The following is a 72,089-nucleotide window of genomic DNA, read 5'->3' on the forward strand; positions in this document are numbered from 1 at the left end:
GAGAAATTATTTTTTAAAAGATTCACATGGTATTAAGGTTGCGTAAGTTGCTTTCTCTGCTGCACCTGGATTATTGCAGTGCCCTGTTTTGTGGACTTACAAAGAAAACTTTAAGGGCTTTGCAAGTTGCACAAAATGCAGCAGCGAGAGAAGTTGGTGACATTTCCCGTTATGAGCATGGCCAAGTTACGAGTACATTGGCTTCAAGTATCTTGGAGAATTGAGTTCAAGTTTCTGGTGCTAGTGTTTAAAGCTATTCAAGACATTATTCCAAAGGCAGTCAATGTTCTGGTGTCTACATATACGCCCTATCGATCGTTTAGATTAAAGTCGCAATATTTGTTGGGAACTCCTTCGTTGAAGTCTGTCACCAAAACCACAATGTGTTTGAGAATTTTTAGTGTTGCTGGACTGCATATGTGGAATGCTTTACCTATTAATATTTGTCAGATTCCAGTGCTATTATCCTTCCGCAAGTCGTTAAAGGCTTATTTTTTTCTGAAAGCTTTTGGAAATGGACATCTGTTAAATCATTGGCTTGTGCTTTAAAAAAAAAATAAAAAATATATATATATATATATATACTGTATACTGTATATGATTTTAGCGTTTTAATAAATGTGTTGTTTTATGTTTGTTTATTGATTTGTGCATGTACTTCTGTAACACGCATAGATTGTTTGGATATTTGGGATAAAAGTGCTTTTAAATAAATAAAAAATAAATCAGTTCCCTGAGCCAGTGCCTCATCTGGTCCAGCAGGAGGGGGGAGACTTGAGAAAGGGAGAGATTTCAGATCACTGGTGGGGAAAAAGAGAGAGATACCAGAATGCGGGAGTAGAAGGGGTGTGAATGAAAACGCTGCCTGAGGGCGACACAGTCTCTCGAGCTGTCCCTGCCTGGATATTCCTGGGGGAATTCTGTGCTAATGCACAATGCTAAATATTCTTCATTTCTGGCTACTTCCACCTTCTCTGTCACATTGATCCCCAGTGATTCCTTTAAGCTGTATGGCTTTGCAGAGGAAAGGAACAGCAGACCCAGTCAGAGAGGAGGAGGAAGAAGTGGTCTGATGTACAGCTGTGCATCTCCTTTCTCTCTTGCCTCACTGTAGAGGTGTGAATGCAGGTATGCAAAGTGGGAGGGATGGAGGGGCTGCCTGTGGATGGAATGGGAGAATGCCTGGAAAAAAGGTGGAAGGAGTATATGGGGGGGGGAGGGGACTAGAAAAAAGTGTATGGAATGGGGGGAGATGCTAGCCCTTACAATGAGGGAATTCTGCACAATAGAATTCCCTTTCTTGCAGAATTTCCTAATACTGTGCACAGAATTTTGAAATTTTTGGTGTAGAATTTTGATTGATTTTTTTTTTGGGCTGAATTCCCCCCCAGGAGTAATGTTTGTAGCCCTTGGTGTAAACTTTGCTATCTTCAGGATGCATAGTATAGAAAGAGCCACAACGTGAGCACAAGAAAGCTCCAGGGCCACCAAAATATTTTAAGATTGCATGTATAATTTTAAATGCTAATTTTGGTTCTACAAGCATACCGCCGTCCAACAGTGCAACATCATGCAGTTAAGTGCAAGTGATGAGGGTGCACTCAACACAGCCACTACATTCCATTGCTGCCTGTCCGCTCACCTTGGTGCAAAGTACCGCAGACCTTTTCTCTAATTTTCATATATATAAAGCCATAATTAAAATGGGAGGCATATGCTCACTAGCAAACAGTAAACCTGTAATTCTACTTTGCTTAGATTTTCAGGTCTGAGCTGGAGCAGAGGTACATCTCCGGGAGTTTTTGACACTAGTGCAGGTAGAGAAAAAGCCGTGATAAGCTGCACTGGATCGTGTAGACACACAGAACTCATCAGAGTTTCACAGAGCCTTTTCTCTATCCACAGTAGCAGTGGGGGTCACTGATGGCCTCATAAATGGACTTTAGAGTCCGCATGTTGGAGACCACTAGTATAGAGCATGGGTAGAGGAATAATTTACTCATGGTCTTTATGGATGATGGCATGTATAATATTTATATACTGTATATATATATATATATATATACATACCTGGAAGAGATCAATCCGGTTATGTCACTCAAAGTCTAATGATGAAATTACGACTGTCTTATTTTGCTCACACCATCAGAAGAAAAAGCTCATTGGAGAAGGGCATCATGTATATCATGTATGGGAAAACTGAAGGAACCAGAGGGTTACCTGCAATCAGATGACTGCACAAGTTGAAAACAACCATGGGGATGACGCTAGAGGATCTTTCCAGACTAGCACAAAACTGATCTTATTTTAGATCTGCAATTCATCAAGTCGCTAGGATCAAGCACAAGTCGATGGCACCTAATAATAACAATATACCTGCAGGAGGAGAAGAAGAGATGGAGAGAAAAATTTTGTCTAAAACAGTGGTTCCCAACCCTGTCCTGGAGGACCATCAGCCTGTTGAGTTTTCAGGATAGCTCTAATGAATATGCATGGGACAGATTTGCATATAATGGGAGTGACAGGCATGCAAAACTGCTCCATGCTGAACACCACTCGGACCGCCATAAAAATTGTTGGGTGTGTAGGGGGAGGAATAACAAACAGGAAAAGTTTCAAGTTTTTATTAAAATTTGATTAAATCGCTTATCTATTTCCTAAGCGATGTACAAACGATAAAATAGAGTAAAAGTAAATTTCAAACAAACAATTAGACAGAAAGGTATAAAAATGACAAAGAATAAACAAGCATCAGGAACAAAAGGAAAGGAGGGAGAAATACATTTCATAATAGGTCAAAATTAAGGTAAAAACAAAGAGACCCGATTTAGAGTACTGTGTATAATTCTGGAGACAGTTAATCTGGAGTCAGTTCAGAGGGCAGCTACTAAAATTATCATTGGTCTTTGTTATAAAGTGTATGGGACAGACTTAAAAGTTTCAATATATATAATCTAGAAAAAGGTAGGGGAAAGGAGATACGATAGATACATTTGAAATCCACTGTGGTCTAAATATACAGGAGACAAATCTCTTTTTAAATGAAGGGATTGAGGGAGCATCAGATGAAGGTGAAGGGAGACCACACTCTATCAATCAACAAAACCTTGTTGTCCACAATATGACAAGTAGTGGTATGTTCTTACATTGGGAGTCCAAGAGAGTATCATCTCTGGATTTCTAGTACTAGTAGTTAGGCAGTGAACAGGTGACTTTGCATCCTACCATTATACTTTACTGTCATCTATGAATGGGCTTTTTTTTCCACCTAGTTTAAATGAGGTCACATGCTGACCTTACATCACTAGGTATGTTTAACTGGATGGAAATAGACGTGACCCCCAATGCAGTAGGCTTTGGAGACCAAGTGAACATTCTTTCTTCCTGAAATGTTTTTGCGGATGTCAGCTGTTTTTGAATATCAGAATTGGGATTAGACATTTTTTCCCATTCACCATTTTGCTGATGTTTTCAAAGGCGACCTAGCAAGATGAGAGATAATTTTTGAAGTGTACAGCACTTTGAGGGCAATTTCTTAACAGTGTGCCTATATTTTAGACACCTGCTCTATAAAGTAAAGTAGATGGCTTACTTTTGTTTATATAATACTTACGGACGATGTAAATATGTGCCCATAATTTAGCTCATGTTTAAAATGCTGTAAAAAAATGAATATAAATATATAAATCTAGCATTCTATATTTTATGCATGCCAGTATGTTCTCTTGCCCATGACTCACCCAGACTCCTCCCATGTGCATGCACACCTTTTTAAACTACAAAGGCGCACTAGCGGAATTAGCGCGCGTGCTAGCCGCTACTGCCTCCTTTTAAGCAGGCGGTAATTTTTTTGGGCTAGCACGCGCTATAGCGAGCGCTAATCTTGTATGTGTGCTAATAAATGGTAGTGCACCTTAGTAATAAGGAGTCCTATGTGCTACTACATTTAGATGCCTTTTTATAAAATAGCACATAGCTAGAATATCTGGCATTTTGTCTGTTTAAAAACACATACATGCATATAGGTTAGTATTCTTGAATGACAATTCTATATTCTAGGCACCCACTTGCATGTACCTTTTCCATGTAAAAAAACATCTGAATAGTATCACATACAAATAGGTGTACATTTATATACATAAATGCTAGCAGGGCACCTAAGCATTATATTGCAATATACCCACTTAGTGCTCCTATTACAAAGGTGCGCTAGCGTTTTTTAGTGGCATTGCACCAGATTAGCGCACGCTACACCAAAAAACTTCTGCCTGCTCAAGAGGAGGCGGTAGCAGCTAGCGCGTGGGGCATTTTAGCATGCGCTATTCCGTGCGTTAAGGCCTTGACGCACCTTTGTAAAAGGAGCCCTTAGCCTACATAGCGTGAACACATAAATCAAATTGCATCAAGCAAAAAGTAAACAAACAAACAAAAAAAAATCAGGGCTCCAGGACTGGGGATTCTTCCAACCCTCTGAAGGCCCTGACAGTACTGATCTGAATTTGATTGGTTGAGCAGGCAGCAGACAAATCAAATTCAGATCAGTGCCCTCAAGGTATTCAGGGGATTGGGTGAATCCCCCAGAGGCCCTGACCACATGCCGCTGCCTCGCTTAGCCTAGGGGGATGCTAATTGGAGATGCTTATTGGTGCTTAAATGTTGATCCCTACTTTGCAGAATGCTGCATACATGGGGAGGAGTAATTTTATAAAAGGACCCCATGTCAAAATAACATTAGTCCTACAAATGCTATAAAAAGTGCAAAAAACAAAACTGCACATGCCTAATTGCATTCACAACTTAATTGAATAATGAAGCAATTAGCATCAATAATTGGAAATCTTAATGAATAATTATTGGTGCTAATTGGTTTAAATTAAAATTTACATACATAAATTAGGCACAGGATCTGTTCCTAAATTTTATGAATGGATCCAAAAAGGGGGCATGGAAATGGGAAGATCATGGGCAAATTAGGATCAATCCTGGAATTTACATTACATTAGTGATTTTTATTCTGCCATTATCTTACGGTTCAAGGCGGATTACATATGAGTTGTTAGGACATTTAGGAGTACATTAAAAGTTGTCTGGACATTTTCGTAGGATGCTAAAGGGTGAAGTGGATTGCAAATGGGGTTTGAGATGGATCTTGCTGTGTTAGTTTGTCGTTACGGAGTTATTGAGTAGCAAGGTTTTTATTTCTTTTCTGAAGGTTTTTGTAGTCTGCGGTCGAGATCAGTAAGTAGGCAAGTTGGTGGTCTAGTTATGCTGCATTGGGTGGCAAGGAGGGCATCGTACATTTTTTTTTCATTTGACATTTTTGATTGGAGGGTGCATGAATGGTGTGTGGGTTCTCCTATGTCTGGTTGTGGTAGTATTGAATTAGCCAGTTGTTTCAGTAGGCTGGGCTGTCTCCATTTATGGTTTTGAATAGTAGGGCAGTAGAATTTGAAATGTATTCTTGCTTGTATTGGGAGCCAGTGTGAGTTGAGGTATGCCGCTGTGATTTGGTCGTATTTCCTCAGTGAGTAGATAAGTTTTAGAGCTGTGTTATTGTACTGTTTGTAATTGTTTTATCATGGTTGCGGGGCAAGGGAGATAGAGGATGTTGCAGTAGTCTAATAGACCAAGGACTAGAGATTGGGACCGCTAGCTGGAATTGTTTTCTGTCGAAGAATTTTCGATAACTAGTCTTGCGTTTCTCATGACTGCAAATTATTATTATTTTTTTTTATTTATTTATAGTAATTTTACAATATTACCAAGCATATACATCTTGTACAGTAAAGTGAGATCAAACAATATACTAAACTAAGATTCAAAAGATTAAGATATACCATGATCATAATTCCATTTAATTAAAAAATAAAAATAAAAATAGATAAATAAAAAATAATAATAATCTAGCTAATCTCACACTAGTCCTCAATGTTTATTGGATCCAAGATTAAAGAGTAGAATAGGTATAATTCAAATTAATTAAAAGAAAAATCCATGTCTTACTAAAGTGCAGGGAGCTAACTTTCCATGGATGCTGTTATTCCTTTTTCAAGACGTTTCACTGAGAGAAAACTAATCAATTGAGATGGCTCTGTAAAAAATATACTTCAATGATAAATTATCTAACCACACATTTACATGGATATCTCAAGAAGAAAATACCCCCTATTTTGAGTCACTCCAGGTTTTTAGGAGTAGAAATTCTTTCCTTCTTTTTTGAGTCTCTCTAGAGACATCAGGAAAAATCTGAATATGTTGTCCCCAGGAAGTCTTTGGACCTATTTTTAAAGAAAAGTTTTAATATCCAAATCCTTGTCTGGAGCCAAAGTGACAGACAACAAGAGAGTGGCTGGTACAGCCAATTCTCTATCTGATTGTTCCAGTATTGCGGAAATGTCCAATGACCTCTCCTGGGGTTCCTCAATTTTTTCTTCTTCTTTGGATTGGGGCTTGGCAGGAGGTAAGGAGCTTTCAGGAATTTCCAATATTTCCATAAAATATCTTTTCACCATTCTCTAGGAAGAAGTTGACAAGATCTTTGGAAAATTTATAAATCTACAAATTATTAATTCGACCATTATTCTCCTGCATTTCCAACTTCTTCCTGAGTATTAATATTATCTTTAACCAACAGATCTTGATTTTGTTTCAAAAACATTAGCTCCTTATTTGTATTTTGTGACTCTGTTTTAAATTGTGACATATTCCTGCTTTAAGACATTTATTTCTTCCTTTTTGTTCTTTTAATTCCTTATCCAAATTTTTTATTAGAGGATTTAGAGAATTCCCCAAATTCACTACCAAGTCCCATAATGCATCAAGTGTGACTTAGGGGGTTTTGTGGGTGAAAAAAAGTTGTAATGATTGTAGTATCTAAATGTTCTGAAATTAGCTTTACCTCAGTGGCGTCTTGTTATTCCCCCAACCTCTGTTGTCCTGGTCGCAAGTCCTTGCAGAGAGAACATGTCACTCTGCGTTGTCATATTTGGCGAGCCCTCCATGCTAGCCTCTGGGAACAAAGAAGGAAACCACCTCCTCGGCTGCAAATTATTTTTTTATTGTTTTGTTGATTTGTGGTTCCATGGTACAGCCTCTGTCTATCAGCATTCCCAGAAGTTTTAGAGTGGGTTGAATGGGGTATGTGATATAGTTTATTACTAGGTTTGTTATGGTTGGGGTTTTGCTATTTTCGAGGAGGATTTAATTTTGTTTTGTCAGGATTTAGTTTCAGTTTGTGCTCTTTCATCCATGTTGCTACTGTTTCTAGTGTTCTGTGCAGCGTGTCTGTCATGGAGGATGCTGGTTGGTCCAAAAGGAAGGAGAATGGTGATGTTCTGCGTAGCTGTAGGAAATCAGAACATAAGAACATAAGCAGTGCCTCTGCTGGGTCAGATCAGACGTCCATCATGCCCAGCAGGTCCTCTCACACAGCGGCCCATCAGGTCCAGGACCTGTATAGTAATCCTCTATCTATACCCTTTTCCATCAGGAAATTGTCTAATCCCTTCTTGAACCCCAATACACGTACTCTGTCCTATCAACCCTCTGGAAGCGCATTCCAGGTGTCCACCACCCTCTGGATAAGAAGATACTTCCTAGCATTGTTTCTGAATCTGTCCCCTCTTAACTTTTCCAAATGCCCTCTCGTTCTTGTAGTTTTCGAAAGTTTGAAGAATTCTGTCCCTCTCCACTTTCTCTATGCCCTTCGTGATTTGTAAGTCTCTATCATGTCCCCTCTAAGTCCTCCGCTTTTCTAGAAATAAGAGCCCCAGTTTCTCTAATTTTTCAGCATATGAAAAGTTTTCCATACCTGTTTATCAATCGTGTCACTCTTTTCTGAATCCCTCTCAAGTATCGCCATATCCTTCTTAAAGTACGGCGACCAATATTGGACGCAGTACTTCCAGATGCAGGCGCACCATTGCCCGATACATCGGCAGGATTAACTTCTTTCGTTCTGGTTGTAATACCTTTCTTGATAGTACCTCCCATTCCATTTGCCTTCTTAGAGGCTGCTGCGCACTGTGCCGACTGCTTTATTGTCTTGTCCACTATTACCCCCAAGTCCTTTTTCTTGGGTACTTTCACCAATTACCAGCCCTCCCATGTATAGCTGTACCTCGGGTTTTCTGTTTTCCTACATGCAAGACTTTACAATAAACTTCATCTGCCATCTCATCGCCCATATCCTCGTTTGTTCAGGTCCCTTTGTTAAATCTTCACAGTCCTCTTTAGTCTAATTCCACTAATAGTTTGGTGTTCGTCTGCAATTTTTATTATTTCGGACTTCGTCCCTGTTTCTAGATCATTTATAAATACATTGAACAGCAGCGGTCCCGAATACCGACTCCTGCAGAACACAACTCGTGGACCCTCCTCTAGTCGAGTAGTGGCCCTTCACTCCCACCCAGACCTTGTAGATATATAGAAAAAGAGGGATACACACCTTAATTTAGACATGAGGATTTACACAGTGTTCTTCAACCACTGGTCGCGGACTGGTCGCTAGAAATTACCTGCCCATGTATGGGCACATGTACCTGCACATGTATGGGGCCCGAGACAGTGTTCTTTAGCCGCCGGTCCGATCGATGCGGCATTATTTTTTGGCAGGCTCCCTCTTCCTCTGTGCTGGAGTGCACAAAGCCGCGGGCAGCGGCTCCTACATGTGTCCTGTGCCTGAACTGGAATCCTTCTCTCTGATGTCGCAACATCAGAGGGAAGGCTTCCAGATGAGGCACGGGACACATGAGGAGCTTTATAAACTGCAGCACTGAGGAAGAGGGAGCCGGCCTGAAGATAACACAGGGGGCAGCATAAAATGGCCAGGTGGGAAGCAAGGCAGAAGGTATAGGCATAGCATGGAGGGAGGAAGACAACAAAGGTAGGTGGAATGATTTTTAGTTTTAAATTTAGTGATTGAATTGTGTCAATTTGAGAATTTACATCTGCTGTCAGTATTTACACTGAGGAAGAAATGCATTTGTTTCTTTTTCGCTGGGGTTGTACTGCATTGCAGAGTCTTTAATCTTAGGGTTTTGTTTGTATATATTAGCTATTGGTCCTGTATTTGCATGGGGTTATCTGTTTTCTGGTAGGAAATGAATGTTGAGAAGCATACAATGTTGCTTTGTGTAGTTTAATTTTGTGTTTAACTTGTTGTGTGTGAGTGATTGTGTGTGAAAAATAATGGAACATGGTGTTTACAATTAGTACTATTATTATGGGGGCGGGGTCCTGGGCAGAGATTGGGTGGAGATGGGCAGGGTCTGGCCCACGACTTAGCCCAGTGCTTTTTCAACTGCAGGTCCGCCAAAATAATTATTTTATTTCCGCCGGTCCATAGGTGTCAAAAGGGTTGAAGAACACTGATTTACACACCACATTTCAATTGATGCAAATGGACGCATATAAAGGATCATGTGCCTAAATTTTACACGAGTCCAAAAAAGATGGTAATTTTATGGTACGTGGGAGTTAGGAGTGAAGGCAGCATCGAAAAAAAGTAAGCTTTTTAACTTGGGATTTGTTCAATATGTTCATTATATTATTATATTTGATGCATCATCATTGTTATACAAGTTTTAATGTTGTATTTGTTGTTGTTTACATCAATAAAAATTGTTTGAATTTAACTTGGATTTGAATACTGCCAGAGATGGCGCCTGATGTAATGACTCAGGCAGTTTGTTCCATGCATACGACACAGAAAGATAGAAATGGACAGAGTCTAGAGGTGGCAGTGGAAGAGAAGGGTATGGAAAAGAGGGACTTGCCCGATGAACGGAGTTCACGGAGGGAAGTGTGGAGAGATATTGAAAGGGCTGTAGACTGAGTGCACTTATAGGCCAGTAAGAGGAGTTTACTACTACTTCTACTATTAATTATTTCTATAGCACTACCAGACGCATGCAGCGCTGTACAGAGTCACAAAATAAAACAGTCCCTGCTTGAAAGAGATTACATTCTAAACAAGCAAGACAAACAAACAGGATGCCATGGATACCATCAAGGGGAACGGTCAATTTGAACTTTATTTGGACATGGATAGGGAGCCAGTGACTTGAGGAGAGGTGTAATGTAAGGATGGCAGATCTCATGGAATATAAGTTGTGCGGCAGAATTTTGCGGATTTAGGCATGAGGATTTGCATTGCATTTCAGTTGGTGCAAATGGCCACTCCAAAAGTTAGGCATGGTTTTCAGGCATAAGCACTTTTCTGTAAACTACACCTAACTTTAAGCATCGTTTATAGAAAGCACTGAGCGGGTTTTCTTTGGCACTGATTTTTTAGGTACAAAAAACAAGAACCCCCTATAATAAATCAACTATAAATATATATGTAAAGACAATATCAATAAATGGTTCAGAAAATATATCTCAAATTTTATTCAAACCATAGCTTTAAGAGCATATAAAAGCCATAATATATGCAAATCATAGATAAAAATCTGTAGACATGCTAACAACAAATAACAAAGAACAAACAACAAATAACAAGAAACTCATAATCATGTGAAGCATAACATGAAGAAAATAAGCACAATGTCTGAACAAATTGAAGACTGAATTATTAAACTAATCTTTAAAACGATTCAATAAAAATAAACATAAGACAGTGAATATCACACTACAAAAATCAAAGGTGGCTGTGAGTCCTCCTAAGAGGATTCAAAGTTCAAGTTCAAATTCAAGGTTCAAAGTGCAAAAGTCACTGGTAGAAAAGATCCAAGCACCAAAGACAAAAATACAAGTGCAAAAAACCTGAGGATAACGTCCCAGAATGTGTGCCAATCAATCCTTCACATGATCACAAGATCTGGAGCTAAACTTAGCCGAAAGCAAAGCAAAGCAACTTCTTCTTCTCCTTATCTCTATTTATTCTCCTTAACACAGGCCGTGTTTCAAAGCATTCTTTCTCAAAAGGAAGAATTAGGCGGGCCGAAAGACATAGCGAGGTCTGTCAAACACTAAACTTACAGTCGCCACGCAAACGTCAACGTGATTTTTTAGGTACCATATACTGTATAGAATTTAGTCCTAAATGCTATATGTTTTACACGCCATGTGTCACTTAATACACACTAATGTTTGTTAGTACATGTTAAGCTTTAGCAAAAGGGCCCCTATATGCACATACTGTACAGTATAAGCCACACATACAAAAAAAAACCCTTTTCTATGTGTGAAACATGTTTTATGTGTATCAAATCCTTCATAAAATTATTCCCATATAATATATATTTGTGTAATTAATTTTTGTCCCCTTCCTCCCACCCTATATGGCTAGATCCCTTTAAATACATTGTATAATTTGATATGGTTAAATATTAACCTACAAACCAAATAGGAAAATACTTTTTCAGTGCTTTCATTTAAGTCCCTTGTTATTAACAACATTTTACAAATGCTTGAAAACCTGTCTGATTTCATCATATAAAATTTAGGATTCATGTCAGTTTTAACCTTTAGGTACTGCATTATAGAATACGAGAATTGCTATTTTGCGCTAATATGCATATAATTATGCAGCATGCCGAATTTGTGAATGCACTGAAGTGTTATTAGTGTGTTTTTTACACAATTACAGTACAGCTGTATAATGCAGCTCCTAAGAGGCAAGAATTTTATGTGCTAGGTTGGAGTTGGCATGTGTTAGAGGTACAAATATAAAAAGGGAGATTAATGTACTGTGAACCTTTATGTTAAAGTAGCCTTTCAGCAAAGCACAATGAAGAGATGCAAAATGGTAGATGCTGCTAAAAGCATCTCTATGTACTCCAAGATGACATAAATTTCATTTTCTACTACAGAACTTGGAAAGACATTAATATTTTCCTTGAGATGCAAACAAGAATACCATAAGACAAATGTAAAGTGAACGCACACAAAATACCACCGAAATGTAGTTATGTGCTACCATTTGTGAAACATTAACATTAAAATGAGCATCAGAAAAGGTCTTTGATGATGTACACTAACCAAAACCCGTGCCCTTTGATTTAGACACACTAGTACGAAGATGTAGTTTTTCGGCTACATGCAAACTATTATAAAGCGTGCTTTATGCATATCATTTCAGCTGTATACTTGGTTGTTGCCGCTACACACCTCACAAACACACACGGTTCAGTTCAAATGGTTTGTTCATTTGGACATTCTTGCATAAAATAATACTTTCCATGTTAAGTTGAATTAAGCAACTGTCCAAGAAAAGGTTTAAACAATTTGAAGTTAAGCATTTTTTCACTCAATGTACAACAAAGCAGAGGAATTTGATTGGGAAAAGGTATAGTCAAGGTATATAGCATTGCTGGGCTTAAAAGGGGGTTGGACAAATTTCTGAATGGAAAGTTCACAAATTATTTGTCAAGTAATTTCAGAAAAGAATCATGTATCCTTGAGAGTGAGCAAGAAGAAATGAATCTACTCAGGGTCTGACAGTTATTTTCTATTGAGCTGGATTAGCTACTGTTATAGATAGAATGTTGGGGGCGTGGGGGAGGCGGGGTGAAGGATCCAAGATGGAAGAATGTTGGGGGAGTGGGGGAGACGGGGTGAAGGATCCAAGATGGAGTTCCGGTCTGACCTTTTTTTTTGCTGGCAAGCACCTCTCTTATCTAGTGGGAGTACAAAGAGAGTGAAGGTTTGTGGAAATTCCTCAGCTCTTTGGGCCTTTTTAGCGACCTTGCATATAACCATGGATCAATACTGGGTGAAGTCAGGACCAGGCACAGCTTGTACGTCAGCCATTCCAGATAGCAGAATTGACTGGGTTTTACTGAGTTCCATCAAAAGGACAACACATCCTCAAACTGGAACCATTCCAGCCATAGAAAGTCAGTGTCAACTTAAGATGCTTTGAAGGGAAACCCTTGCAGCCGTTTCATCTCCCCAAGTCAGATCAGAATTGGAATCTTCTGTCTAAGCTTTTCCTGCACTTCAAAATGTAAGCGATAGAATTTACAAATTGGGTCAGATAGTCACCTTTATCAGGGCAGGATTAATTCGTTGAGGGCCCCTAGGCAAACAAGTACACTGGGCCCCCTGCCACGCCCCACCCCACCATGCGCACAGGCGGAAACAGGAAGCTGCGTCAGAGGGAAACTTTGGGCAAGCAGCACCGCTTGCAAAATTACAGTTCCCATTGCCTTTCTTACCCACGTTGCTTGCTTGTCTTACTTTCCGTCAATGGGGGGGGCCACGTTGCTGATGGGGGGGGCCGTGTTGCCGATCGATGCTGGAGGGGCCCATCGCCATTTGGAAAAAACAATGTTGATGCCCTCCTTCATTGGGCCCCCCTGACCATTTTGGGCCCTAGGCATGTGCCTACTTGGCCTATTGGTTAATCCTGCCCTGGCCTTTATGAAGGAACACCAAGTTGCAGAAAAACCTGTCGTTGTGACTATGGTATCATTGTGGGGCGCGATACAACATCTCACTAGTTCTCTGAAGGATATTAATGCAGGTTTCTCTATTGATTTGACTAATATTTCTCAAGTAGTTATCACTCAGGTACAGGCATCAGACCAACAGGCTAAGATTGGAACATCTAGCACTAGATTTTTGGAAGTCCAGAATCTTGGAATAACATAAAAGGTTAGAATATTTGGAAAATCATGCAAAGAAAAAAATGTAAAATTCCTAAATTTCCCTAAATCTCTTCTGATAGCCCCAGTTGACATTGGTTTAAAAAAAAAAAAATACTTGGTTGATGTATTGAAAATGCCATCAAAATCTGCCTCAAATAATCAAGGCTTACTATATCATAGGAATATGTAAGGTGGGACAATCAGAGTCACGGGTGCAACAGAAAGAAAAAGGTGATGTTTTGAATTTAACAGAACTTTTGGAAACTTCTTTGGAACTCATTACTCCAAGAACCACTCTGATTACTACATTTGTTTTGGAACTTGATTGTTCATTGGCTCTGTTTCCATTAGGCTTCTGTAACTCAAACATTACACTTTTTGTTTATTTAGAACTTAAACTTTTACAGACTTTTGTTCAGTCTGTGTCAAGGCACTAGTCCTCAGTTTTATTTCAAACTTCCATTTATTTTGTCTGGAGAAAGAAAAATGTATCTTCTCTTCATATTACAAACAATTCTTCTCATGTCCTGTGATTAGCACTGCATCTGACCCTACTCCTGGACAACAAAAGAAAAGCCTATAACAGCCTGCCTAACTGCCAGTTTCACTAGTGGCCAGATCGGGAGCCCTTTCCAGCAGGACACCTAGCATCATCTACTACCCTCCCCCGTTCCAGCAGGGGAGAGAACTACAGGAGGAGCAGCGCTGACGGTGCTCGGCACCAACTGCCAGTTTCACTAGTGGCCAGATCGGGAGCCCTTTCCAGCAGGGCACCTAGCATCATCTACACCCCTCCCCGTTCCAGCAGGGGAGAGAACTACAGGAGGAGTAGCGCTGACGGTGCTCGGCACCAACTGCCAGTTTCACTAGTGGCCAGATTGGGAGCCCTTTCCAGCAGGGCACCTAGCATCATCTACACCCCTCCCCCATTCCAGCAGGGGAGAGCTGACAGAGGAGAGCTGCAGTCCGACGCTCAGACCAACGGTCGGTTCGGGAGCCCGTTCCAGCAGGGTACCCGACACCATCTTCACTCCTCCCCCATTCCGAAGGGTCTACCTCTGAGGATCTCGCATCATGTGCGGCAGCGGTGGAGATTACCTTGCCAGAGATGTCGCCTGTTCTTGGAGGAAACTCGGGACCCAGATGATAGCCATCGGAACTGGGGTTGACCGCAGTTAAAGAATAGAATGGGAATGGTGGTTGAAGTGAATTGGGGTGGAGATGGAGGTGGGTATGGAGAGGGATAGGGATATGATGTATTCTGGAAAGGCATTTAAGATCTAAGATTTAATGATCATAATAATTAGAAGTCAAAGATCTTGATGCTTTTTGGAGTGTGTTTCTGTTTCTCTCTATGCTTATTTTTTATCTCTATTTTGTTTACTTTCATTATTATTTTAATTCTATCTTTAAATTATTTATTCATTACTTGTTGGAATATTTCATTTCTATCTCTATCTCTACCTCTGTCTTTTTATTTTTATTTTTCATACTGTTTCTTCAGGTACTTTAGTTAGATTGTGAGCCTTTGGGACAGTTAGGGAATTTACAAGTACCTATCTTATTTATTTAGTTTTTATTTATTGTATCTTTAATGCATAATTTTTGTAAACCACTTAGAAACCTCACGGTTATTAGCGGTATATAAGAATTAAATTAAATTAACTGGACCATCAAAAGATATCAGAACCAGAAGGTACAAAGTGCATAACTGCTATCTTTGAATTGAAATTTATTTTAACTACATAACTATTTTAAGATTATTTTCTATGAAACTAAAATCTGCAATCAACCCCCTCAGTATCAAGTCTCCACAGAAAAATTCACACATAAGTGTAAAGTACAGTCGTTTGTTTCTCAATTGTTTGGAAGGCTTTAATTTTCCTCTCAAACCTGCTTAAAGCAGTCAGTCCTTCTGTGCCAACTGAACTAAGAGAGGTAATTATTCTTTCCTTTTAACATCTGACCTGCTGTGGAGTCTTACCCTCTTCACTACCTGCATCATCATCTCCTGGGTGAGCTAGTTTCAGGACGCAGACTATGCAGAACTAAGCCCTACCCACAGTGACAGATGTGTAAAGGACTGAGAGAGATAACTGTTCTTCAGGGCACCTGGGCGCTGCTCTAATGGGACCATGAGGCAGGAGAGAGGTGTGGGAGCCAAATATCTTCCCCCTGCTGACATCACCAGGGCTGCCAGAATCCCCGATTAAGTTCTTCAGGGCAGCTCTGGTCTACCCAGGAGTGTCTGCAATGGAACCACAAGGCAGGAGAGAAGCATGGGAAGCTCTGCCCACTTGCCAACGACTCCAGGGCTACCTATTTGGGTGGTGCCAGCCAAAGGCACATTTCTTAGTGTAATGTTTTGTGTTTCTGTATTTTCTAGTCTATTTTTTTTATTACTGGGTTCTGCCCTCAAAGAGGCAGTGGGAAGTAGAATTATGAAACAATAGCCAGGTGGTGCATAAAAAGTATATTTTATAGGAATAGGCTTAATATTACAAAGATACAGTGCTTAGGGTTAGATTTGATCGGTTTGCGAGCCCTTTGCGACCCGATTTCCCTCCTGCAGTATTCACTAACCTGTTTTGTGATCCAATTCTGATCTGCGCATACAAATCAGGGGAACTGCATGTGATTCACTAAACAAATTTCCCAATCCAACTAGGCTGGCCGATCAACCCAAGAAGTAACTGCTGGAAACCAGTCGAAAATGTCTTTCCGACTCTCCAGCTCCATAGAAGCCCTGCTCTGCCCCGTGTCTCCTGCCCGCTTGCCCTGATCTTCCAGCCCTGCTTTCTGCCCTGAGCTCCTACTCTCTGCCACCTTCCCTGCAGTGCGAGCCTGCAGGTTTAAAGTGGGGCTACAAACCGCAGTGAAGCCCCACTTTAAACCCGCGAGCTCGCACTGCACAGAAGGCGGAGGAGAGCAGGAGAGCGTGGGCAGCAAGATTGCCTGGAAAGGGGGAGAAGGGGAGCCAGCCCGTGTGAAGGAAAAAGTTTTTTTTTTTTAAGGTGTGGCTGCCCACCCTAACACTCCCTCTCCGGTACATAAAAGTTGGGAGCAGGAGGGGTGCTCAGTCCCTCCTGCTCTTTAGGCCTCCCGCGAAGTCTTTGGGGAGCAGCAGGAACTCCAAAGTCCTCCTACTCCTGCCCCTCCTCATGATGCACTGCCAATGTGGGCCTTAGGCCGCACTCTGTTGCATCATGTGATGCATGGAGAGGAGCCTAAGGCCCTGATTGGCTTAAGTACCCCAGGCCCCTCCCAAGGTAGGAGCCTGAGCCAATCAGGGCCTAGGCTCCTCCCCATGCATCACATGATGCAATGAGGCGAGGCCTAAGGCCCACATTGGCAGTGCGTCATGAGGAGGGGCAGGAGCAGGAGGACTTTGTGGTTCCTCCTGCTCCCCGAAGACTTCGCGGGAGGCCTAAAGAGCAGGAGGGACTGAGTACCCCTCCTGCTTCCAACTTTGAGATATGGGGTGCCAGGTCGGGCCCGGCCCAGCCAGGGGGGGTTGGTCGGTCTACGGAGCAGGAGAGACCGAGCACCCCTCCTGATCCCAACTTTGAAATAGGGAGTACTGGTTCGGGCCTCATGGGCCAGTCAGGTGGGTGGAGCGGTGGGCCTTTCAGGTGGGTGGTGTGGTGGGTCAGTCAGGGGTGGTGATTTTTAAACTGTAGCAGCGGCAGGGCAAACTTTTGTGGGGTTCGGGGAAGGAGGGGTGTTTGGGGCACTTGTTGGGAGGGGAATTTTTAATTTTTTTTTTAATCGGGTAGATATTTTGCATGTGTAAAACACACAAAATATCTGCCTGATGAAAAAAAATTAAAAAAGCTAGCAACAGAAGCTCTGACAGCAGTGACAGGAGAAACAGTCTCAGACTACTACTGTCAGGGCTTTAGCGATCATCTCCATTTGCATACAGGCCTTTAGTGAATTTGTCGGCCTGCATGCAAACGGAAATGGATCGCACTCGGATCGGAGGGTTAGTGAATCTAGCCCTTAGAGAGATGTGTTACAGAACTGCTTCTTTTGATGAATGAGAGAGAAGACAGTTTGTGTGAATGGTTATTCTGTGTGTCTGTCTAAATAGGTGAGATGTGGAGATGTGAAGGGGAGGGGGATGTTCACATATTTTTGTAGCTTGTCTACTTTTCAGTGTTTTCGGAATTTCAGCTAAATGCTAATTTCAGTCAGTACAAAAGCAGCGAACCACCAATTAATCCTAACCAAACTCTCGGAAATTGGAATAACAGGGACTGTACTGAAATGGTTTGCCGACTTCCTACAAAATCGTGAATACTTGGTCAAAAGGCAAGAATCATACTCCAACCCTTGGAAGGCATTCTGTGGCATCCCACAAGGCTCCCCTCTATCCCCAATCCTATTCAATTTATTCATGACCTCGCTGGGACACATCAAAATGGAAGACAAAACTGTACTATCTTATGCCAACGACATCCTCCTCCTCATCCCCATAAGCAATAGCTATCCTAATATTGCCGAAAAAAATCTCAAACAATATAGATAAAATTCAAACCTGGGCAATGAACAACAAGCTGAAACTGAACACCACTAAGACCAAAGCCATTGGTTTTCACACTGCATAACAGAATGTCATATCTAACCTCACTCTTTCCTCTGGCATCACTCTCATAATGGAAAAATCCACCAAGGTACTAGGCTGCATCTTAGACGACAATCTCACAATGGAACCATAAATATCTAACCTTCGGAAAAAGACCATCTATACTATGCGTCAACTGCGACTCACAAGATCATACTTCTACCCACACCACTTTGCTCTGATTGTCCAGATGATGTCCTTCCTCAACTAGACTATTGCAACTCTGCCTACCTATGATTATGTTTAATGTTTATAATCTTTTGTAAACCGCATAGAACTTTTTGGGTAACGCGGTCTATAAGTATAATGTTATGTTATGTTGGCATCAATACTACTCTTATCCACAAACTGCAACTCATCCAGAACATAGCCGTTAGACTAATCTACAAATTAAAGTAATTTGATTCAATCACAACCTTCATCAGGCAACTACATTGGCTCCCAATATCATCCCAAATAATTTTCAAATTGTTATGTATCCTACACCAGATTCTATATGGAAACTCAGCACCCCTCTAATCCAACTATCCTCTACTGTTTGGTCGACAGCAAAAAGACTCCTTAACAGAATCCAACTAAACCTGCCATCCACAAAATACCTCCACTACAAGCAAATTTTCTACTCTATGCTAACTTATCTGGGTGTAAAAACCTGGAATGACCTACCAGAAACTATCAAGAAAGAGACAAACTACACCATATTCAGAAAAAAAACCTGTAGACTCACCTCTTTGACCATTAACTGTTTTAGTTTATATATAGCACCCCCTACTTCTAGGTATCTCCTCTTGCTTCTCCATGCCCCCTTCCCCTACTACTTTCACCTTCATCCTTGATCTGTCGCCTTGAGCCTGTATAGGTATGTGCAACTCCCAAATGAAAGATTAGATTAGAAATTTCTATCTGCCCCTTTATGCCACTTTTGGGATGTTTATCTTTTTTGGAAATGAGCTCAAGAAGAACAAGTTAAAATAAATAATTTTTCTACGTCAACGAAACTTTAATTACCTCATTTTATTTGAACAAGATTTGTATGCTGTTATAAAGTTTTACTTCTAAAACTTTCAGATGTTGTATGGTCAAGATAAAAAACAAAGAAGCTTTTTTTAGCTTTAAAACAAGATACTTTGACCTTTTTTTATGTTCCATTACTGTATCACAGGAAAACATCCAGACTGTAAGCTCACCCAAATCCTACATAGATCTCATCCAAAACATGCCTCTAATACGCCCCCTTGCTATTTGGAGACACTCAGTAAAATCACACCAATTCTGCTTTTTTATAAAATCTTGCTTTAGATGTTTTGATTGAAAATATTCCATCTGCCAGCTTTTGAGACATTTTTATCTTTTGAAAATGAGTGCCATAGAACACCGCTGTGTTGTCAGCTTTTAGGTGCTTAACTTTATAGAACAAGGGGTAGGTTATATGACAGTTCTTTACAGTATATACAAACGACAATGCACCAATTATGCACGTGACTGTATATGCCAATATTCTGCCTGTTATTCTTTAAATTAACATGTATCTTACATAGCACATATTTTACAGGTAGGTATACTGTATATGTGGAGGGCCATCTTTGAAAAGGGAGTCTAAGGGCTCCTTTTACTAAGATGCCCTAGTGTTTTTAGCGCATGCAGGAAATTACTGCACGCTACGCGGAAAAACTAATGCCAGCTCAATGCTGGCGTTAAGGTCTAGTGCATGTGGCAATTTAGCGTGCATTATTCTGCGCATTAATGCCCTAACGCGGCTTAGTAAATGGAGCCCTAAGTTTGACTTGGACAGTTCCTGCAAGACATCCAAAATCGGGGGGTGTAGAAATATTCATTTTTGAAACCACTGAAAGCCCCAATTTTTTTTTTTTTAATCATCAGCTTGGACGTTATGACCGTCAGGACATCCAACCTTAGGACGCCTAACTTTATTCCTTATTTTCGATCACAGAAATATCCAAATTGAAAATGTCCAAATCTAGACCATTTTGGCATGGGAGGGGCCAGCATTGTAATGGACTGGCCAACAGAGAAGTGGGACACTTTAGAGGGCACTGCTATAACCCTCTTATAATTTATGATGAGCCCTCCAAAACTTTCCCCAAACCTACTGCAACAACCCACCCCAATAGCCCTTATGGTTGCAGGTGGTATCTATATGGTAGTATAGTAGGGTTTCGGTGCATTTGGGTTAACTCACACTTTCTACTATAAATGTAGTGGTTAGACAGCCTTATAGGCATGGGTCTTCCTCTCTATGGCTCATTAGCTTATTCACCAGGCTACTTAAGACACCCGTGTGATGCTCTACTAATCTTTCCCATACCAGATGCTTATGTTCTAGAGACAAGTATGTACGGTTTCAATCTTTTTTTGGGGGGGAGGGGGAGGGGAGTAGAAGGAGGTCTACTGGGGAAGTGTATGGGGGTGTTATTTTTTAATCCCTCCAGTGGTCATCTGATCACTTTGGGTACCTTTTAGGCACTTAGACACTTTTAAAATAGGTCTAAGTTCTAACCAGGATATCTTGAAAAAAGGTTGGTTATAGGTGCAGGGCGTCCAAGCCTAAGCACACCCAAAACCAATTACACACCTCCCACACCTCCCCTTGACCTTTGGATGCACAGTGGCTAGAATGCCTTGCAAGACATCCAGAAAGATGGTTTCAAAATTCTGCACTTGGACGTCTTGACAATTAGGATGTTCAAGTGCTCACTTATGACGGGTTATGAACATCTTTATTTTTTTTTATTATGAATCTGTAACTTAAAGAGCACTGTAAGGTTTGTGTGTATGTTCAGTGCTTAGATGATCATAAGTGCCATGCCTAAATTTAAAGTACAGTATATATTTTTGCTGTTGAGCTAGTATTCTATAAAGGAAAACTAGGTGTCTCTCTCCTTTTGTAGAATAGACTCCAATGGGTGACTAGTTATAAAAATCACCCCTCCCCCTCCCCCACTGATGAACAGAACATATACGTTTACCTATACACAGGGAGGGCAGTTTTGAATTAACACTTTTCTACAAGTAAAACATCAGTATACAATTGAAAATGTCTTTAAAAATGCCCTCCTTAAATATCCTTTTGTTATCTCTTACTTGACTGCATTGTTGCATATTTCCTGTATTCTGCTTTTTTGCCTCATGGTAGATAAGTGTTATATTAAAAGCTTAAAAAGGAAAATGGTAAAAAAAATAAAAAATGATTTAAAAAAGATTAGCTATCTACTATAGTAGTGTCTTTCAAACCTTTTTTTAGCTCAGACACACTAATGACCTCTTTTACAAAGCCACGCTAGCAGCTGCCACGCGGCAACAGCCCTGAAGTCCTTTAAATTTCTATGGGCTTCAGGGCCGTTAGCGCAGCCGCTAGCGCGGCTTTGTAAAAGAGGCCATAACTGGAGCAAATGTTTTTTTGCGGCACATCATAATTGAAATAAAATTGCAAAACTAACAGAAAATTAAATTTGAGAGTTATTTATTTAAAGTTCTTTAAGTTATGTATTGGTAATTGTAACCAAAGTAGATTGAATAGAATTGCTTATCAATGCGTTGGATGAGCTTATTCTTGAGTGCAAATTAACTCAAAACGTGGCTTGATAGTCAACAAGCAAACACAAATTTCATTATCTACCATCTGCAGTCGTTCTCTTTTTTTTTTTTTTCCCGATTTAATTTCTGTTACAGCTGAAAATCCAAGTTCACAAAGATAAGAAGATCCAAACTGTAACAAAGCCTTGATTGCTTTGTTGCTCAAGTTAGGATAACTATTGCATAAAAAAATAAAGTTAAAATTACTTGCTGTTAGTTTTCAAGGACCAATCACATCAAAGAATGGTGCTTGTCTGGGCATTGTATCCTTACGCATGCAGACGCTCTTAACATTGACAGACTCTTGTGTACGTGACATACATGTCATCTATTCTAGTGTATACTTATGAAGGGAATTTTTAAAAATAAAGTAAAAATTCTGGAATCTCTTAGGGCACACCCAGAATCTTTTCAGGGCACACCACTGTCCCATGGCACACAGTTTGAGAGGCACTGTACTATAGCCTAATGAAAACAGAAACTCTATTTCTGATAACTTGCTCAAATGAGCAAGTTATCAGAAATAGTCGTAAGACTGAAGAAGGAATGTCAACAGTCTTAAGGGTTGACGATGCAAGGATGTGCAAAACAGGCTGTCTTGAGCTTAGCCCCCTTCTACAAAAACCGTGGAAGCGGTTTTTAGTGCAGGTTGGTGCGCTGAATGCTCTGCACTATTCATAGGAACTCTGTACATGTCGGGAGCAGCGCAGAGCATTCAGCACGGTAGCCAGTGCTAAAAAAACACTTTTGCGGTTTTGTAAAAGGGGTGTGTATGTGTTAATTTTTTTTAATTTAAAATGTGGCAAATTAAATGCTATGGAGTCTGATTCATTAAGGCCCTCTTTTACTAAGCCACAGTAGAGTTTCTACTGTGGCCTGGGGCGCTAAAGGCTCTGACACTCATAAGAATGCTATGAGCATCAGAGTAGCATCGGAGCATTTAGTGCTCTGGGCCGTGGTAGAAACCTCTACCATGGCTTAATAAAAGAGGGTCTCAGCTTTTTACTGGTTTGTTTTATAGGCCCTGCATATTTCAAACAGATTGTGATTCAGTAAGCAGCTATGTCAAATATATACTATGTTAAGAGACAATACAGTCCCCCTAAATACACCTCTCTCCCCCACCCCAAACCTTTGAATTGATCAGGCCAGTGTTTAGCAGTCAAAGCTAGTAATTGAACTCTGAACCTTATTAAGACACTTGACCAGCCATCCAGTTAATATACCCTTCTGCCAAATAGCCATTCATTGAACTGAATGAGTGCATTAACTTATAGTCAGCTCCAACCCACATTGGAAGTGTACATAGATTAAGCCAGACCATTATAATATAGTGACCTATTTGCAATGTTGTTGTTGTTTTTTTCTATCTGAACCCACACATAACTTTTGAAGATGTAAATTTGTAAAACTTCATGCTTTATGTATTGCATTTTTGGCATCTACTTTAGTTTTTAAAAATGGATGTTGTCTAATTATACAGTTTTGGATGAGAAAATATACTAAGTGTGCATTAAATAGACAACTTTAACTAATGGCACTTGTACTAGGAAGTGTATTTGCTGGCAAGGAACTAATTTATAATGGTCATATATATATGCATTAGTGTATGAAATGCTTGTCTTTATTTATTGATTTGGAAGGCAGTATTACATTTCTGAATATGTCTTCCCTACTGGGTCATGTCTGTAATAGACCTGGTCATATTTCACTATGGCACTTTGTCTACCAAAACTGAAGACAGACCAGGAGTTCAATTATATAATTCAAATCTCAATTATTACTGCAGCAATCATATATTTTCTTGCATTAAAAAAGGTAAACCACATTAGCACACCACTCTCCGTTATGCCCTTTCCTCTTGACTTTTCTCCCATGTGTTCTTCTTTTTAACTGTGCATATCAAAGGTAAAGAGAATGAGATTAAATGGGCAAATTTACTGCTTTCCTAGTGCATAAACCACTACACTAGATCTCTCCAAGCCAATTTAATTTTTAGTTTTCTTCCTGGCTTAATGCAATGTTTTAGTTCATTGAGCTTTTTGGATGTGCAGAAGCAAAGATAATGTGATACACTACATTCACTTAATGTTCCATCAGGGTTCTCTTTTTTTGGTGTGTCTACCTTTTCTTTTTTTTTTAATGTTTCATTCTTATCACTTCAGTCATGAAATGTAGATTCATTAAATTACTGTGCTGGACTGGCTCAGAGCAGAAGTCTTATTTAGCACGTAGCACTGGTTCTTTCATCAACATATAGCTAAGAGAGAGGAAAAGGATGTATGAGAGGGAGAAGAGACTGCAGACTGGCAGCCCTGTCTCTAGTGTTGCTTGACTTTTATTGTTTGAGCTAAAGGGCCATGAGATGTAGATGTCAAGCAAGGAGAAAAACAAAAGGCATATTTTAAAAACATCAGCTGTTCAAATCAGGGGAAAGTAAGCTTCTTCATTTTCAAAACAGATCTGTAAGCAACAGATGGATGTGCGTGTGTGTGGCTTAAATATTCTTCCCAATAATGGCCGCAAGCTGGCCCTTCTCCTGATAGCTATGTCTTGTTTAAGACAGGGGGGGCTGCGTGAAAGAGAAAAGAGGGAGGATAGATTGCTGACTTCTTTTGTGTGCTGCACATATCCCATACCTGACTGAACAGTGGTGTGCTTTAAGTGGTAGGAAAGATCAGGGAGTCATTAATTTTCGTCATTTATTATTTCCTTTGACATGCAAAATGCAGGATACGACATTTATAGCATAACGAAGTTCAGTAGTTCACAATCACTAAAAACAAGTGCACCCAACCATAAATGACAATTACAGTGCTCCCATTTATCGGATATTAAATTGCCAATGCTGTAAATCATGTGCCTTGATTGGTTGTGGAGCTATAGTTGATATCTATATGAAATATACCCGCTTACTTTTCTGAAACAAAAGTAAAGATTTGTAGATATTCTAGAGGTGCAGTTGGAGTTCATCAGACTTTCTGGTATTCTGTTTCAGGATGCTATACATGTAAGTATGAAATGGGGAGGGGGGAGGGGTCTGAAGTACTGTACCACTTCAACATTGGGTCTAAATCCTTCAGAAAAAGATTGGACCTATCAGATATATTTTGTATCAAAGCTGTCTGCCAGACTGAGACTAATAATAAACTCATTACTGCTGTTTCATTAGCACCTCAGCCAAGGTCTTTGGCCAAAGGGATAGCTGGAACCCAATATAAAGTCAGATTATTTCTGGACTGATATTCAGTTCACAAAAATTGGATTAGCATTTCTCCTTTCAGCCTGGCACCACACAAACAGCCACTTTACAAAGGGAACACACCCACAATCGTACCGTAAAAAAAAAAAAAATCTCTCAGGTTTCTTCATAACACAGCTTAACTGTAGTTAGTAGATGCTTAGTATAATCTAATCAAAGCCATTTTGCGATATTAAGCAAAAAACATCTGGTACCCAGAATCCCCTGATCATTTTTAACCAGATGCAATTGTACTTCCCTCTCTCTCTCCTCGCCTTTCTCTTACAGACTTGTGAAAAATAGCCTAATAAGGGTCCTTGTGGTAAAATCAGATGGAAAATGGGGAAGAGGAGTTCCATAGGCTCCAGCAGCTCATTTAGAGCAGCTCCTCTGAGTTTCACAATAATAATCAGTGCTGGCCCAGTGCCGCCGGATTATTTTGTATATTCATGAAGCTGCTCATCAGCCATCAGGAGAATGTGCAGTAATCCTTGGATGAAATAAGGCCAATCAGTAGAATAATGAGGAAGGTAATATCTCCCAAGAGGCCTGGAGTGGGTTTTCATCAAACCCGGCTGTAGCTCTCCAACTATTTGCTTTACAAATGCAGCCTTTGATCTTGGATTTGGGGAGGGGTAGGGAAGATAGATGTGCTCTTGCATTGTCCACTGTGAACAGATAACAAGCTAGCAATGTAGGAAGAAGGGAGGGAGTTCACAAGAACCTGGCTTATAAATACCAGTCAGTTCTCATTAACCAAAAACTCATAGCCTTTTTATTTACTGCATCCTAATATAGATTCATTTAACAGGTCAACTGCTGGGAGGTGTTGTTGTTTTTTTTTTTTAACATGTGCATGTGCAGCCCATAAGCTTGTGCTAATCAGGATGCATATGTCTTGCAAACAGAGAAACTCTTTCTAGAAAGGAATGAAGAAACCATCCTAAAATCATTTTGGAATCAGTAGAAAAGAAAAAAAAAAAAAAAAGCATTTGTTTTAAAGTCTCATCTCATCTTCACAGCTCAGCAACAAAAGAATCCTAAAGTGGAAAACCAACCAAGTTTGTGTCAAATGAACTACATTACAAATGTTATTTGTATCTTAATATTGATATTGTTTTATCCACATAAATGACGTTAACAATGATTCAATGATTAAAAGTGATCTTTCATTCTTATCAATGACGTATTTATGGAGTCAGCTATTGTCTCACTGTTGAAAATAACTGACACAGAGAGCTTGATTACAGGTCAGTGTCAGAGGAAACCTGAGCTAATCAAATATGATGGCATAAAAAAACATTATTATTACATTTAAAAGCTACTGTGGTGTATATCATTCAATGCAAAAAGTGCAAAGAGGGATGTTATATTGGTGAAACACATCCAGAAAGCAGTCCACAGCAGAACAAACCCATAAGATCAGCAAAGCGAAAAGACACAGTAGGGATGGGACAATAGACTCTCCCCAAAACAGTCAAAGGAGGATATATGTAACAAGTTTATTATGTCCATTCGCTGAAAAATTGATCCATTAGTAAAACACGCCAGATGCAATTATTATCAAAGGCTTATTAACTAATTAATTTCCACACGGATCCAAGGAATGTGAACAATTCTGGACAGGAATGTCCACAAAGTACACCAAATGGAGCCAGTCCTTGGACTCAGGAGTTTTAAAATATAAAATACTTTATTTCAAATTGTAAAAAATAAACAAACAAGCACTAGAACCTAGACCCAACAAGGGCCGTGTTTCGGCAATCTAAACCTTGCTCAAGGGTCCTGTCTTTGCTGCAAATGGTTCCTAAGTTGTTTTTGCATTGCATAACACCAAAAGTGCCTGCAAAACTAATATTAATTGTTACATCATGGAGCAACTGACCCAGGAACTGACAAGAGCTATTTTAGATTTGGTCCTTAATGGAATGCAGCATAATACAGGAGTTAACTGTGTTGGGTCTGTTGGGAAACAGTGATTTTTTTTTTAGTTCAATAAGTTTTATTTGTTTTCAAACAGTGTAAAGAGTAACAATAGACAAAGAATGTCACACAAGAGCACTGTCAAACAAAATTAGTAAAACAATATAGAGCAACTCATATCAGTCTATACAGTATCATGTAAGGAACATAACTGTATACAAAATTATAATGCAGAATCATTGGCAAAGTATTTCTCTAATGGAGTCCAAATACAACTATAAGTATGATATGTGTTACATCATTCAGCATTAATTTTTTCATATTTGGCAGTTAAGCACACAGAGTTCCACCATACAGTATATTCCACATTGGCCAGGTTTTTCCAATTGTAAAGGATATTCTGAAGAGCCAGCGCGGTCAAAATACGGAAGAGCTGAGCCTCAGAATAATCACATAGATAGGAACTTTCAGGATCACCAAACAGTACAAGAGAGAAGTCAATGAGTTTGTTAAGAGAAAAAATCTCAGAAATCGTGTACTAGACTCGGCTCCAATAAGTATGAAGCAGAGGACAGTGGAAAAGCAAATGGTCCAGAGTACCAAGATGAACAGTACAGGACCAACAAGTGGGAGACATACTAGTGTTAATTTTATTAGAAAGGACAGGCGTCCAAGTAGCTCTATGTAATAGATAATATAGTGATTGAAGTAAAGAAGCTGACTTAAGAGATTTGAAGAAATGTAACCATATATTTGTCCAGGTGACAATGTCTGAGGTGTGTTGTAAAACTTCAAACCATTTGGAGGAGAAGACAGATTGAACCACAAATTTCTTTAATTGTATGAGTCTATACCAGGTGGAGGCAATACCTTTGGAATGTAATGTAGAAAGTTTGGTGTGAAAGTCCAGTAAGTCGGGATATTCCCTCAGAGAAGATAAGTCAGCGTATACTTTCTTCAGACAATGTGTAAGTTGCAGCCATCTAAATTGTTGGCTAAGAGGAAGATTATAAAGAGTGACTATCTCTATGAACTTCATTCAACAGCCATGTCTAACAATGTGCCCAATTGTCCAGATATAGGCCAAGAAATTGTAGAGTTCTGTATTTTTATCATCAGATTACCCCAGATGGGAATGAGTAGGGAGGAGGACCATTTAAATTCCATTAGGTTCTCTACAAAAGTAAATGCAGATTTAGCAGAAGACAATAGGATGTCCGACTTAAAGGAGGAAGGAATTTCCCTACAAACAATGTACTGAAGAAGTTGTGCACCATTTTTGGCTTGTTCAATCAATAACCAGCAGGGTAAATCAGCATCTTTTAGAGTCATTTGCCAGAAAGAACATTGACATAGGAAGAAGGAGATGTGATACTGGTAGTAGCAAGGAAAATTAACTCCCCCTAAGGACTTGTACGCCTTAAGTTTTGAGAGGGCAATGCGAGGTTGTTTGTTATTCCAAAGGAACCATGTAAGTAAGGAATCAAGGGATGTGTAAAAGAATTTTGGAAAAAGAAAAGGAAGCATATTGAGAATGTAGTTAATTTTGGGAGAGATTATCATTTTAATAGATTCTAGACGCCCCCACCAAGACAAATGAAGTGGGGACCATCGACTGACGAGATCTTTAACCATAGTAGTTATATAATCAATGTTGTAATTTATGGTATAATCCAGTGTGATACCAAAATACACTCCTAAATATTTGAGCTTATTATTAGTCTAGATGAAATCTAAATCGCCTACTTCATGCCGTAATTCAGGGCAATTGAAAGCCATGATTTTGATCTTATTAGTGTTCAATTTATAGCCCAAAAACTGGGAATATTGAGCAATAGATGAAAGCAGGGGCGATATGGAGTCCGGCATTATAAACAACAGAATGTTGTCAGCATAAGCTGAGAATTTAGTTTCCATATCACCAATTTGAAAGCCTTTTATTGATGAATAGCCAGAAGTAAGGGCTCTAATGCAAGATTGAACAATAGTGGGGACAGGGGACAACCCTGTATGGTGCCCCGAGAAGGGCTAAAAGTGGTTGACATAATGCCATTGATATTAAGTCTGGTAGAAGGAGAGGTGTAAAGAACTCTGATCATGTTGATAAAACCAGGAGCGAGACCAAACCAATGGAGAATATGAAATAAAAAAGGCCATTCCACACGATCAAATGCTTTTTCGGCATCTAAACCGATGGCAGCTACTTTTTGATCGGACAGTTGGAGATGATTGATAACATTAGAGAACAATCTAGTATTGTTGAAAGATTGTTTGCCATTAATAAAGCCGGACTGTTCTGGAGATATTAATGTCTTTATGACAGATTGTAATCGAGAGGCAAATAATTTGGCATATATTTTGGCATCAGTGTTGATTAGGGAAAGAGGTCTATAGTTCTGTACATATTGTGGGTCCTTACCAGGCTTAGGTATTACAATTATCGTGGCTTCTGTGAAAGAACCTGAAATTTGACCGGACCCTATAACATGATTTAGAAAATCCAGGAAATGAGGTAGAATGTCTGAGGAAAAGGATTTATGAAATTCAGACGTTAAACCATCCGGGCCTGGGGCCTTCTTCGAAGCCATATCATTCAGGGCAGACAGAAGCTAATCTTGGGTGATGGGGTTGTCTAAATTTGAACATTCTGATTCAGATAAGGTAGGGTGAGTGATAGTATTTATAAAGAAAAAATCAATATTTTTACCGGTGAGTTCCATGGTGTATAGTTTTTTATTAAAAAAATTGAAACTCATTAGCTATTTCAATGTGATCAAAAATTGAGCTGATATCTGGAGTCACTAAAGTAATCTACTGTCACAGTATTTAATTTTTGAAAGGGAAACTACAATAAAATTAGGAAAATAGTTAAAAAGAAACTAAAAGGGTCAGTGACAAAGCTTAGAACTGAAATCCAGGTATGGGTATTATTTAAAAATACCATCATGGAATCTCAGATCAGATGTATTAACAAAGGTAGACAGAAGAGAAAACGAGAGCCGGCATGGTTAAAAGGTGAACATAAGAATAGCCTTACTGGGTCAAACCAATGGTCCATCAAGCCCAGTACCCCGTTCACACGGTGGTCAATCCAGGTCACTAGTACCTGGACAAAACCCAAGGTGTAGCAATATTCCATGCTACCGATACAGGGCATGCAGTGGCTTCCCCTGTGTCTTTCTCAATAACAGACTATGGACTTTTCCTCCAGGAATTTGTCTAAACCTTTCTTAAAACTAGCTACTCTATCCACTCTTACCACATCCTCTGGTAACGTGTTCCAGAGCTTTACTATTCTCTGAGTGAAAAAAAATTTCCTCCAATTGGTTTTAAAAGTATTTCCCTGTAACTTCATCAAGTGTCCCCTAGTCTTTGTAATGTTCGACAGAGTGAAAAATTGATCCATTTGTATCCGTTCTACTCCACTCAGGATTTTGTAGACTTCAATCATATTTCCCCTCAGCCGTCTCTTTTCCAAGCTGGAGAACCCTAACCATATTAGTCTTTCCTCATACGAGAGGAGTTCCATCCCCTTTACTATCTTGGTCGCTCTTCTTTGAACCTTTTCTAGCGCCATTATATCAAGTTTCAAGTTTATTAAAAATTTGATTAATCGCTTATTCAAAATTCTAAGCGATGTACAAAAAAATAATAAAATTACAAATTTCTGGGGGAAACAAAACAAACGAATAAGACTAAACTGACAAAACATTAAACAAAAGGAAGAAATGGGGAAAGAAATACAAATTGTTGATAGTAAATAAGACAAGTAGGGGAAAAAACAATAGGAAGGGTGAGAGCGGTGGGCTTCAAATAAGTTGGGAAATAGGATTCAATTGAGGCTCCTAATCTAGCTTTATGGAAGTCAAATGCATCTTTAAAAAGAAAGCATTTTAACTTGCTCTTGAATCTGTCTAGGTTACGTTCTTCCCTTAAATGAATAGGAAGGGAATTCCATGTTTGGAGGGCTATGACAGAAAAGATGAATTGCCGCTGTGTGTTAATTTTTTTTGAGAGAGGGAACAATTAATAAATGTTGGTCTTTCTTGAGATAAGGAGATAGAGAAGGATGTGTTCCCTCCCAGAGCAAAGCATGATTGCTGTCTACCCCCAGCACACCCCTCCCCCAAAGCAGCCCCCTTTCCCTCTCGCCCTGGTCCCCTGCCTGCCTGTATTGCTCCCAAACCCGGCTTCCTGCTCTCTTCTGGCCCACGGGCACGAACCGCTGCCGCAGCTGCTGCTCATCTTCAAAGCAGCCCGCTTTGAAGACAGACAGACAGCGGCCAAGGAGAGATAGACAAAGAAAAAAAGACAGACAGACAGCGACCAAGGAGAGATAGACAAAGAAAAAAAGACAGACAGCGTCCAAGGAGAGAGAGAGAAAGAAAGAAAGACAAACACACACACATCTATTCTAGCACCTGTTAATGTAACGGGCTTAAAGACTAGTCATTAATATATCTAAAAAAATGTCTTGTCCCCCTGTTTTACCATGTCAGCTATTTTTTCTTCCATTTGCATCTTTGCTTTTCTGGCTACTTGACCAGCCTCTCTTAACTTTTCCAGAATATTTTTCCTGTCTTCTTCATTCTGCAATCTTTAGTAGTTTATGAAAGCTAACCTCTTTTTGACAGCATAAAGTGTAAGCAAAGATGGAAAATATAGATAGATAAGACAGAGTAACAGGAATAAGAAAATAGGGAACTCATTTAAAGAAAGTTACACATGAGGTCAGACAGGTTCTTTAATATTATCTTAGCTAGGGTAGTAATGGATAAGCAAGTCCTGCTATAGTATCTGCAGCTTGTATCACTCCTTATGTGTGTGTGTGACTACCAAGTTAATTATCTCCTCTATTAAAGGCCTGGGTGAAGAGGCAAGCTTTTTAAAGGGGTATTTTACTAAATAATAGTATATGTTATTTGCGGCAGGGACTATAGGAATAAAATGGGATCTATTGCAGATATCATGAGCAAATCAATAATAAAAGACCCTCCTAAATGCTCTAACTTCAATAATTATTGTCTCTGTTATAATTGTGCTAAAAGTCTGCATGTCTACCGTTTTCCAGTTATTTCTTAAAAGTCTTACAATTTTGGGTAGGGATGTCATTCGTTCATATGAAATACTTCACTACTGACTAGAAGATACAGATTTAAATAGGCACATTTTTATTCAGTTAGGCTGACCTGTTAAAATAAAGGTCATGAACAGCAAGTTTCCAAATATCATGCAATAGGAAAGTCATTAATGGAGCAGCTGAAAAGCTTTTTCTTCGTTTGTAATGGCATGAATAAAATCCATGTGGTACGTTGTATGGGATTATACATTTGTGATCTGCGTGGAACTTTTTGAGGGGACAAGAATGTTTTGTATTTTTTGCTTTGGTCAATGCTTTTATAAAGAGTGTTGCTTTTCCTTGTAGTTGTTAAAATCTAACTATGATAAGGAATGGTAAAACTGCCTAATAAGGGCAAGACCTTTAAAATGATGGAGATCCTCTGACGATGCTTTCAGCAACATGCTCTGCTAGAGTCTTTATGCAAAAAATATATATATCACAGAAAGTACTAAATTTGACATTTCTTTCACCCTTTCCTGGGATTTTAAACTGTGTGGTAAATTAATCAGAAATAAGTCTTTCTTCCATTTACTCTTTTCAAAATGTAATATAGACAAATGACAGATTAATTATCAAAGTAATGACTACTGGAAAGTGAGAGGACAGTTGCATGAGACAGTCTCTCTCATGTAACCAAGACTTTGACAATTATGTTTAATTCCACCAATGATTACTCTGGCTGGCAAAATCCATCAGCAGAAGGGCAGAGAAAAGTTCATGTAGTCTCACTCACTTGAAAATATTACAATGAAGTAATTATGTTTGACTGACATAGCATCAAACATTTCCAGGAGTATCATCAGTTTTATGTGTGTGTGTGTGTGTGTGTATGTATGCATTCTGTTACAGATGGGTGAATAAAACTGGCAAAAGCCACACACAAAGCTATCAAGTGCAAATGCAAACTACTCCTACTACTTATCACATCTAAAGTACTATTATTTTGTAACTGTGCATACTGGAATTCTTCTGTGATATGGTAGGAACTAGACCCTTTTGGTTTGTTTGCTACTGAACTAGAAACTGCTTTATGTGCAATGCTAAATTAATAGCCTGTGAGAACAGGTTTCTATATGTTTTCCATTTGAATCACATTAGTAAGGGACTGACTGTGTTTGTGAGGACTCTAGTCCATGCCCACTCACAATATCACATCCTGCCTTACTGTATCTAAATAGATTATGAGCAACATATGCAATAACATAAAACAATAATAATAATATGCAAGACAATGGACATCACACTATTTAAAATTGGGCTACACCCAAAAAGGAAAACAAATATGTTGTATATTTTTTTTAACAATGCAACAAGTTAATTTAATTTCTATTTTAATCCTTGCAAGCAAGTTGGGTATGAGTGGTAAGGGTAGAGAGGAAGGATGGGCAAGGCAAAAAGGGTTGATGAGTGGATAAAAGGAATGGAAAAATAGAAAACACTTCCATGGTGCGCAATGAGCTGCCTGAATGATATGTGTGGCTTTCCCTACAAGTTAAACCAAAACAGTTCAAACAATACAATAGTGCTGAATGTGTCATCAATATTATCTTTTACTCTTTCTCAATCCAATTCACCATCGAGAGTACTTCTTGGGAGTTCAGATTTCCACCCTTATCAAAAAGATGCAGGCGGTGAGGTTCTTCATATAGTAACATAGTAACATAGTAGATGACAGCAGATAAAGACCCAAATGGTCCATCCAGTCTGCCCAACCTGATTCAATTTAAATTTTTTAATTTTTTTCTTAGCTATTTCTGGGCAAGAATCCAAAGCTCTATCCAGTAATGTGCTTGGGTTTCAAGTGCCGAAATCTCCGTTAAAACCTACTTCAGCCCATTTACACCCTCCCAGCCACTGAAGACCTCCCCGGCCCATCCCCCACCAAACGGCCATACACAGACACAGACCGTGCAAGTCTGCCCAGTACTGGCCTTAGTTCAATATTTAATATTATTTTCTGATTCTAGATCCTCTGTGTTCATCCCACGCTTCTTTGAACTCAGTCAGTTTTACTCTCCACCACCTCTCTTGGGAGCGCATTCCAGGCATCCACCACCCTCTCCGTAAAGTAGAACTTCATAACATTGCCTTTGAATCTACCACCCCTCAAACTCAAATTATGTCCTCTGATTTTACCATTTTCCTTTCTCTGGGTTCCTCGCTATCAGCCATGCTATTTAATTTGTTCATGGCCCCAATTGAAAAGTTATTTATGAGTCTGCTAATATGCGGATGATTTACAATTTCTTTTTGGGAGGTCCCTGATGATTATACCAGGGGCTTTCAACTATTGTCCTCTCACTTAAATGCAATTGTGGTCTGGATGAGCCAGAATAAATTACAGTGCAATATTTTGAAAACTAAAATCTTGTGGTTATCTACTGTTGGGTTTCAAGAGGCTCCTACCATTTAGGGGTGCTGTTGGACTCTTTTTTGTCCTTTTGAAGGCATATCAAATTGGAAGTACGAACAATCGTTTTTAAGATTCATTTAGTACTGAGGTTGCGTAGGTTGCTCTCTCCAGGGAACTTACGACAAGTTATGAATTACTATAATGCTTTATTCTGTGTGCTGCCGAAGAAGGCATTGAAAGCATTGCAGGTTGCACTGAATGTGGCGGCGAGAATGATTGGCAGAATCTCTCACAGAGAACATGTAACTCCATTGTTGGCCAAGTTGCACTGGCTTCCAGTTTCTTGACAGATTCAGTTTAAGATCTTGATATTGGTGTTCAAAGCCATTCTGCAGTTGTTGTCAAATGAAATTTCAGATTTAATAGTACATATATACCTGCTCGTACATTGCACTCGGAATTACAATGTTTGTTGGGAGTTCCCTCTTTGAGAGCTATTGCCAAATCCACAATTCGTTCAAGGGTTTTTAGTGTAGTAGGTCCACAAATGTGGAATACACTTCCTGACAGTATTCATCTAATTCCATTGTTTTTATCCTTCCATAAGATATTGAAAGCTTTTTTGTTTAAGGAGACTTTTGGAGATGTAGTAAGAGATATTTTTGTGGTAGGTGTTATGAAGTCTGGTTTTGTTTTAATTTTGTAAAAAAAATATTTAAGTTTTATTGTTGACATGTTTGTTTTAATTTATGTATATATATTTTGTAAACCTAATAGATATTGTGATATGCAGGATATAAGTATTTTTTTAAATAAAATGAAATAAATAATTAAAAAAATCAGTAAGTCAGTTTTCAAGCTAATCACTGGTGGCAAATCTTTCCAGATTTAAAGGGCAATAATAGGCAGCAGAACACTGCTTTGTTTGTGGTCCCAGGATGCTCTGCCCTAGCGCACAAGCTCTCAGCAGCTCCAAAGTCTCCCATCCACCTCCTCCCTGCACTATAGTTTTAAATCTTCAGGCAGCAACTACGCAGCATCCATGAACAGGCCTGCTCCCAAAGTAGAATGATGGGTTCCAAGGCAGGCCTGCTGTTTGACACTATGTGGCATGCTGCCATGGCGACCAAAATTTTTTGAGGAGTCATGGCCTCTGTGGCCTCCCTCATTCTGATGCCTATGAGGGTAATTATAGAAAAAGCCCACGACCTTGCTAAAAATTTTCAAACAGTATATACAGAAAGCAATATTAACGACTCTTGACAACCTGAATGTACCCCATAATGTGGATTACGTTTCTGCAGTAGACAAGTACTTAAGGACAAGTTCTTGAATACAAAATATGTGAATAATTATTTACCAATCTCTTCTCTTCCTTTTTTGGGGAAAAGTTGTGGAGAAGGTGGTCTATAAACAACTGATTTTTTTTTTAGAAGAACATAGTATTCTAGACCCAAACCAATTCAGCTTTTGTACAAGTCATGTTACAAAATCATTGTTGATCTCTCTTTAAGATATAGTTAAAGCTGGATTTGATAAGGACAGGTCCTATTTGCTGGTAATTTTGGATATTTCATCTGCGTTTGACACGCTAGAACAGGGGTAGGCAATTCCGGTCCTCGAGAGCCGGAGCCAGGTCAGGTTTTCAGGATATCCACAATAAATATGCATGAGATAGATTTGCATCTCAAGGAGGCAGTGCATGCAAATCCATCTCATACATATTCATTGTGGATATCCTGAAAACCTGACCTGGCTCCAGTTGGGCACCTTCCTGCTGGTGATCTTCGGGGGCAGGGCCTACTGGCAGGAAGGCTTGAGCACCATCCTGCCAGTGATCGTGGAGGGTCTTTTGGCCAGAGGGGTGGGGCACCTTCTTGCTGTGATCGTCGGGTAGGGGGAGGGGAAGCTGGTGGTCATAGCTGCGACCGATATACTAATTGCGGCAGGGAGATCCTTTGCCATGATTAAGTATAGCGGCTGCATCTACTTACCATGTAGTCCAGCATTTTGCTGGCCTACATTGTAAGCGTCTCCTACTCTACTAGGGAGATGCATAGGGCCGCCTAGGTTCGCCTAAGGCTACCGCCTAGCCTTAGTCAAGCTTAGGTGGGCTTGCAGGCCTCCCTAGGCTCCCGGAGGTGCCTTCAATATAGGTGGCCTGCCTGGGGAGCATTTATTTAGAAAACGTGCCTCTCAATTGGCTGATTAAACATCTGTAGGACACCTACAGCTGCCTACAATCGGGACATACTTTGCAGAATTCGGGCCAAGATGCCCTTATTCTATAACTATGCAAATAACTTACAGGATCTGCCTATGACCCACCTATTTCCACACCTCCAATTTTGACTCACACATAATATTTAGGCACAAACCCTGCATAATTTATAATTAATTGTAATTAGTACCAATGATTGCATGTTGAAATGCCAATGATTGATGCTAATTACCTTGTTATTCAATTAAAATGCATGCACAAATTGGTTACACATCCAAACTTCTGCATGCAACTTTCAGTGCTTTTTATAGAATTAGGGACAAATTGCTTTTAAAGTGAAAACAATAGACCAATATAAGAAATGTAGACAACTGAAAGATAAAGATTTAAAAAAGTTAACGAGGTTAAGAGAAAAACAGGAAAACGAGAGAGAAAGGGAGTGAGTGAAAAAGGAAAAGGTAACAGTTAACTGGGAGGAAAGAAATAGAAGTGAGAAAGAGACTGAGAGAAAGTGATATAAAATTATGAGAGTCAGAGAGAGATAATAGATTAAAGTACAAATGATGGCAAGAGAAAGAGTTAAAATAGAAAAAGAAGAATTTATACGAGTCAGGTAAGTGCTTATTTTACCCCTGCATAGATTTCATATGCTCTGAAGAACACTAACTCGTATTCATGTTTAAATCTATTAAACTATTTTCTAAATGTGAGTGTGAGACTGAGAGAAATGTAATGTGTGTGTGTGTGAGTGAGTGTATGTGAGAGATAGAGAAGCCTTCAAGCTCTAGTGCTTCCTTCCAGGTGTCTTCGTCTGCATGATTTCATCTGTGAACCATAATCAGCTTCCTTAATGAAATACGTAATTAACATATTATAATTGTGGTAAAGATGATTTTGACAGAAATCATTTTCCATATCTAATACTATGCTAATTTAATCTGTTTCTCACTCCCCGACATGACCTTTAGTGATTAAGTTTCATGGCAGAATTGTTTTTCTTTTCTTTTTTTTTTTTTTGATGGATTGATTTATCTGCAGTACTTGAGGCCACTTTCTTGGCATGGCTGTCATTTTAACACTGCCTTGCATTCCTTTAAAAGAACATAGTGGTGAGGGGGCAGATGGCAGCGTGTAGCAAAGGCCTAAAACAAGCAACCATCTTAGCATAAGTCCTTTCAAAGTAATTGTAAATAAATTTGGAGAAGAAAATATTTTCAGCTAACCAAACATGATCCAGTCATGGTACATGGCTTGTCCAAGGCGGGCAGAGGAAAGAGAAGATGTCAGACTAATGATGTACCACCCATCTGGGCAGCAACAGACAGACAGTGTTGGATGTGGAGGATTGCGTTTGAGGCGACAATGGTGACAACTTTGAATTTATACTGTGCAAAAGAAAGGCCCTACAATCTACTTCTGTATTCTGCCAAGAAACATTGATGATAATGATAAGACATAAAGAATCAACGTACAGTACTGGAAGATGGTCTCCTAAGTCAGAAGGCACTCATTATGCTACTAGGGAATAGCTGTCATCCAGAGTGTGCCCAGTCTTTGTGAAGCTGATGGATCAAAGCCACCAGGATGTCCTGGTGCTGATGTTGCTAGACAGAAAAGGGAGCTCAGAAGCTGTAAAAATATTCTTAACATGGGAATATGGAATATATGAAGCATGAATCAAGGAAAATTGGAAATTGTTAAAGATCAAATGGAGAAAAACAAAATTGATTTGATAGGGATCAGTGAACTCAAATGGACATTTTCAATCAAATGCGCTTTGAATCTACTACTCTGGTCATGAAATAGGAAAAATGATGTGGCACTCATCCTTAATAATAGGCTTTCAAATATGGTACTAAAGTATAATGTTATCAGTGATAGTCATTGTAATTCCATCTACAGGGAAAGCCAATCAATGTCACCTTGATCCAAGTATATGCTCTAACAACAGATGCAGAAGATGAGGATGTAGAATTGTTCTATGAACAACGTCAAAATGTAATAGATCAAATGCTGAAACAAGATCCACTGATCATTATGGGAGACTTCAATGCAAAAGTAGGAAGTACGCCTGAAGATTTGTCAGACTATTGGACAACAGATTTGTCTTTCTTGATACAGGAGATAGAGATCTCAAAGAATTATGGAATGATATCAAAACCATAATTAGTGATGAAGCTAAACAAACACTCCACGAGAGAAAGAAAGCCAAGAAATCATATTGGATCTCAGAAGAAACCAGCAAAGTAGCAGAAGAAAAAGAGAAAGTATCACAAAGGAGCTGAGTATTTAAACATCAAGTTCAGCAAGAAAAAGAATGATATCTCAAGGCTATTTGTCAGAAAATTTAATTGGAACATGTAAATGGAAAAACCAGGTTAGCGTATCAAGATATTAAGAGATTGTAGCCAAAAATTCAACCTCAATTGTGGATGCTTAATGATTGCAATGGAATGATATTAAAAGATCCAGAAAGCATTCCAGAGAGATGGAAAGAATACAGTATATGGAAAATTTATACAAAAAAGGCAATGAGGATAACATTAGAGAAATTGAACTGAAAACTAATGCTGAAGAAGAACCAGATATTTTAAAAGTCATAGCAGCAATTAAAGCTTTACTGAAAAATAAGTCACCTGGAATCGATGGTATTCTAATTGAATTAATTAAAGGCTCAGAAGGTTCTATCATGGCCCTCACTCGACTGTGTCAACAGATTTGAAAGGAAAAAAACATGGCCAACCAACTGGAGAAGATCACTGTTCATACCTATACCGAAGAAAGGTGATACGAAGGACTGTAACAACTACAGAACGATTGCATTAATTCCACATGCAGCAAAATATTGCTGAAAATAATACAACAAAGGCTACAATCATACGTTGAGCAAGAGATACCCAAAATTCAAGCCAGTTTCAGAAAAGGTCAAAGAACAAGAGACATCAGGGCCAATGTTAGATGGATATTAGAGAAGAGCAAAGAATACCAAAAGTCCCTCAGCTGATAAAAAGCCTGATAAAGAAGCTAGTGTGAGAACAGGATATGGCAACACTGATTGGTTTCCAATATGACATGGTATCAGGCAAGGATGTATCTTGTCACCTTACCTGTTCAACCTTTATGGTGAAAAACCATCTTCAGAAAGCAGATTTGGAAGAAGACAGCATTGGTTTCAAAGTTGGTGGCCAAAATAAAATTACATGTGCTATGCAGATAATACAACGCTCATCACAAGCAGCAAAGAAGATATGCTATATCTACTGAGAAAAGTCAAAGGTGAAAGTCGTAACATGGGATTAGAACTGAACATAAGGGGAGAGAGTGGGAGGGGGGTATATGTTTTGTTTTGGTATTATTCCTGATGGTAATGACAGGTGGGGGGAGGGAGCTTTTATCTTTTGTATAGATTCTGATTGTTTATAAGTGCTTATTTGATTATTATTATTTGTATGTGAATTGTATTGCACTTTTTGTTGGCATTAAAAACTAAATAAAGTTTTTTTTAAAAAAAGAACTGAACATAAACAAGATAAAGATCATGAACACAGAAAAGAATGAAGATTTTGAGCTTGAAGGCAACAGAATAGTAGTTGTAAAGGATTTCAATTTCCTGGGCTCTTTCTTAAAACAAAGCAACTAGCAGGGAAGAAATACTTCACAGAATAGCACTTGGTTATTCTTCAATGAAGGCTCTCAACAAAGTATTCAAAGGCAAGGAAATAACACGCTAAACAAAGATCAGATTTGTCCACGCACTCATTTTCTGAGTAGTCAAGTATGGATGTGAAAGCTGGACACTATGGAAACAAGACAGAAAGAAGTTTGATTCATTTGAGCTTTGGTGTTGGAGAAGGATTTTATGCATGATGTGGACCACCAGAAGAACTAACAAATCGATTCTGGAAGAGGTCAAACCAACTATGTCAATCGAAGCCCAAATGATGAAGTTATGAATGTCTTATAGTGATTCCTCATCTACTGTATCTTTACTTTTAACTTCTAATATTTCATAATTTGGACACCCCCCTCCAAGTTGTTTTTACCATTTATATTTACTATCCTAGTCTAATGTCGTTCTTACTCCTCTCCCCATTTGATTCAGTTTGTCAGTCTGTTTTTTTGTTTTGGGTATGTATTTTATTATGTCTGTTATTCATAATTATATCTATGTTCCCCATTTTTAAATTATTTGTATATCGCTTAGAATTTCAATAAGTGAGTCAATCAAGTTTTAAATAAACTTGAAACTTATTTTGGTCACACCATCAGAAGAGAGAGATCACTGGAGAAGGACATCATGTTTGGGAAGATCAAAGGAACCAGGTGAAGAGGGTGACCTGCAATCAGATGGCTGGCCATATTGAAAACAACAATGGGGATGCCACTGGAGGACCTTACCAGATTAGCACAAAACTAATTTCTTTTTATATATGTAATTCATCTAGTTGCTGGGACTCAAAATCAAGCTAATGGCACCTAACAACAACTAAACATAAAAAGAGTCATTGGAGCTGATACTGCTGCCCTACTGCTGCCTAACTTAATTGGTTTAATTGGTGTGGTAATTGTGTCATTTAAAACCAATTAAAACTTCATTAAAAATATAGGTGCCCATAGACACCTACAAGAAGGGTGTTGGATTTGCATCTACAGAGGCGTCTAAGGTCAAAGCAGGCATGGGGTGGCTGGAAATTACCTTAGGAGCCTCTGTAGACATGATTCACATCAAACATAGGTATCATTAATGTAGGCCTTCCAAACCCTGTCCTATGTTACCAGTGTCTATGTTTAACAGTAGCCATGATTCTGGTAATAAACTCATTTCCTTATGAGTAAATCAGAGTTAAAAATGTCAAAAACAAACAAGAAACCAGACAAAGGCTTTAAATACAACAAAAAAGCTGGCTTCAATAGAAACTAGTCTATAAAGTGTGACCCAAGTGACTATATAAAACAGCTCAGAAATATGAAACTCTGGAGGGAAGGCTGCTAAACCTCCCTAAAAAGAGTTCGCCTTCCAGTCATTGCAACTTCATAAGTCCAGTTCACACTTCAAGACTCTAATATAAGAAAGGAGTTAAAGTTCTTAGAGTACTTCCACATGTAGAAAATTGTATCTTCTCTTATTTAGCAAACACACTGCCACCACTGTATTCACTTATCTTTCAAATGCGGTTTAAGGGGTCCCAACGTGGCCCCGTTTCGTTGTCTGCTTCAGGAGACCCGATGCCGGATATTCTGGAATCTTAGAACTCTAATGTGGGGGGAGGGAGCTTTTATCTTTTGTATAGATTCTGATTGTTTATAAGTGCTTATTTGATTATTATTATTTGTATGTGAATTGTATTGCACTTTTTGTTGGCATTAAAAACTAAATAAAGTTTTTTTTAAAAAAGAACTGAACATAAACAAGATAAAGATCATGAATACAGAAAAGAATGAAGATTTTGAGCTTGAAGGCAACAGAATAGTAGTTGTAAAGGATTTCAATTTCCTGGGCTCTTTCTTAAAACAAAGCAACTAGCAGGGAAGAAATACTTCACAGAATAGCACTTGGTTATTCTTCAATGAAGGCTCTCAACAAAGTATTCAAAGGCAAGGAAATACTGGGCTAAAGAAAAAGTTCTCAATTCAGCACTTAGGACACACCAATTCATCTGTTTTTTGGGGATATCTGCAATGAATATATGCAAGAGAGGTTTGAATATGCTGCCTCCATCAATCAGTTAATAAATTTAATATATTTCTGACCACAAATGCCTTAAAGTGGTTTATAATGACAAAAATAGTAATAAAAAAGTATATTAAAATTAAAAAATGAATAATTAAAATACTGTTAAAAATATGAAAGACAAATGCAAACCAAGACACAACATTAAAACAGCAAATACTTTGCCGACCATAATATAAATGAGATTAAAGTTAAATAATAACAAAAAAACTCTAATACCTGAGAATGCAGCAATATACTACATGCCATTCGACACCTGTCCATGTTTTATGGCATTCCTTTCTACTCTCCTAATAAAAGCAGTATAGGACTTGACCAACTTCTTTTTGGATCTTTAACTCATCAAGTCGCTAGGGCTCGAACCCGAGTCACACTAAACATAAAATATGTAGTAACATAGAGGGGCATTTTTTGATAGGATGTCTAAGTCCAACTTTGGACATTTGGGGAAAAATTATCCAAAATTCTAGTAGAGAAAAAGACCTTTTCCTAGACTTTTTTGAGCTTAATGCTATTGTTGTAGTGTAGAGGAGGGTACAGTAACCCCCTATTTTACTAAGATGTGTTAAGCGATTAGCGCACGCTAATCGAATTAGTGTGCGCTAAAAGCTAATGTGTCCATAGACTAACATGCATGCATTAGTGTTTAGTGTGCGCTAATTCGATTAGCGCCCGCTAATCGGTTAGTGTACTTTAGTAAAACAGGGCCTAAGTTTTGGATGGGTTTTGAAGGGATCACCATACAATATAATCAGGTTATGGTGAGATGTGTACATGAGACTTTTTAATGTGGCTTCACAAAATGTAAAATGTACACCACCATGCTGCCTAAATGCATCACACCAAGACCAAACGTGAGTACAATATTGAAAAATCCATCATAGACAACCCTCAAAATTCTTTGTAGAAGCTCAAGTATTGTAACACCTTACAGAAGCTCACATAAACCACTCTGAATTGACTCAACCAGTCATTAGTAGCAGTATAGAAGTTTTCAATAAACATAAACTGCAGTACCTTCTAGAGCAGGGATCTCAAAGTCCCTCCTTGAGGGCCGCAATCCAGTCGGGTTTTCAAGATTTCCCCAATGAATATGCATTGAAAGCAGTGCATGCACATAGATCTCATGCATATTCATTGGGGAAATCCTGAAAACTCAACTGGATTGCGGCCCTCAAGGAGGGACTTTGAGAACCCTGTTCTAGAGTGCCCCTCTGCTCTGCTGAAATATCTCTATGGTTGTCTGAAGCTGTAATACAGACTGATATGTACTGTTTCTTTCACATATTTGTGTGATGGGAGGAGGTTTGTGACCACTGGTGGAGTAAGGGGGAGGCATGTCTAATCCCTCCAGTGGCCATCTGGTCAGTTTGGGCACCTTTAGCCCTTATTACTTTTTAAAACAGGTAGCCCCAAACATCTAAATGGTGTCCTGGACATTTTCTTAAATGTTCAATTATCACTGCAAAACATCCAAGTCCTAAGCCCACCCAAAACATATCTTCAACGTGTCTCCTTGTAATTTAGACAACTAGCCTAGACAGATGTCTAAAATATAGGTTTTGAAAACAGTGATTTGGACGTTTTAGCAAGAAAAACATCCAAATGCCACTTCTATGCCATTTTTGAGACGTTTATCTCTTTTGAAAATTATCCACATAGTAACATACCCCTGATATTCATCCAGTGGTGGACAGTGTTTATTTGTCTGCCACTGACACTAAAACTGGAAATTCAATGCTAGGTCTTGTATAATTCAGCACTAAATTTCTGTTTTTATTAAAGCTAGCTAGTGAATGCCCGGTTAAGTCAATATTCAGATATATTTGACCTTGGACTAGAGCATAAAGATCTAAATATTGGAAACTAAGTGGACTATCAGGGACTAGCCTCTCCCACTGCATCCCAAGATGCATTGAGAGGGGGGAACATCATCATTTGCAGCACATGGCCCTGTAGGCAGGAGTGAGTGAGCTTCCCTCCTGCCATTTTCTCATCCAAGGTATGGAGAGTCTGGGGATGTGGGACGGGGGCCCAGGAATGTTGGGAAGATGTGTGTGTGTGTGGGGGGGGGCGGAGATGTCAGGGGACATCCGAGGAGTTCCGGGATATCAGGGGGATGCTGGGGGATGCTCAGCTGATGGGGATTCCTCTGCCACAATCACATGATAGGAAGGCCTACGGGTTTTATTTATTTTTGGGTGGGGGGTCCCTTTTTGGGTGGTGGGAGGGAATCATGACCACTGGGGGAGTAAAGGGGGGGTCATGCCTTAAATCCTCCAGTGAACTTCTTGTCAGTTTGGGCACCTTTGTGGAACTTAGACGCAACTCAAACAGGTCTAACTGCCAGCGTCTAAGTTCCCTCTAGAAAAGCTTTCATTATGGCTGGGGTATGTCCAGGTTGAAGCCTGTCCAGTTTCTGCCCATAACATATCTCACAACATGTCTGCTGCATATCCAGAAAGTTGGTTTTGATTATCGGCATTTGGACGTCCTTGCTATTAGGGCATCCAAGTGCCGACTTTGACTGGCTTTTGAACATTTTTAAGTTTTAATTATAAGCCCCATAGAGAACATATTGAATTTTTGGATATACTGCTCTATAAAAATGGAAGAGGGTTCTGTACAACTCTATATAGGAAAGAAGTGGAACATAATAGTTTCCTTTGTTTTTCTAGTCATCACCCATACTGTCTGAAGTTTAAACTGCCAATAAGCCAGTTTATTAGACTGAGAAAAATCTGTACTGCATTGGAACAATTTCGTGAGAAGGGGAAGGATCATCCTAAGAGATTCTTAAGGAGGGGATATCCGAAAAAAGCTATTAAGCAAATGTTTCTGAGAGCTTGATATGCCCAAAGGGAATTAATTACAGTCGGTCTGTATATTGCCTTATGTAAATGGGGTTCAACATCTGGTGGCCATTATACAGACTCATTGGAATGTTCTATAATTTTATCCATGTTTCAATGAAATACTAGTGATAGCTTACCAGAGGGTTAGAACCATGGGAGAATACTTCTCTGCTCAAAGATATGAGAGAAGGGAGACAAGGGACTATGCATATTCTCATAATGAGTGTGGTAATTGCCAATGGTGCTCTAGCAAAATAACAGGATGGATATGGACTGATCCCCAGATGGGAAGAAAGATTGAAGCATGAATGAACACTACATGCAATAGTAAGAATGTGATCTATGTTATTATATGCCCGTGCTCTCTGGTATGCGTGGGACATTGCAGCCACAGGATTTGTCTAAGACCGAACGAGCATAAATTGAGAATATTGAATGAGGTGTTACAAGTCCCACTGGTTCAGCATTGTATAGATAAACATCATATGACTGTAGATTTAAAATGGAGAATAGTTGATACTGTAATTGAAGGGTGGGAGGGTGGAAACTATGAAAAACAACGTAATTATAAAGAACAAAACTAAACTCTGTAATGCTCTATGGGCTGAATGCAGAATTTGAATGGATGCTACTGCTTTGAAATGAACATTGTGATTGGTGGGAGAAAAATCAGCTGTTTTCTGAAATGGTGTTTTAAATTGTAGTTAATAAATGCCACCACCATTTTCAAGAGTCGAAACAGAGCAGGAAAGTGGTGGTGACACTATGTAAAAGGTATTCAAATAAGATTATTTAAATATAGTTTTACTAATGATTATTTAGAATATAAAATAGACAATACTTAGTTCGGATTTTATGTTTTAGGGGGTAATTGACCTTGAAACAGTGAAAGAGAAACATGTGACATGTCGGTGGAGTGAGCCCCCTTACTGACTGAAAATTAAAAGCTATGTTTTGCACTTTAATTATAGAATTTACTATTGATAAAAAATCAGAAAAAAGAAAATTAGTACTTGGAAAAAGTTAATATATCGATGAAGATTTGATGTGTTCACCTCTTAGAGGCAATGATGTATTGATTGCAGCGGAGGTACATCACTGAGATCCAAGGATTACAGTATGTATTAAAGAAGATATTGAGTATAGTGCCTAAATGATTCTATATCTTTTAACATAGGCATCGTTAGGCATCTCTAGGCGTTGGATGGTGCTTCCACTTAGGTATTGCTAGGCATCCTAAGATCTGGTGCTGAACTCTTAAATCAGCTTGCTTTTTCTTTTTTTTTTTTTGATTGGCTGAAAGCTGGTATTGTCAATTACCATGTCAATTTCTTTTTCTCATGCCGGCTTCCACGTCAACGTGGCGCGGCTCATTCCGGGCAGAGTCCTGCCAAGAGATAGGAGCCGCTGGGAGAAGAGCATGAACATAAGAACATAAGAAGTTGCCTCTGCTGAGTCAGACCAGAGGTCCATTGCGCCCAGCAGTCCGCACCCGCGGTGGCCCATCAGGCCCGTGACCTGTGAGGAAGTATAAGAGGCAGCGGGGGAAGTTTTTGTTCCCGCGCGCTGTCTGTGGGGGGGAGGGGGTGTGCAGCACACTGGCCCGGTTGGGAAGTGAGAGCGCCGTCTCCCAGGATTGCCGTGAGCCTGCACTTTGCGGGTGTGGCCGACAAAGGAGGGGAGACAGGCACCGCTGGTTAGGTGAGCAGTGGGAGAGGCCGGCGGGACGTGCACCAGAGGAGCAGGGGTGTGGTGCAGCTGAGCAGGAGTATTGCGGCGCTTCCCTGCCGGCCCCGCCATCCTGCGTTGGGCACATTTCAGCGGGTGGCTGGGTCAGAGATTCAGGTCTGGAGTCGGCATAGCTGCGTTTTTTCCCACTTGCGGCCTGGTCTCCAGCTTCCTCCGAGAGGAAGAGGACAGTTGGGAGGCCATGTGACATGACTTCAACAACCATCAGGTTCCTTGAATGGAATGGGGAGAAGTTGGGGCGGCTTGAACGGCTCTCCCACGAAAGCCAGAGATGCTGGGCAGGTCACGGATCAGTTGATGGGTGTAAGGACTGACATGCAGCAATATGATGTTGTGCCTCTGGGATATATATAAAATGTTCAGGTGAATAAATATGGTGATATACATTGGTATCTAAATTGTGCATGGTTAAAGTTTGTTATGTTGGTATTTGCTGTTTGTAGATGATGTTGTAGTAGGGCATTTACGTCTGCGGCCATTAATAAATCCATATATTGTCAAAGAACAGCGTGTCTGTGTAGTACTTGCAAGGTGAGTTGGGTGGGAGGCAACAAGTGCCGAGTGCCAATTTTGGAGAAGTTCCTTAAAAACAAAAACTAAAAATATCAAATAATCTAATCTAATCTTTGATTTTTTTATAACGATTCACCCCAACAGGAGGGCTCGACTCGATTAACAAAATATTAATAAAATTAAAAAGGAGATTAGACCAGAGATAACCCAGCAATATAAAATTAGACTTTTTTTAAAAATAAATCAAGTTAAGCACTTGATGTAAAAATGCCAGAAAATTTATCTCATTTTACAATGTTTTCCTCTTAGAGTTTTTTTTTTTTTTTTTAAAGAGCTCATTTTCAAAAATGTAAATTCTGCTGCTCTCTATATAATCACCAATTCTTATTATATTTTCCTTTCGTTAAAACTCTTGTAAACTATGCCGAACTCTATCCTTATAAAAAAGATGTGGTATATAAACTTAAGGTTAAGTTTAGTTTTACCTTAGTTTAGTGGTTAGCCTACTTTCATGTGAATGAGACTGCTAACTCGCAGGAAATTCCAAAGGACACTGCATTGGAGTGTTAAATATTAAACATTAGCTTTAGGTAGTCTGATGCTATTATATAGTAAAACATGTTATGATGAGTTATGGAATAGCAGGATTAAATTCCAGTACTCATGATGATTATACAAGGTCTGACAGTTACGTTTCCAAACTTGCCTCCATGCGCTTATGTTGGCAGCAGTGTACAAACAGCTTGGTAAGGTTTCATAACCTTGGTATATCAGTGTCTCACAGCTGTGTTCGTGTTGACCTGTGGCGGTGTCTTGCTGAAAGGCATTCATTATTGTTGTTGCATGTTTTTGTGTGCCATCGCAAGAATGTCTGAGCTTGATTTAGAGCAACAAACAAACATTAAATTTCTCATGGGGATAATGCCATGAAGAAAATGGCAGTGTACAAATGGATTACACATTTATCTGAGGGGGAGAGAAAGTGTCTTTGATGAAGAGAGGTCTGGGCGGCCAGCAGTGAGAAGAACTGATGAACACATTACAAAAATTTGTTTAATTGTGCGTCAAAATTGTTGGTTGATGGTGAGAAGCAGAGCAGACCAAGTAAACATTGATAGAGAAACAGGAAAATCTTAACTGAAAATTTTGGCATGAGAAAGGTGTGTACAAAAATGGTCCCAAAGGAGCTTACCGATGAACAAAACCAAAGAAGAGTCGAAATTTGCCAAGACCTTTTGGAGAGGCAAGACAATGTTTTGGGCCATGTTATCACTGGTGATGTAACATGAGTGTACCAATACAATCCTGAAACAAAGCGTCAAAGTACACAATGGAAGTCAATGACCAAAAAAGTTCTGTCAGTCCAAATCAAGAGTCAAAACAATGTTGTTAACCTTTTTTTGATATCAGAGGGAATATTCATTATCAATTTGTACTAACTGGACAAACAGTTAACTAACCTCTTTTACAAAGACACGTTAACCGTTTTAGCTCACACTAAATGCTAATGCGTCCATAGACTTATAATGGGTGCATTAGCATTTAGCGCGCGTGTAGATTTAGTGCATGCTAAAATGCATAGTGTGCCTTAGTAAAATGAGCCCGAAGTTCAATATTTGGAAGTGTTGTAAAGGCTGTGTGAAAAAGTTAATGAAAAGGCCCTGATCTTTTCACCAACTCATGGCTCCTGCATCACAACAAAGCACCAGCTCTGTCTGTGAGGGACTTTTAGCCAGTAAACAAATAACTCTATTGGAACACCCTCCCTACTCACCTGATCAGGCCCCCAATGACTTTTTTCTTTACCCAAAGTTAAAAGGAAATATTGAATGGAAGACATTTTGATGACATTCAGGACATCAAGGGTAATATAGCACACAGCTCTGATGGCCCATTCTAAAAAAAGAGATTCCAAAATTGCTATTGAAAAGTGGACCAGGTGCAGGCATCGGTGCATAGCTTCACCATGGGGAGAAGTACTTTGAAAGTGACCATAGTGTTATTCAGCAATGAGGTATATAGCACCTTTTCTAGGATGAGTTCATGAACCTAATTGTCAAATCTCATATTTATGTTTATTAAAATTTAATTGCCCCACTCTGAACCACAGCACAACATAGTGCAGGGGTAGGGAACTCCAGTCCTCGAGAGCCGTATTCCAGTCGGGTTTTCAGGATTTCCCCAAAGAATATGCATGAGATCTATGTGCATGCACTGCTTTCAATGCATATTTGTTGGGGAAATCCTGAAAACCTGACATAGTGGATCCAAAACTACCCCTGACATTGTGGATCCAAAACTAAAAAAAAAAGTAACTTAAAATTCAAACACAGTAACATAAATATTGCTTATTTGCCTGTTTAACATCTGCCCCCTCTTTTACTAAGGTGCGCAAACTGATTTAGCACATGCTAAACACTAACGTGTCCATAGAATATAATGGCAAAATACTGATTATCACAGTTATTAGGCTTTAAGTAAATGTAAATTTATAATTGTGATGTGCTCAGACCTTAAACCCATTAAATAGTGAAGTCCACTACTTTGAGTTTTAACAGGGGGACCATCATCGCACTCACTAGTCCCCGACCCCCTCCCTCCACAGTAACAAAAATAATGCTATCATACACATTATATTAACAGTACTGGGCCAATATTGCAGTATCATACGTCACTACAAAATCACCCTAAATTTGCGTTCTCTAGAGCAAAAAAACCTCGGTGAACAGCTAAAATACAATTTGTACCATCATAACATTGGAAATAAATTACCACATAAGCCTTGCGGTAAATGCCGGGTCTGTCGGTTAGTATTAAATGTAGACCACATTGAGATACCAGGGTCAGGCGGACGTAATTTTAAATTACTCTCAGGGACAGACTGTGAGTCCACAAAGGTCATCTACTGTATACAATGTCCTTGTAACAAACTATACATAGGACAAACAATTCGTATGATCAAAACACGAATCATAGAACACATGAGCAATATTAGAAGAAATAGAGTAACCGCCCCCCTGGTATCCCATTGGATGGAGAAATCACATGATCTGTTAGATCTCAGATACACAGTGCTAATTCAAATACACAAGCACCGAAGGTTGATATATCTAAAACGCTGTGCAAAATAGAACAGCGTTTTTATTTACAACTGGCAGACCCCTGCACCCAAAAAGGCTTAAATGTTGACATCGAGTGGCTGGCACTGTAGAAAGTTTGTCCCTGACGGTGTTGTCATCCAGGGTCTTTAGATACCGCCCTCTTCCGGTTTTCAGGATCCCATAAATATGCACCGTAGCAACAGAGTTCGTCAAGATGGCCAGCAGATTTTTGAACGAGCTCTGGTTCAATGAGCCAATATCAGGTATTTCTATTTACTTTATAGCAACTTGATTGTGAATTGACTTAATATGCTTGGATTATTTAGGTATATTTGCTTATATACACCAATTGAATAAGAGATTTTTGAAAAATAGTAAAAATTCAAATTTTAACTTTCAGTGTCCCTCCCGTCGAAGAAGGCGAAACTCGAGTCGGGGGGACGGGAAATGAAACAGAGATATAGTTAACAATCACCTCAGGATTTTAAGAGGCACTTTATGAGTTAGAGCACAGCCGCTACCGAGAGTTAACAGGATCAAATTCGACAACAGACACCTCTCCATTCAGATAAGTACCACCAAGTATCTGAATATGTCTATGGAGGGAGGGGTCGGGGACTAGTGAGTGCGATGATGGTCCCCCTGTTAAACTCAAAGTAGTGACTTCACTATTTAATGGGTTTAAGGTCTGAGCACATCACAATTATAAATTTACATTTACTTAAAGCCTTAATAACTGTGATAATCAGTATTTTGCCAATCAACAGAATCACAGATTAACATTGCATATTTCCCTATTGTTTAAGTACTGAACATAGAATATAATGGACACATTAGCGTTTAGCACGCGCTCAATCAGTTTGCGCACGCTAATCGGTTAGCGCACCTTAGTAAAACAGGGGGGTCAGTGAGCCTGGGCTGTCTCTTACATGTTTTTATGCAGCGATGTGTATGTCTAATAGTATTAGACAAATGATAAGTAGAAACAGTAATAGTAATAGCTTGGCAATTCTCCAAACCTTATCATGATCTATGGCCTTATCAATTGAAACAAATGGAGTCATACAAGGCATTATTTTAGGAGATAATGACAATTGATCAAAAAGAACAGCAAGTTGAGAAACTTATAAGAAACAAAAGACCAGTTTTAGATACCGCAGATGATTAAAGAAAAATAGTTTTTTGTACCTTTCCATTAGCTTTGCAAAGACAGTTTGCAACAACATCTTAAGAACTAATGTAGACAGTGATTATAACAGACATTTTTTTATTTTTATTTTTTTTTTTAAGTATTTGCTGTAAGTGATTGCTCTGCTGCCATTTTCTTCTGTGGTGATTGTTGTACATAATTAATTCCTCAACTCATCAATATACTGTGGAAACCACACGACAGGTTCCAACAAGGCAAGTTGGTAAATAGAGCCATTCCGTTGATGTTCCTTGCTCTTTGGCCAAAGTAGTAAAAATTAAGAATTTGTCAACAAAACTATCCGTTTCCACACTATTATGATATGTGAGACTTCCCTCCAAAGACAAGAAGCCCCAGTGCTGAATCCTGATATGTAGAAATACTGTATGTTTTAGGCAATAGGTATTTTTGTAGTCTGGTGCACCTGGTTGCTGCCTGAAGCTGAAGGAATCTTCCACTGATCAAAACCAGTACCCACCGGGAAAGGATTGGTTATTAAAGTACATTAGATGCAAAGATAACTAATGGTGATAGTTCCTGAACATTAAAGCTACAGCCTCAGCACCCTGAGGTTGTGGGTTCAAATCCACACTACTCATTGTGACCTTGGGTAAGTCAATCCCTCTATTGCCACAGGTGCATTAGCTTGTTAGCCCGCCAGGACAGACTGGGAAAAAGCTTGAATACCCTGAAATAATTCAAGTAACCGTTTTGAGCTCCCCAGGGAGAACGGTAAAGAAAATTGAATAAATAAATAATCCGTTACCAAAACTAAAATTTAAACAAATAGTTTATTTTATGGACTAATTTCCAGAAAGAGTTATATGTACATTTACTTGCTGCTGTCAAATATATAACTCCTCAAGCTGCTGATTTTGAAAGCCAATTTTAGCAAAAATCATTCCAACAGCTTCATTTTTTATCTGTATAGAGTTCATTCTATAAAGGATATTTTGCACGTAAATCCGATTTCTCATACATCAAGGTGTGGGGCTCGGAACTGTTAGAGGTTCATAAGGGGAATTGGAAATCCAGGTGGGAGTCTGGAGGGGCATCAGGAACTCTTGGGGTGGATTCAGAACTGCAAGTATAAAAAATAAAATTGTGGAACATGTAGACAAACATGATTTAATAAGACAGACTAATCATGGGTTCATCCGAGGGAGGTCTTGCCTCACCAATTTGCTTGATTTCTTTGAAGCTGTGATTAAACATATGAATAAAGGTGAGCCAGTTGATGTAGTATGTCTAGATTTCCACAAAGCTTTTGACAAAGTTCCTCATGAGAGGCTCCTGAGAAAATTAAAGAGTCATGGGATAGGAGGCAATGTTGAATTGTGGATTAAAAACTGGTTATTGGACAGAAAACAATGGGTAGGGTTAAATGGCCATTTTTCTCAATGGAGGAGGGTAAATAGTGGTGTGCCAGAGGAATCTGTACTGGGATTAGTGCTATTGAACTTATTTATAAATGATCTGGAAATTGGAACTATGAATGAGGTGATTAAATTTGCAGATGATACTAAACTATTCAAAGTTGTTAAAACACATGCTGACTGTGAAAAACTGTAGGAAGACCTTAGGAAATTGGAAGACTGGGCATCCGAATAGCAGATGAAATTTAATGTGGACAAATGCAAAGTGATGTATATTGGGAAGAATAATCCAAATCATAGTTACCGGATGCTACGGTCCACCTTGTGGGTCAGCGTTCAAGAAAAAGATCTGGGTATCATCATGGACAATACTCTGAAATCTTCCGCCCAATGTGTGGTGGTGGCCAAGAAAGCAAGCAAGATGCTAGGAATTATTAGAAAAAGGATGGTAAACAAGACTATGAATTTTATAATGCCTCTGCATTGCTCAATAGTGCAACCCCGCCTTGAGTATTGTATTCCGTTCTGGTCTCCTTATCTAATAAAAGATATAGCAGCACTAGAAAAGGTTTAAGAAGAGCGACCAAGATGATAAAGGGGATGGAACTCCTCTTATATGAGGAAAGACTAAAGAGATTAGGGCTCTTTGGATAAGAGATGGCTGAGGGGAGATATGATTGAAATCTACAAAATCATGAGTGGTGTAGGACGGGCACAAGTGGATCAATTTTTTACTGCATCAAGATTTACAAAGACTAGGGGACACTCAATGAAGTTACAGAGTAATACTTTTAAAGCCAATAGGAGGAAATAAGGAGTTAAGCTCTGGAATGCGTTGCCAGAGGATGTGGTAAGAACGGTTAATGTAGCTGGTTTTAAAAAAGGTTTGGTCAAGTTCCTGGAAGAAAATCCTATAAACTGTTGTTGAGACAGACATGGGGGAAGCTACTTCTTGCCCTGGATCAGTGGCATGGCATACTGCTACTATTTAGGTTTTTGGCCAGGTGCTTGTGACTTGGATTGACCTCCGTGAAGATGGGATACTGGGCTACATGGACCATTGGTCTGATCCAGTAAAGCTATTCTTATGTTCTTATACATTTTGTGCTACCGGGGGAAGGGGTGAAAGGTTGGAAGGGGGAGCACATTTTTGAGGGGGTGCACCATCATAGATTTTTTTTAATGTGGTCTCTAAAAGTATAGCCTAGTGGTTAGAAGCAGTTTATGAACTAGGGATGCCAACATTCAAATCTTGCTTCCATCACTGATGTTCTTTGTGATCATGCACAAATCTCTTCATCCTTTATAGCCCTAAACTATGAACCTCATTAGGCAGGGAAATAATGTACCTGAATATAACCTGTCTTGAGAATGAGTTTGGAAAAGGCAAGTGATAAATCTAAAATCCAAATTCCCTTTCCTTCCTGAAGATATATGTTTATGGACATTATACTTTAGTAATCTATTCTGTGAGTCTTTAACTTGCATAATTTTCAATTTATTCAATTGTATAATCTTGGAGTTCAACCATATAGTTTGAGCTGTAGATTTATATATAGGAATACGTGTTAAATTATCTACAAATCTTATAGTTTCCCATGTATCTAATAAAATTATATTGTCTTTATATAATCTAATATGAACTGAATGAAATAATGGAAAAATCTGAATTAAGTGACCCAATAACGAATTTCAAAAATAACAAAAAATAGGAGCACTTGTAATATATATAATATGTATTTTTAAAAACAAGGGAGAAAAAGACCTCAAAATACCCCAAGAATGTTATCAATGTCACAACTTTTTCGGGGTGGATATCATCACTGGTCAAAAACCCTTGAACTTTTAATTTTTAAATCCAATTTTTTATAATGCTTTTGTGATTGATTATTCTTTAAATCATATTGTGATTATATAACAATTTTCTTCTTATGAATGAGCATAAATTGACTAGCAACCTTGTATGTTAAATATTCACATAATATTCATCTTGTTTGAATGTGAAGTACTAATAAAGCACTTATCTCAATAACCCGACAGAGGCAGAATGAGCAGCAGCTTTATGAATGAGTTATAAGCAACATTGAACATTATACTGGCACAATAATAAGCCCTATCACTACCCCTGAAGAAGCCCATCAGTGCGAAACGGGCTGGGCCTCCGTCGGGTTATTGAGATAAGTGCTTTATTAGTACTTTACATTCAAACAAGATGAATATTATGTGAATACTTAACATACAAGGTTGCTAGTCAATTTATGCTCATTCATAAGAAGAAAATTGTTATATAATCACAATATGATTTAAAGAATAATCAATCACAAAAGCATTATAAAAAATTGGATTTAAAAATTAAAAGTTCAAGGTTTTTTGACCAGTGATGATACCCACTCCGAAAAAGTTGTGACTTATTGATCACATTCTTGGGGTATTTTGAGGTCTTTTTCTCCCTTGTTTTTAAAATACACATTATATATATTACAAGTGCTCCTATTTTTTGTTACTTTATATAATCTAGACATCTTGATACTCATAACATGACATAATCTCAGTGGTGACAGGAGTTGCCATTCCAACCATAACCAATCAGGCAGAGTTTCCGTGAGCTCAGGGAGGATCCAATACATACCTTGCCGCATAATATAGGCTTGATGATACCTATAGAAATTTGGAAAATTTACCCCACCCTCCGCAATTGGTTTTTGTAGAGATACTAGAGCAATTCTTGCTTTTTTCCCCAGCCAAATAAATTTAGTGAGAATACTATTTAACTTTTTATAAAAGGATCTCTGAAAATATACTGGCAGCATTCCCATTTGGTAACAAACTACAGGCAAAATCATCATTTTAACTGTATGAACTCTCCCCCAACAAGACAAATGTAAAAGATTCCACTGCTCACACAATTCCATGACCTTCAACAATAATTTTTTTTCGTTAATTTTAATTGGCTCATCCAAAGTGTTATGAATCCAAATTCCTAAATACTTAATCCCTTCTTTCTTCCAAAAAAAAGGGAATGAACCAAATAATCCCTTTGACAGTGAACGTTCAAAGGAAGAACCTCTGATTTACTTCAGTTTATTTTATAACCAGAAAATTTTCTGTATTTTTAACTTAACTCTAACAGACTTGGAATGGTAGATTCAGGATTCCTCAAATGAAGCAAAATATCATCTGCATATACAAAGACTTTATATTCCCGAACTGAATAAGGAATACCTTGAATTTCCTTTGCTTGTTGAATAGCCAATAGCAAGGGTTCTAGAACAATATAAAATAGTAAAGAAGATAGCGGACACCCTTGTTTCTCCTCAAACAGAAACGATCTGAGAAAGTATTATTTATATATAATCTAGCAGAGGGAGAGCTATACAAGGTTTGAATCATTTGTATGAATCCAGAACCAGTACCAAACCATTCCATTGCTTGATACATGAAGGTCCATTCCACACAATCAAAGGCCTTCTCTGCATCTAATGACACAGAGAAAGCTGGATCATTTGTGTTTTTTTGATAAATTTAACATATGAAAAGCCAATCTAGTGTTATTTGAAGAATGCCTTTGAGCAACAAACCCTGTTTGATGCATACCTATAATATGAGGGAGAGCCTTAGCTAAGCGTAAAGCCAATAACTTAGCCAACAGTTTAGCATCCACATTTATCAAGAAAATAGGCCTGTAATTTGAAACCAACATAGGATCTTTATTTGGCTTAGGTAAAACAACAGTTAAAGATTCTGCCATAGTACCTGATATCCAACCTTCATTCAGTTGAGTCTGATATAAATTTAATAAATGAGGTAATAAGGAATTTTGAAATGATTTATAAAACTCTACAGTATAACCATCACCACCTGGAGCGGATCCAACTCTAAGGGACTTCAAAGCTATTTGCGTATTTAAAGTCATCTGGAAATATTTGATGATTGGTGGAATACGCACTGTAGATGATGTTATTTCAGATGGTAAGCTGCTTGATTTTTCACAATTGCAACACAAATTTGGTCTTAATAAAACATAAAATTATAGATGGTTGCAGTTGCATTAGGCCATTCAGGTAGGGTTCCCTGAATGGAAAAATTTGGTGGTTCAAAATAGCTTATCGGTCTTATGTTTTCAGGTAGACTTCCTGGGACACCAAGCCACTTGAGTGGTATAAATTAATATCTAGATTTTTGTATAAGAAACCAAAAAATGGTCTGCGTGACATTTGGAGCATTGAAATAAAGCATTAAATTACTGAATCTCAATGGCCACGTATTTGGTCTTGGAGGTTAAGATGTACAATGTCTGCATCTATTGTTTATTCAGGTTTTTGATTAAACGCTTTATCGATACTTCAAAGCGTTGTACAGAGTTTTATATAACATTAAAACAACATAAACAGTTATGACATATCTATATAAAAAATTTTCAGTATTGACGACGAATTACTTACAGGGTAATTATGGACCCGAAGGATCCAAAACACAATTAGGAAAGGGGGGGAGAAATACAATTGATATAGAAAAATGTGAGAAACATTCAAGGAAAACACGAAAGGGACTGGGAAGTTAAATGAAATAATAAAAGCTGGTATATCTCAGAATTTAAGAAATTCAATTAAAGGCTTCTTTAAAAAGAAAGCACTTTAATTTACTTTTAAAATTTTTTAAATTTTCTTCCATTTTTAAATCTAAAGGAAGAGTATTCCAGATCGTTGGGGCTGTTACAGAGAAAATGGATGTGCGACGAGTGCCAATTATTTTTAAAGATGGAATATTGAGATTGTTTTGAGATACAGATCTTCTCCATCTCCTCTTCAGCTGTCAGATCTGACACCCGATATGCTTTTCCTGCTCCACCCGGGAAAAAGGGGTCTTGGGGAGGCTGCCGTAATTGGGGCTGAAGCTCAGCAGCAGAATAGTAGCCAGGGAGGCAGTCCATGAGCCCATCATTCTCTTGTGGTGGTGCTGTCTGCCCCTAAGGGGTGCTGACATCACTGATATGAGACAAACATGGATTTTTTTTTAATTATATAGAGTATATTGGATCCCAGTTTGTTTGCATAGAGTAGATAGTTCTAAATCTAATAGATGTTGGCATTGTCATCTGGAAGTTTGGACATTAGATCATTTATTATACTATTGCCCTCTGATACTAAAATTTTGGAGATCAATTTGGGATCAGGTTAATAATTTATTAGAAAATCCAGTTGCATTATCATATGATACCATGTTATTTGGAACGTCTATGAGGGCAAAAAGTCAAATTTTGGCAAAAAATAATATACTTTTGTTTATAATGACGGGAGTTGCCATGCAGCTAATTTTAAAGAATTAGAAAAATTGGGATAGATTAAGTTATTCATTCTGGTGAGAATCCCTATGTTATATCTTCAAAATGGAAAAGTTTATGGCCATTCAGAAGGGTTATTATAAAAAATTTATGGAAGTGTGGGAACCATTAACTAAATATTGTAAAGATTAATCTAATTGTATAATTGTGGAAAATGTGCACATCCGGGGTATGTTTTGGCATTTGTTAAGAAGTAAAGAAGGGTTGATTATAAGTATTTTTATGAGATGTTTTTAAATTGGAAGGGGATGGGAGAAAATAAGTCTAATCTTTCTTTTATTAAGTATATTGTGCTGTAATGATGATAATGTATACAAATGCATCATTTGTTGTACACAATTGAAGTTTCAAAAATGAATAAAGAATATTAAAACAAAAACATTTGTATACATTATTATAAACTTTTGTTATCCACATAGAACTTCATGGTTCTGAGGTATATAAGTTGATTGTTATGTTATGTTATGTTATTCTGCCATTAACCCATATAATTAGCTTGTCATCCTCAAAAATGCCATTAAATGTGATATATACTGTATTTTCCAATTTGTGCCAAAGAAAACATTTTGTACATTTGGTGAAAGGGGAACCTGGCAGAACCCCTATCCACATATGAAACTTGTTGCCCTTCTTTTACTTATTGCATCCTGTCAGAAAAAATAAAAATCATAACAGAGACATTCACACTTACTGTCCCTCCTTCCATTCTAATAAAATCAAATGTATAAATGCAGTGGCAAGACAAGGCCACAGCTTCTTTATTAATAAACAACATCAATTCCAATAGAAAGACTTCACATACCAAATCATTCTCAGTCACCTTGGTCATCCCCCTTAATTTTGCCAATGACACAGATCAATTTTAGTCTTCACACTCTGCCAGTAAGCTAGGTGGTAATGATCCAGCCATAGTGGATCTCAATATACTGTACACTGTGGTAATATGTAGAAATAAAATAAAAACACAAAGGAAGAAAAATAATACCTTTTTTATTGGACTAACTTAGGGCTCCTTTTATGAAGGTGCGCTAGGGCCTTAACGTGTGCAATAGCTTGCGTTAAATTCCCAAGCACGCTAGCCACTACTGCCTCCTTTTCAGCAGGCGGTAGATTTTTGGCTACCACGCACTATAGTGCGCGGTAATTTTGTGCATGCGCTAAAAACCCTAGCGCACCTTCGTAAAAGGAGCCCTTAATGTACTGTATTTTATGATTAGCTTTCGAAACTGTAAAATTCTCCCACAAACGTTCATGGTAGCATCACCCGCAGGCCTCATTCCTGCCTCTATAAACAATGGACTACACTTAACCCCCATCTGGCCAATTCCAGGCGCAACAGAACTTAATTAACACTATCCCCCTCTTTTAATAAGGTGCGCTAACTAATTAGCGCGCCACGCGCTAAACGCTAAAGCATTCATAGACTAACATGCACGCATTAGCGTTTAGAGCGTGCTAATCGGTTAGCGCACCTTAATAAAAGAGGGCCTATATATAACAAAGTTACACAGGCTAGCCACTTTGTTCTTCAAAACCTTGTGGTTCTTCAAAACCATGACAACTGTCCACCTGTCCTCGTATCCTCCTACAAGCTGCCAATGCCACTAAAATACCTGTGTACCAGCTTCATGAAGGCACCTCTCTGTTTAGTAGGCAGGGTCTGCCCTTTCAGTGGTCACACAGTTATTGAAGTGAACCTCAGGAACTGTTTTTTTAAAAAAATTATCTATTCTGTAATCACACACTCATGCAGTCAATCAAATGACCTGTACTGTCCTCCACAAACTTCATATTTTATTCACAAGACATGCAAGTTAATACTAAAAAAAAAAAAAAAAGAATTGTGCAGGTAAAAAGCATTTTACCCACAGTAATCCACTGTCTAAAACATGCCGTTCTAATGTGCCTAATAATTCAGACATTATTCAACAATGCATATGCTTTTAGTCAGATTGATAAAAGGTGTTTCTGAAGATGTTTTTATGTCAGGGAAGGAAGAAGAGCATGCATGTAAATTACATTTTCAAATGTTCACACACTTTTCAAGGAAAGATCTATTGGCAGAAAAAGCAAGCATAAATGACTGCATGTGCTTGGGGTAATTCTGAAGAGGTCACAAAAATGTAGGCACTAGGATGCTACACACTGAGGACAAGTTCTTATTGACAATTATGTCTGAAAAGGCCATTGTAGAATACTAGTATAAAGTTGGCATCTACGTGCCAACATTTAAGCATGACAGTTTATACCATCCCTTTAATTCTTTGGCATGTTTCCAAATTGTGCATATAATTTAACTGTTTAATGAGCCAATTATGTTGATAATTGTACGCTAACAATCAATTATCGATGTGAATTGGCAATAATTGGAATTTATGCATGCATCTTTATAGTCACTATTCTATAAAAATGTGTGGATAAATTTTTCTGCATGGATCTGAAAAGGGGGCATTGCCATGACAGGGGCATAGGAGGGTCAGGGCATTTTTAGGATTCGTGTGCAGTATTATAGACGTTGGAGAATCTGCGCCTAATTTAGGTGCGGGGTTTTACATTAAGGTTCATCTGCTGTAAGAACATAAGAATAGCCTTACTGGGTCAGACCACAGATCCATCAAACCCAGTAGCCCGTTCTCATGGTGGCCAAAACCCAAAGAGTAGCAACATTCCAGCATCTCAAAGAATAGCAAGATTCTGGAACCTCAATGAGAGCAACATTCCAGAGCTGAGATTGTGATGTCATAATGTCTCATTCCACAGTGCCTCAGAGCCAGCCTCATCAGTGATGTTACTTTGTCTTATTGGTGTACTAAGTGTTATTGTTGTTGGACATTGTATTCTTTTTCGTTGCTGCCTCTGTTTGACTATTTCATCCATGTCACTCGCTTGTTTCTCTTGTTGATTCCCTAATTTATTTGGCACCACTCGTTACACCATATCCGTACATAACACTAAATTATCCTCTGCGAATGACTTAGCACTGTATTTTGATTCAAAAATTAAAAACCTAAGAAACAACTGTTCAACAAACGACCCTAGTGATCATCAAATAGCTAACATACAAGGAAATAAAATACCAGCAGACATGATCTGGAGTTCCTTTCAAGACTTAGAATGGAATAATTATACCAAACTATATAACAAATACTCTAAATCTTATTGCGTTCTGGACTCATGCCCCCCAGAAATTATGAAAGCGGCGCCTTTAGAATTTAAACTATAGTTGCTGCAATACTTAGCCCATAACCTAAAAAATGGGAAGTTCCTCACTAATAACGATCACATAATAATAACCCCAATCCTAAAAAATAGTAAAGAATCTTCAGCCCTAGTAACCAACTACAGACCAGTAGCATCCATTCCATTTATTGTAAAAATCACGGAGGGATTGGTACACACCAATTGATGGAATATCTTAATCAGTTCTCTCTCTTACGTGAAACTCAATCCGGTTTTAGACCTTTATTCAGTACAGAGACAGTAATTGTGGCTATTTTAGACAATCTGGGGTAAATTCTCTATTAGTACGTCTAACTTAGGTGTGCTTTAGACGTCCGGTAAACGTAATTGCCAATTAACGGTACTTAGGCGTGCGGTAGACGTCCCTACAACCTCTTCGCGCAAAATAGATGCAGGTTTTAGACGTGGGTATGGGTTTTTTTTAAATTATACTTTATTTATAGTCTTTATTATCACACATTCAGCATTGTAAATATAGGATGATGAAAAAGATAACTAAAACACAGTATACCATTTTGTAAACTATATATTAGTTAATCTAGCAGAGAACACTTCTGTGTTGTATCTTTTTCCTCTAGGATATCAGAATTGTACAGTTTACCATTAATACAAGGAAAAAAAATATGTTATGTTTCAAAGGAGAACTAGAAGATGAAACGTACCGAGTGGGTGTTGAACTTACATTATCAGTATGGAAGGTGGGAACCGGTAGATGTGTGCTACACAGAAAGCTGTACAGGAATGTCATACTCACCTCCTATTAGAAGTGGAAAGGATAGGACTTTGAACACCATATAGACTTTTTTATAAACTTCGTTTAACTTCCACAAAGACTGGCAGGAAAGGCACCCTAAGTCATCCAATAAGCTTTCTCTCGATTTCACAGAGACATTATTTCAGAGAGGATAGTTTAGAAGTGATATCTTGCTCGAAAGAACACTCTCCTGGTCTTAAAACATTGCAACAATCAGCTCATTCTTCAGAACAAAGGTAAATCCCATAACTTACACTGGCCCAACTTAGAAATAGAATCAAAACACAGATTAGACCTGAATGTGGCTTCCAGTTCACAGGAAGAGGAAGTAGCAAGCAGCACAATGCTGATCTCATTGTGACATCATCAAGGTGCACCTGGAAGGTAGATATGCCACAAGTAAAAGACAAGCCGAGAGTTGAACTCACAACCTACAGATGATCGATATAGTGCTTTTACTCACTGACCTACACCTGTGTCTCTGGTTCCCCTGTCATAGCATTTTTGTTTCTGACATTCCTATCAGTGCCTGGACCAATCAGTACTCAGGCATTGACAAGAAAGCTAGACAAGAGTAACAAGCAGTAATTTAATGCTTCAATTTTAACACAAATTAATTTGCATGCTTATTACTCTGAGCATGTGCTTATTTTTATGCACTGGATTTGCAGCACACTTCCCTCTACCATGATTTTTTTGAGCATTCCATAGTGGAATCTTCCAAAGTATGCATTTGTATTAAAAGCTTTGGAACTTAAAGCTTATCTACAGATAACTAGTGTTTCTAGGCTGGGATCCATGACAGACTGCTATATATCCCATATGATTTATTAATGTGATATCCTATTCTTCATTCACCATTTCATGTTTTCAAAAGATATACATACACATATGTACTGTGAGGAAGAAGTAGAAAAGCCCTTAGTGAAGAGGCCATCCCAGGTTGAACAGAGGAGTGAAATATAAAATCCCAGTAGTGAGGAATAGTGTTGCCCGATTCACGATTCAAATCGATTCACCGATTCACTTTGGGTGAATCGATTCAAATCGATTTGAAAACAAATATAATTGGCCTTCTGATTCTGACGTCAGAGGAGGGGTGGAACTGCGGCAGAAGGAACACAGCTCCGGAGGCCGATGGCAGCCTGAAAAGATCGCTAGCACCGGCAATCCTCTGTGCAGGCTGCTCCGCTACTGGAATTAGGTAAATGGAAGAGCGGGAGGCTGGGGAGGGAACATACTGGCCTTTAGGGGGGGTGCAGGCTTTCAGGGGGTACAGGCCTTCAGGGGGACAGGAAGGCCTTTAGGGGTAGGGTGCAGGCCTTCAGGGGGGGGGACAGGCCTTTGGGGGAGGGAGACCCTGGTGTAGAAGTACACGGAGGGAAGGAGAGAAGGGGGTTCAAAGAGATGTGGGGGACTGTGGGGGACACGGGGAAAAGAAATAATGAGTCTAAAAACAGAGGAGAGGGAGAGAGATGGTGGACAATGGGATTTAGGGAGGGAAGGAACAGAAAGGGAGAGAAATTGGACACAAGGGATACTGGATACAAGGGATACTGGAAGGGGGTAGAGATACTGGATAGGAGGGTAGTTGGGAAGAGAATGAGAGAGATGGTGGACCCTGGAGTGGTGGGAAAGGAGGGAGAGATGCTGGATGTAAGGGTAGTTGAGAAAAGGTAGATCTAGGGATGGAGACGAAAAAAAGGAAAGATGCCAGACCTCTGGGGAAGGAAGGGAAACGGAAGGGGAGGACAGAGATGAAAGATGAATGGTTAACACCGAGAAAGAAGAAAACGACAAATGGGCAGGAAACCCAGGCAAACAAGTTATCAAAAGACAACCAGATCCTGGGACTAAAATGATTTGAATATTGACCAGACAATAAAAGGTAGAAAAATAATTTTATTTTCTATTTTGTGATTACAATATGTCAGATTTGAAATGTGTATCCTGTCAGAGGTGGTGTTAGACCGCGAACGTGAACTAAGATTTAACAGAGAAAGAAAAAGTCTGTTTTGTTTGTTTATTTTGTTTACACCACAGCGCCAGTGTGGATAGGAGAGGGCAAAAGGGGTGAAGAAGCTATAAAAGGGGTGAAGAGGATATAAAATAAACCCACCAGGATGTTTGAAAAAAAAAAAACAAAACACCCAATTGGGCAGGAAAATCAATTGAATCAAAAAATTGAGTCAATAGGCTGAATTGAATCAAATTTTTTTTCCTGAATCGGGCAGCACTAGTGAAGAGCATTGTCCGAACTGGGGAAAAAGGCAGAGTAGAAAAGCTTCCTGCAGTTCAGCCCATAGGCACTAGATGGCATCAACCTGCCCTGAGAAAGTGGTTGGTAGGTAGCCAGGAGGGGAGAAGGAGAATCTCTGCTGATATGGCAAAACATAATTGGACCTCCCAGAAAGGAGGAGGGCTTTAAAACTGACATTGTTTAGAAGTTGCAGATAAAAGAGGAGGAGGAGGATGCTTTGGTTTCTCTCCACGCCATGGAGTTTGAAGCTCTTAACACTGTTACAGAATACTCCCGATGAGCACACAAATTAGTTACAGGGATTTAGACCTAGTTTTCCTTGGCATAAATGGATGCACTTAAAAGTTACGTGAAGCACTGGTGCTTAGCACAATTCTATAAAAGTTATGCACAACTTGTAGTCATCAATGATTTTATTTTTTTAACACTATATATTGAATCAGGCCCTGTGTTTCCTGATTTAGAAGCTAGTAATACTTGGCACCTGTAAGGATGATTTGAGTTTGGGGTGAGCCCTCTACAGCTGTCATTATTTCATCATTTAATAATTTTGTTATATGTTATGTTAATCAGGTTTTCAATTCTGCCTTTACCTATTCAGATCAAGGTCGGATTACATTACAAGAGGTTGGGTCAGTTACCCACAAAGTTACAATGGACAGATTGACACATTCAATAGGGTTGCTAATGCAAGCAGATCAGTATAACTATTAATACAGGAGTCCTTTTACTAAGGCGTGCTAACCAATTTAGTGCACTCTAATCGATTTAGCATGTGTTAAATGTTAAGGCGCCTATAGAATATGGGCATCTTAGCATTTAGCGTGCGCTAAATCAATTAGTGCACCTTAGTAAAAGGACCCCACAATTAGGTCATAGTTCAAATATATAGTTACAAGTACAAGTAGGTCATTGTTGGTTCTTCGTTTTGTCCCAGGAGTTGCATTAGACAGTTTAGAAATGGGCTTTTACAATTAATGTTTCAGCTACTGGTTGGCTTTTTGTCTTAGTACAGAAATGCGTTTAGAAGTTTTCTGAACCTGAGGCTGTGGTCACAAGATCGTAGTGTAAATGGTAGTTGGTTACAGCATTGTGCTAATTGATACTCAATGGATAAGGTAATTTAGCTGGTAGACTTTAAATTGTTGCTTTATGAATAAAAGTAAAGTATGGATAAGTACATCATGCCAAGAAATTTCCATTACAACTTTAAAACAAGGTAGTCATTTTTTATACATTCCATTTTTAAATTATTCCGTCTCAAAATTAATGAAAGGCAGAGAGTTTCCAAGCAGAACACAGACAACAGCCTGCTTCCTGTCAAAGAATATACAAAATGCTGCCATTTCAAGCATAAAGAACACTGATACAAATAGTTCTCAGTTGTCATACACATTCTATAACATGTATAATGTAGTGAAAGATGCTAATATATAAACATTGAAAAGAAGTTACAGAAAATGTTCTACTGGGAACTGCACTCTAAACATTCCTCTTTAATCCTAAAGGAGTTACCATCATACCTTCATGATATGTAGTTGCTTATCATGTGATGCTTGCAAATATTAACATGTAATAATAATAGGGTTGACCAAAAAATCTAATGTTGGAAAAACTATCCCCCCTCTTTTATTTATTTATTTATTTTGATTTTTATCCCGTCCTTCCGGTAGCTCAGAACGGCTTACAAGCAAACATTCACAGTGGGGTATTTTTGGATAGTACAGTGATTATACAGTACTTCAAGTACGAGGATTATACAGCAATTTAAGTACAGGTTAAAAATGGACTATACGGTAATTTAAGTAGAGGTTCAGGAAGGAGAAGGAAGGGGGAGTTTAAGGGGTAGATCGCAGTTGTAATTTTAGTTGAAGAGGAGGGTCTTTACCGCTTTCCGGAAGGTCATCAATGAGTTCTGTAATCTGATTTGTGGGGGGAGTTGGTTCCAGAGTTGGGGAATGAAGTGGCTGTAGGAGCGTATGCTGGCAGTTTCTGACATGATACCTTCCTGGGTGGATGCATAGGCGTTTCTCCATTTCCAAGCAGAGGGGGCTGGTGGGGGTGTTCAGGGTTAGCATGGATTCTATGTAGGATTGAGTGGTGGCGTAAATTCTTTTATAATAATAATAATAATAATAATTTATTCTTATATACCGCCATACCCGGAGAGTTCTAGGCGGTTTACATCAGTTACAGTAGTATCTGCGTTGACACGCAGATTTACAAACAGTTTGAACAATTTTAAACAATTTATCAGCAGTGCTATTTCCAGGGCCTTGAATGCATAGCGTTGGTTAATCGGGAGCCAGTGCTGTTCACGGAGGTTTGGGGAGATGGGGGTCGTAGTAGTTGAGGCTGTGTAGGAGGCAGATTGCTGCGTTTTGTACCCGCTGGAGGCGCTTGAGATTTTTTTTGGCTACTCCATTAAATAGGGAGTTTCAGTAATCCATCCTGGAGAGGACATAGGCATAGAGGAGTTGGGCCAGGTCAGGTGTGGAGATGTAGGTAGGGTTTGATCCTTCTCAGTTGGCAGAGGTAGTAGAAGGAGGTGGAGACTATTTGAGATATATGGGTGGACAGGGACAGGTGGCCGTCTAATGTTACTCCTAGGCTGTGTACCTGATCTGCTGCTATTAGTAAGGTGGAGTCCCACGATAGCGTTGGGTGTGTGTATTTGGTGTTTTCTTCCTGATCCATAAAAGTTTGGTCTTGGAGGCATTCAGCTGTAGTTTGTTGTTGGTCATCCAGGTTTTCATTTTGGAGAGGCAGTGTTGGAGGTTGGCGATTTAGGATGATCTGTTTCACCTAGTGGGAGGAGCAGCTGGATGTCATCGGCATAGGAGTGGATTTTTATGTATTTCTGGTCTATATCAATAACAGGTCTGATGTAGGTATGCTATGCTTTTTATTGTGCCATAAATATTAGCGCGCTCTAAACATTGGCTAAGACGCTTAGCACACCTTAGTAAAAGAGGGTCTATGTGAATTGATTTTTTAGCATTAATTTGATTGTGCTTGATCAGAAAATAATTTTTTCAAAATTTTTTTAAGTTCATCCTGGAGTCGCTCAAAGCCACTGATTACATAAAGTGTCTTTTTTTAAAAAATTTGCTATTATTATTGCTTAATGGAGAAAATGTCTTGGTATTATAGCTGTAACTTTAATGTTTTCACATTTAGCAATGATACATTGATTTTAAAAAAGCTATTTTATGCAAAAATTCTAGCAGCATTTTTATCAAATGAACCTCTAATATCTGCACTTTATTGTGGAAAATAACAGAAATGTAACATACTTTGTTAATAGCTAAACACGTGACACTTCAGCGCAGTCATCTACCAATGGTGTTCTTAGCACTCAAACATTCAATGTCTTCTTGAGATAGTCAGGATAAAGCCTTTGATGCTGTTCAACCCTTTGCAACAAGGCCTGTTGTAATAACTATAGAATATGTGTTAAAATTTGGAGGCATCCCTAGAATTTTACTTATCCCCCTCTTCTACTAAGGAGTGCTAGCCGATTTAGCGTGAGCTAAATGTTAGCACGAGCTAAATGCTAGCACATCCAAAGAATACAATGGACATGTTAGCATTTAGCGTGCGCTAAATCAGCTGGCGTACCTTAGTAAAATAACCTATAATTAGGACCTGATTCTATAAACATCACCTAACCATGCCTAATTTTTAGATGCCAGTCCACATGGTTACCAATCAACCATTAGGTGTTCTTTACAGAAAGAGAAGGCAAAGGGGAAAGGAAACGGGGACTTGTACACTGCCTTTTTATCATTTAAAAGCTGACATTCAAAAGGGTAGGTACTGGAGGATTAAATGACTTGCCCAGGGTCACAGGGAGCAGCACTGGGATTTGATCTCACAACCACTGGTTGCAGAGGCAGCAGCTCAACCAGTGAGCCACAGCCCTTCCTAAGTGTCCTTAAGCATCGCTAGATGGTTATTGAAGTAGGTACCTAATTACTGGCCTAATTTACTGATGTCTATCTCGCACGTCTAGCAACACCTAAGTATACCGTGCCTATTTTCCACCCCTAACCAAGCCTACTTTTCTGGTAGGTGTCGTTAGGCATCGGAGGGTGCCTAGACTTAGGTGTCAACTAGGTACCACGTGTATATCCGTGCGTAACTCTAATTAACTATTAAAATAATTTTTTAAGGGGTTTTTGAAAGGTGTGTTCAATTATTACACTAATTAACCAATTTTTTTAAAAGTTATGTGCAGATTTGGCATCGCTAGGCACCTAACCTAGGCACATTTATAGAATCAGGCCCTTAATGCATAGAAAAGGTCACTGCCATACCATAATGCAATGTTCTTCAATGCAAGGCCTGGGGATCAATGGTAGCCCCTGGAAACCTTTGGGGCAGCCCCATCATCATTCAGGATTTTTTTTTCCTGTTTCAATGCACTTCTCTATCCAAGCGCCCCATAGAAGGTGAAATTAGATGGGGAGAAAGAGCTGCATGGTTGAAGAACATTCTCAACAGCAGGGCAGGATTAACCAATAGGCCAAGTAGGCACGTACCTAGGGCCCGAAATGGTCAGGGGGGCCCGATGAAGGAGGGCATCAACATTGTTTTTTCAAAACAGTGATGGGCCCCTCCAGCATCGATCGGCAATGCGGGCCCCCCGATTGGCAATGCGGGTCCCACCCCGATTGGTAACGCAGCCCTCCCCCATTGACGGAAAGTAAGACAAGCAAGCAACGCGGGTAAGAAAGACAACGGGAACGGTAATTGTGTAAACTGTGCTGCTTGCCCAAAGCTTCCCTCTGACGCAGCTTCCTGTTTCTGCCTAGGCGCATGGTGGAGTGGGGCGGGGCAGGGGGCCCTGTGTACTTGTATGCCTAGGGGCTCTTGACGAATTAATCCTGCCCTGCTCAACAGACGTGGAAACATAGAATGCATGTGGAAATGCTCACATCCTTGAAAATATTCCTAATGAAATGTTTGAAGGTAGTTTGGTGGTGATGAATGCCGTTGACACAAACTGGTCAATAATGTTTCATTCCCATATGGGATGATATTTGGTGGCTCTCCTTCAGCTCATTTGGATGCAAAGTGGCCCCGACTTTAAAAGTTAGAGAAGATCACTGCACTAAGGGGGTCAATGTCCAAAGCTATTTACTGTATACTGTATATTCAAATATAAACCTAGATTTTGGGGCCAAAAAAATGGCTCAAAAATGGGGGTGTCAGTTTATATTTGAGTCTTCACCCTCTTAGACCCATCGTAGGCTTCTCCCCAGGCAAGAGAAATCCTCCTTTGCTTCTGCCCTGTGCAGTCTCACTACTCAAAATGACTGACCTGAATTCCCACAATGGTTGCTATGAAGAGGTTCACCCAAAGCAGTTTACAATACACTGAATTGTAATCAGGCATTTTTAAGCATTTTCCCTATTTGCCCTGGCAGGCTCACAATATAACTGTGGTATCTGGAGCAATGGATTGTTAAGTGACTTGTCCAGAGTTACAAGGAGCAGACTGGGATCGAACTCACAAACTGAGGGTGCGGAGGCAGCAGCTATAACCAATAGGCCAACTCACTCCCACAGTAACCTTGCAAGACTGATGTGAGTTCAGTTCATATTCAAATCAACCTTCACCCCCCCCTCCCCCTCTTTTGGGGAAAATGGTTACCTCGGTTTATATTTGGTTGTGTTTATATTTGAGTATATATAGTAACTGCAGAAATAGCTTATGGCTGGTTGAATTGCCTGTTTGAGGCTAACCGCTAATCTTCAGTGGCACTTAACAGATCGGTGCAGCTGAAAATAATTGGTTAGCGCTGAACTGAAAACAAGCTATTATGGGAATGTTCCAGGGGTGGAGTCAGCACTTGGCTGGTTAAGTCCCAATACTCAGAACTTAACCAGCCAAGTTAACGGCATAAATATGATCATATAAAAGTCAGTCCTGTCTTTATGTCATAAACCATAGCTGGTTAACACCCCACCCCACCCTTTTACTAAGCGCAATAGAGGCTTCTACCGCAGTCCGGAGCGCTACGTGTTCTGATGCTGCTCTGATGCTCATTCAGCGCTCCAAGCCATGGTAGAAACCTAAGTGCTGAACATCACACTTAACTGGCTATGCATTAGCCAGCTCTGGAAACCTGGATATTCAATGCTAGAGCATGGGCATTGCCTGGCATTGAATCTCCGGGTTTAATGCCAGTGATGTTTAGCAAAACACTGATTGCTGTTGGCTAAATATTCTGCACGGAACTCAGAACAGTGCTTAGGACGCCTAAGTCAAGGTAGCCTCCAACACCTCCTACCTGAAAAGTAGGTATGGTTAGGAGTAGAGAATAGGTGTGGTAAACGTAGGCATCGCTAGGCATGTGAGATAGGCATTGGTATATTAGGCCAGGTAAAACCTGGCCTAATGTACCGGCCACCTAGCAACACCTAAATCCATTTAGGCACCATTAGGCATGATTCTACTGTACAAGTGATGCTTTGCAGTTGATTGACCACCACACCGAGCAGTCGTACAATGTAGGCACACTTAGGTGCCGTTTATAGAATCTGACCCCAAGGGCCTTCGTGCTAAACTCTGTGATAATCAATTAGCATGTGTCAATGCCTCATACACTAACTGATTAGCACTGTCACACTCACTCTACACCCCTTCAGCACATGGTGTACTTATGCAGTGATGCAAATTTACTGCAGGACATCAGTATATATCCCGTGGTAAGCCATTTTTTAATGTGTGGTAAGTGTGTGCTTACGATTACCACAGTTTAATAAAAAGACCCCATTATATTGCAATTTTTCATTTTGAAGCTTTCCACAAAATCCTAATCATTTTACCTATCATAAAGTCTGCAACCTCTCAAAAACATGAATCTACCTTCCCCAGCACACCATTTCTAAAATGATTATTCTTATTATGATTACTATCAGTATTCTATCGTCATGCCATCATATTCCAATAAACCTGGCTTCATGGCATTTAGCTAAAGAAAAGTAAGTTGACATAAATCATTAAAGAGTAATATACACAATATGAACAGCAAAAATTTCCAAAATATAAATAATAAAATGTCAATTACCATAACAAATAATGAAAGCATTAAATAAGATAAAAATTGTAAAAAAACAAAAACAAAAAACAGTTGCCAACCGTTAACAGTTAAGTGGTCTTAATTGCCTTTAGGAAAAGAAGGCATTGTTCTCGTAAGTGAAGACCCCCAGGCATAAAGTTCCACAATATGAAATCTGCAAATGAAATGTTTGTCTCCTTGTTCTTTCTAATTTGCATTCTTTTGGAGAGAGAACCG

The sequence above is a fragment of the Geotrypetes seraphini genome, chromosome 2 (assembly GCF_902459505.1).
Source record: "Geotrypetes seraphini chromosome 2, aGeoSer1.1, whole genome shotgun sequence".
Classification (NCBI taxonomy): domain Eukaryota; kingdom Metazoa; phylum Chordata; class Amphibia; order Gymnophiona; family Dermophiidae; genus Geotrypetes; species Geotrypetes seraphini.